This window comes from Ursus americanus, chromosome 2 (assembly GCF_024610735.1).
Source record: "Ursus americanus isolate L20-20 chromosome 2, mUrsAme1.1.p, whole genome shotgun sequence".
NCBI lineage: Eukaryota > Metazoa > Chordata > Mammalia > Carnivora > Ursidae > Ursus > Ursus americanus.
This window is the reverse complement of record NC_142128.1, coordinates 65,234,874-65,286,805: the sequence shown is the minus strand read 5'-3', so window position 1 is coordinate 65,286,805 and position 51,932 is coordinate 65,234,874. Positions and strand designations below refer to the sequence as shown.

The 51,932-nt window shown below is 51.1% G+C and overlaps 2 protein-coding genes across 3 annotated transcripts; both read right to left on the bottom strand.

The window, feature by feature from the left end:
- Positions 1–8,614: 8,614 nt before the first annotated feature.
- Positions 8,615–32,482, bottom strand: RAB7B (RAB7B, member RAS oncogene family). Its single transcript, XM_045787508.2, has 6 exons — positions 32,201–32,482; positions 24,790–24,858; positions 24,267–24,393; positions 23,403–23,618; positions 16,013–16,138; positions 8,615–10,749 (listed from the first exon to the last, which is right to left on the bottom strand). The coding sequence occupies exons 2-6, from the start codon at positions 24,840–24,842 to the stop codon at positions 10,669–10,671; spliced, it is 603 nt and encodes a 200-aa protein (XP_045643464.1). The 5' UTR covers positions 24,843–24,858; positions 32,201–32,482; the 3' UTR covers positions 8,615–10,668.
- A 9,007-nt stretch (positions 32,483–41,489) lies between these two features.
- Positions 41,490–51,658, bottom strand: CTSE (cathepsin E). Of its 2 annotated transcripts, XM_045787505.2 has the most exons (9): positions 51,488–51,658; positions 50,694–50,850; positions 50,006–50,123; positions 48,910–49,028; positions 48,058–48,257; positions 45,779–45,901; positions 44,404–44,545; positions 44,223–44,321; positions 41,490–42,293 (listed from the first exon to the last, which is right to left on the bottom strand). In XM_045787505.2, the coding sequence occupies exons 1-9, from the start codon at positions 51,553–51,555 to the stop codon at positions 42,129–42,131; spliced, it is 1,191 nt and encodes a 396-aa protein (XP_045643461.2). In that variant the 5' UTR covers positions 51,556–51,658; the 3' UTR covers positions 41,490–42,128. The 2 variants fall into 2 exon arrangements, with proteins under 2 accessions (XP_045643461.2, XP_045643462.2); XM_045787506.2 differs by lacking the exon at positions 50,694–50,850 and having other exon boundaries at positions 51,488–51,638.
- Between the last annotated feature and the right edge of the window lie 274 nt (positions 51,659–51,932).

Here is a 51,932-nt window from a genome sequence, read left to right as displayed (position 1 = left end):
TTGAAATACAATCTTTTGCTTCTTAAACATTTCTTTCTCGAAGTTTTCTTTCCTTTGTTTCTTGTCAGCCTCCTAAGGTGTGGATCTGCTTCCTCTCTAGGAGGGAGAAGAGGACTGGATAGGAGCCTGGTGAAAGGGACAGGGAGGAGAAGCCAAGCAGTTAAACACCTGATTTAAAGAAGAGAGGCAGCACTCGGCCAAGACCCAGGACCCCCAAGGATCCTGAGGTGTGTGGGATGCCCTCTTAAAGCCCTCCCTTGGCCATAGCTCTGTGGGATTTTGTTTCTGCTCATAAATTCGTGTAAGTGGAGCTGAGATGAAGCTGAGTTTGTCTGTCCACGTCCCATCACTTCCCATAGGGCAGCCAAGGCTACAGTAAGAACCCACAGAAAGCCTAACTCCCAGACCATGGTCTGACGGAGACTGAACTGATCGAGAAATCAAGAGCCTTGCTCCAGGGGAGAAGGGTCTGGTCTTAAGAAGCATCCTTCAAAGGGCTCAATTGATAGCCCCTCCAGACAGCAGGAGATGGGTCCCCTCTCCCCCACGGTTAAGAGCCACCTCTTTCCTTGGGGTGGAAAGAGAAGGAAGAAGAAATCTGATCCCTCTGGTAATGGAACCCTGGACATTGATTTAGTTATTTCCATCTGCAGCTCATTATTATTATATATAAGATGAATGAGGCTTAATTCAGCTGAAGCGGAGCCTAAGGAAAACACCTGCAAAGTCCTTTGTTAGCGGAATGACTTTCTCCACTCCCACCCTACTCCACCTTTTCTGTCCTCTTTTGTTCGCTCTCTCCCTTCTAAACACATTAAAAACATATTATTATATTTACTATTAGCAAAGCTCAATGCTATTTATTTATTTATATTTTTAAAAAATTTGTTTATTTACACCTAACGTGGGGCTCGAACTCACGACCCCGAGATCAAGAGCTGCAGGCTCTTCTGACTGAGCCAGCCCGGCACCCCTCCAATGCTATTCAAACAATAATAATATCTCTTCTAAAACACAAATCAGATCACATCCCTCTTCTGCCTGGACACCTCGGACGCTTCCCCGGTGCTCCTTTTTGCAGGCTCTGAGGACCTGCATGGTGTGGGTCCAGCTTTTCTTACCTCACCCGTTACTGCTGTCTGTCTTTCTCAAAATGTTTTATTTTTTATTTTTAAAAAGATTTTACTTATTTGAGAGAGAGAGACAGAGGTGTGGGGGGAGAAGAGGGGGAAGAGCAGAGGGGGCTCGATCTCACGACCCTGAGAGCGTGATCTGAGTTGAAATCAAGAGTTGGATGCTTAACCAACTGAGCCACCCAGGCGCCCCTCTCATGACTCTTTAGGCTCACAGGCCGCCCTATAGCTTGGAGAACATTCTCACCTCATTCCCACCTCAGCCTCTTTGCCTTTGTTGGTTCTTCCTCCAAGGTCTGCTGGAGACCAGCTTCTCCTCATCGCTCAGAGCTCAGCTCCGCAGGCCCCTTCTCAGATCCTTCTTCGCCTCCCCACGTGGACGGGACTCCCAGCGCACCACAGCAGCGCCAGTCGTAGTCACTTGTTCACTTATCCGTTCTGTCTTCTGTATGGACAGAGGCCTCATCAGCCTCCTCCTTCTCCCTGTAAAGCACCTGGAACGTGCTCAGGAAATATCTGTTGCACGAGCGAGTGCGTGTGGATCACAATACCCAGCCACAGCTTGGGGCTGGTGATGGGAGCGTGGATTTTGGAGTCAGAGAGATGCAAGTTCCTATCACGGTTCTGTCACTCCCTGGTGAATGACCATGGGCAAGTTACTCGCCCCTCTGAGCCTCTGTTCCTCCTCTGCGAACAGGTATAATAGTAACTTCTACACTGAAGATTAAACGCGGCATTATGTGCGAGTGTCGGCTACTAGTAGGGGCTCAGTAGAGAGTGGTGATTAGCATGCATAATTATACCTCTGTTTCCTACTTATTCCGTACCAGGATCTGGTCCTGCCCTCAAAACTTCACAGTTTCGGGGCGCCTGGGAGTCTACCTTTGGTTTGGGTCATAATCCCCTCGTCCTGGGATCAATCCCCGTGTTGGGCTCCTTGCTCAGTGGGGAGTCTGCTTCTCCTTCTCCCTCTGCCCCTCCCCTCCACTTGTGTTCTCTCCCTCTCTCTCAAATAAATCAATAAAAAATCTTTAAAAAAAATTCACAGTTTACTGAGAGACACGGAAACCTACATGGCCAACTATGAAATGATAGGAACACACTAAGTGGAGATAAGGACCAAGTAGTACAGGAACAAAGAGGCAAAGAACAGCAAACACTATAATGCCCAGGCTGGGATAGCACTTCACAGTTTGTACGCCACGTAGACTCCTGCGACACAGCGGGTCTCCGTATGCCCCCTTGACAACAAGGGAACACAGGCCAAAACAATGACAACGTTGGCCCCTGCTCACCCTCTACTGTCTTGCCTAACTAGTGTGCAACTCTGGCAAGTTACTTAACATCTCTGTGCCCCGTTCCCCCAGCGGTCTGATGGGGGGGATAATACACCTCCTAGTTTGTACGATTGTGGGTGAGGACCACAGGCGTTAATATTCATAAGGTGCTCGGAACAGTGGATGGTATATAATAAGCCTCAGTACATAATTGACAGCTAAAAACCAACCAACCAACCAACGAACCAACCAACCAACCAACCAAGGAATCTTGACCCCAAATGCAGTACTCTTTCTCTACATCATACTATATAGAGCTGTATAGTTTCCAAATCACCAACATAGTCATGATTTTCTTTTATTTTCGTATCATCCTTGTGAAGTAGGCAAGAAATAATCATCGCCCCATTTTACGGAGGAGAAAACTAAGATGATTCTAGAAAGGATATTGACTCAAGATCACACAAAGGCTTAAGATGATCTGACTTCAAATATACAAGTCCGGCCATGACCTCACACGGAATTCCCTCCCCTAGATGTGTCGTCTGAAACAGGGGGAAAAAATCAAATCAGAGACTGGTAGGGATTCCACAAGACCTACAAATATCAGTCTCTCCTATTTTCAGGGCTTGGAAATCCACCGACATTTCCTCTCATCATGGGCTGTCATTGTATGTGAGACAAATGTTGCTGAGACTTGAAGGTCAAGGGAAACTCCTACGGATTCAGGAGTGATGGCCCAAGGTTGCACGAAGGTCTGGGGCGCTCCCTGCAGACCAAAGGCCTCCTTTCTCCCAAAGCAGCTGTCTTGGCGAGCAGCTGTGGGGGCCTAGAAGTGTGCCAGCTGCTGCGGGGGCAGGGGGGATACAGCGAGTTCCTCACGCAGGGAACTTGGGTTCAGTTCGGAGAGCGGAGGCAGGATCTTCCTGGAGCTAAGCTTGCCGGCTGCCTGCTTCTAGAGACTGGGTGGGTGTGAGAGTGGTACTTTACCTTTTGTCTGAAGTAGCCACGATGCTAACCAGACCACTTGGGTCCCAGAGCTCACTCAGGGGAGGACACAGAGAGATACGGATCGAATGAAGGAGTTCCTTTGTCTGTTTGCTCATTCACCTAACTCCCATTTACTCCACCCCTAGCCTGCAGTGGGGACGCCAGAGTCTTACGCCTTTATTCACAAATCGATTTGAAACGAACACCCCTGCAACTGCTCCTGACCCAATGCAAACCACCAGCTATTGAGTTCTGACCACGAATTAGGCACCGCACAGACAGCGGTCTCCCCTTATCCGCGGTCACGGTTACCCGCGGTCAACTGCAGTCCTGAAGCAGATGACCTTCCTGACGGATCTGACAGTCAGTAGCAGCCTCAGGCTTCGTCACAGTGCCTACATCACTCCCCTCACTTCGTCTCATCACGTAGACATTTTATCATCTCACGTTGTCACAAGAAGTGTGAGTACGGTACCATAGGAGATTCGGAGAAAGAGACCGCACTCACATCACATTTATTATAGTATGTTATTATAATTGTTCTATTTCCGTTATTGCTATTAGCCTCTTGCTGTGCCTTATTTACAAATATATATATTGAGCTTTATCATAGGTAGATACGTATAGGAGCAGAGTGTAATACGTAGGGTTCAGTGCTATCTGCAGTTTCAGGTACCCCCTGGGGCAGGGGAGATCTGGGAATGTATCCCTTGTGGGTAAGGGGTGGGGACGACTGTACCTAACTAGAGCCCTTCGAGGTTAGCACCATGATTCCCGCTGGACAGGTGAGATAATGGAAACTCTGAGAGGTCAGGTCATACACCCAAGGTCACACAGCGATGGGAAAGACAGTCAGGGTTCAAACTCAAGTGCGCTCGACTCCAAAGCCCAGGCTGTAGTTGAAGGTTTAAAATTTGGGTATTTGTGTCATAAAAAGAATATGTGTAACACACATCTAAGACGCAAAGTGTAATTAGATGACTGCCTGCGGCCTCACAGCCCACCAGGAGGCCTGGGTGTTCCCCACATTGTCCAGTTGCCTGGTGTGTCTGGTGCCTATAGGGTCCCCCCACTTCTCCCCAACCCCGGCCCCCATCCAAGGTAACTGCTTTCTAAGTTTTGGGCTCATCATCCCCTTGTTTGTACGTTTTTTTATTGCTCTATGTTGTTTTCCCAGATGTGTTTGTGGTAAGTATGTGTGAAGATAAACCATCTAGTTTTGCTTGCTTTCAAACTTTACTTAAATGGTAACAGTCTGTCTCCTTCTGTGGCTTATTATCTTCCATATGCTTTTGAGATTCACCCAGCTGATGTATGTGGCTTTAGTTTATTCGTTTCCACTGCTGTAAACTTCCATTGTTTGAATATATCACGTTTTATTTATCCAATTTTCTGCAGAAGAACGTCTTGGTCATTTCCAGTTTTGTTTTCTTTCTTTCCTTTTCTTTTTTCTGTTACAAACAATGCTACCAAGAAAATTCTCGATCATGTCATCTGGTGCCCACCAGCCGGGGTTATGTATGTCAGGGGTGGGGTTGCAGGGTCACAGAGCCTGTATGTGGTGCTTTTATTCAATACAGCCCCAAAGTAGCTGTACCGGTCTATCTGGGGCCCATCCTTGGAGAAGGATCTTTTCTGGGGTCAGTATCGGGCTTAGGAAAGTGGGCTCCAGAGTGTCGACTACCTGGTAAGTCTTGATATTAACCTTGGGGAATCCTACCCCTACGGGTAGTCAGTCACTCACATGGTAATTCACAGCAGTGTGCAAACTTGGTAGTTTCTCTCCAGTGCTGAGCCTCTGGGGTTGGAAACACCTGTTCAGTTATTGACTAACATCCCAGGAGAACCAGAAAACCCCAGCTGATCTTGTCCCGCCCGGGAGACTTGGCATCTTGGCCAGAGCATGTGGGCTTGGGGGATTTCTTAGACGTGTGTCCTGCTATGACAGAGTCCAATTCTGTCAACCTTGGAGTCAAGGCTGTGTGTTGCAACTGACCCAAGGCAGCTAGGTCCTGCTTGGAGCTCGCCCTCTCTCCCTGCTTGTTCTGCCCCTTCTTTTTTCCACCAATATTCCCCCCCCCCTTTTTTTTTTTTAAAGATTTTATCTATTTATTTGAGACAGAGAATGAAAGAGGACACAAACTGGGGAGAGGGGCAAAGGGAGAGGGAGAAGCAGGCTCCCCGCTGAGCAGGGACCCTGGGATCATGACCTGAGCCGAAGGCAGATGCCCAACCGACTGAGCCGCCCAGGCGCCCCTATTCATTTTCCTTTTTAAAAATGTTTGATTATGTAATACATTCAAAGAGTTAAAAATTCAAAGTTATAAGATTATATAAGCAGAGTCTTACTCCTATATCTGACTCCCACTTGCCCAGTCCCCTCTCTGAAAGGTAGTCACTTTTATTAATTTCTTTTCTTTTTTTTTTTTTAAAGATTTTATTTATTTATGTGACAGAGAGACAGCCAGCGAGAGAGGGAACACAGCAGGGGGAGTGGGAGAGGAAGAAGCAGGCTCACGGCGGAAGAGCCTGATGTGGGACTCGATCCTGGATCGCCAGGATCACGCCCTGAGCCGAAGGCAGACGCTTTAACGACTGCGCCACCCAGGCGCCCCCACTTTTATTAATTTCTTATGCATCTTTCCAGAGTTTTCTTTATGTACAAACAAAAATGAAGGTAAAGTCTTATTTAGGCCTCTTTTTACTGACAGGATAGCATCTTACACATATGCTTCCACCATTGCCTTTTCAGCTAACAATGCTCCTCAGATGTTGTACTCCGTGTCACTACACAGAACGTTCTATCATTCGTTTTATTAGCTGTGTGGTATTCTGTCAGTTCCACAGTATTTATGTGTCACCTGCTACGTGCCAATGTCTCTGCTGAGTGCTGGGGTTAACGATGAGTCAAAGCAGCCTTTGGGGAGCCCCAGTCTAAGGACATGTAGATGAATAATTAGGATGAACTATTCTAGGAGCTGACTTTCCAGAAATATTTACTGAATACCAAGGACTTGTCAGGCATCGCTCTGGGCACCGGGTGGACGATGGGGAATAAAGCTGGTGAAACTCCCCCCTGGTGGAGCTGGGGCTCTGGCACGGAGAACAGGGGTTCGTGGGGGCTGATGGAAGGCCCCAGGTTTCCGAGAAGGCCGACTAGCAGTAGCGATGTGTTAGCTGACAACTAGCAGCTAAGGGGGGACTAGCGCAGGAGACAGGCATCTTTGGGGAACCGAGAGGAGTTGTTGCGTGTGGGGCTGAGGGAGGCGGTGGCCAGGGCTAAGGCCCGAGCAGGCAGCAGGGGGACCACAGAGGGATTCTGTCTGCGCGGACCCCACGGGGAGGGCTGTATGTGGAGTGGCTGGGAAAGGAGCAAGAGGGCTGGCAGGAGCCCCGTGGGGAGGGCACAGAGCGGTCTAGGCAGGACACGCCAGCTGCCTGGACCAGGTGGAGCAGAGGGGAGGGGGGAGAGGGCGGGGGCAACCTCAGCCATCTCTTCTGGGCCTGAGGCTAACCCCTCCACCTTGGGCTGTCCTGGGGCCTCACTGACACAAGGAAGGCTCTCCACAGCTCCTGTGCCACCCCTCCTCCCTCCTCCTCCACCTGTTTTACTGCTTTCGTCCAATCTTATGAGCTTGTTTAGATTATTTTCTGTACTTCAACAAGGGAAACCCACTGTCTGGCCCTCTAAGTCCCTACTCCGCTCCCCGCCCTCCCCATATACACACTGTTCCATGAACACACACACACACACACACACATACTGCTCCATGCACACACCACACACACACACACACACACACACACGCACACACACACACCGTGCAGATCCACAGGCACACATCCCCCCCCCACCCCCACATTCCCCCCAGCAGCACACATCCTAGGGGGAGCCTCCAGGTGGGCACGCAGCAGGCAGGTCCTCGTGTCCTCAGCCCATTGTCACAGCGGGGCCAGCCACACGCAGCTAGGAGTTTTGGGTGTCCCCGCCGACACGCCACCGGCCTGTGTGTGCCTGGGAGCAAGGCTGCCTGGTGGGTGCCGGCCACACACCGCACTCTGCGGAGCCGCCTGCGGCTGGGAGCAGGGCAGTGAGGGGGCCTCTGCTGAGTGGGAGCAAACGGCAGAAATTCCACCAAATCCCCTGGGGCAGTGTGGCACCCAGCCAGGCCCAGCCCAGGTTTATTTGGTGATAAGATTTGGTTTTGTTTTTTTCCCAAGCCCCAGCCGTGTGTGCCACCGAACTCTGGCTGGGATCCTCTCTCTTATTCATTTGCAGCCTGGAGCTGCCCCTTGGGGCAGGGCTGTGGTGGGACAGGGGTGGCCTGGGTTGGAGCCGTCTTATTAATTGGGGTCCTGGTGTCTGAAGGGATGGTGGTGAAGGGGCCCCAGGAGGTGCTGCCCATGCCCCGCTCTGAGCTCCGGTGGTGTCACTTAGCCCAGAGTCGCAGCCCCCACATGTTGCCTCCCTCTGCGGCACCCACCCCTACTGGGTTACCAAGGGCCAGTCTCAGACTCAGCAGTGGGGGTGCTCTGCCCTCCCACATGGAAAGTTCTGTCCTGCTCCTGACTCTGGAGAAAAGTCAAAATGCCCACGTTAGCCTGGGGTCGATTCTCCACGTGGCTCTGGCAAAGATGGAACCCTCATCTTCAAGTGGCAGTGTGTCTGCGGCCCAGGTGGGCCTGGTCAGGGGCTCTATCATTCTGAAAGGCACTGAAAACAGAGCCGCTTCCTCAGGGACAGCTCTGGGTATGTGTAACCTGTTCTCCAAGGGCTGGGTGCTTGGTTTAAAGATCCACTGTCACCATCTTGAAACTCTTAATCATTTTTGAACAAGGGGCGGGGCATTTTCATTTCACACTGGGCCCCGCCAGTTATGTAAGCCAGTCCTAACTTTTTGTTGTCTTCTCTTTAGTATCTTTTGAATTTTGAATTATGGAAACATGTTTGTTTTTATTATTAAAATTATTTTTATTTTTTAAAAGATTTTATTTATTTATTTGACAGAGAGTGAGAGCACAAGCAGGGGGGGCGGCAGGCAGGGGGAGAGGGAGAAGCAGGCTTCCCACTGAGCAGGGAGCCCGAAGCTGGACTCGATCCCAGGACCCTGGGATCATGACCCGAGCGGAAGGCAGACCCTTAACCGAGTGACCCACCCAGGCGCCCCTGTTTGTTTTCTACGCTTAATAACAAAACACCAAAAAGGAGAACAATAAAGAAGGACACGTTTATTATTTGTGGCACTCATTTAGAAACAGTTCGTGTGTCCATTGCAGTGCATGAGCTGCTGTATGCATGACCTGAACACCGTATGTCCGACCCACAGTCCGGCGGACTCCCAGGAGAGCCTGTGTGACATGCAGAATGCCACTCCCATGAAGGACATAGAGACAGTGGCTTGCTCCCGGACCCTTGCCGCTGCCCAGGACGAGCCAGTCCTTACTCCACAGCTGGCTGGGGAGACGAGGCTCCCCAAACTCTCCTCTGGCCCCTCCCCCCCAAGGATTCCCTACCTCCGGGAGTATCTTCAGAGTCAGATGACATCAGAAGTCCTAGGTTAACATCCCAGCTCTGCTCGGAGCTCAGGGCAGGACACTTCTGTGGAGACAGGAGACTTGCATGGTGGGCATTGATAGGGCCTGGGAGGCTCTGAAAGGTCATCTGGTCCACCCCCTTGAGGCCGGGCCCTGTCTATGCTGTCTGTTGCCAGAAGAGTCTGCAGGGACATGGAGTCCATGAGTTTTCCAGACCCCTCACTGATGTGGATTTCTTGCCTGAATTATTCATGTTTCAGTTTTTGACCATTTCTTGCTAGGTGTAAGAAATTGGGATTCTCCTGCCCCGCAGATCTCACAGGGTTAAACATGCCCACAGCTTGAGGACCAGCTTTGAGGATCAGCACGGAGAGAGAAAAGCACCCCCCTTCAAGTGTCATGCCTCGGCCGCTGGCCATCCAGCCTACAGGGGAAGGGGCACTGCTGCCCTCTGGTGGCCAATCAGCAGAGGCTCAGGGAGCAGCTCGCGGGGTGGGGTCGCCTTCACTTGTCTCTGGGACAGCAGCTTGGAGTCTTCAGGTAAATGAATGTCCTTTCACTGTTCCTGGAACACAGCAAGCTTGTCCTCCCCTAAGGGCCTTGGCTCTTGCTGCCTCCTCTCCCTGGAATGATCTTTGTCTAGATCTCTAGTGGCAGTCACCTATTCTTCTCTAGTTCTTGGGCCAAATGACACCTACTCGGGGAAGCCCTCTTGGACCATTTTGTCTGAAACAGCACCAACCTCAGCTCCTGTCTCTTTCTATCCCATTTCCTTGTTTGCTTTGTTCGAGCACTTATCTACTATTTGAGAATGTCTGTTTCAATTCTGTGCCTAGGGCTTCTCTCCCTTATCAGAATATGGGGTCCTGAAGAGCAGAGTCTTTGCTGGTTTCATTTGTCACTGGACCTCCGTGCGTTGTACATAGTAGATTCTCAACAATACTCGTTGAAGGAATAAATAAATGCATGTCAACAAGAGCAACTGAGATTGAAGCGGAGCTTCTGGTCCTCAAAATCATATTCTCTGCGGTGGGCAGGGCACATACCCCCATTTGGCAGACGAGCAAGCCGAGGCTCAGAGAGATTTATAGGAGTCTCTGAGCAGCCAGCAGAGAAGAATGAGCCAGTCCTTGGTGCCTTTCCTGGTCTCTCAGTCCCCTACCCTGGAGGGAACAGAGCAATGTTCCAGGCCTGAACAGTGGCCGCCACAGGTTGAAGCAGGCCCTCATGTGAGGTCCAGGCCCTCACCTTCTGGCCCTGGTGACCAAGGCAGCCTGAGCTGTGCCCTGTTCCAAAGCTGTGCTGGGGCTTTGGGGCTGTGTGGTGGCTTGGGCGAGGAAGGCCAGTTCACAGGAGAGAAGAAGAGGAGAGACAGTGGCCTGTCCATCCGCAGAGATGTGCGTTCTGGAGCAGGGCTGTGTTCGGGGAGGGTGGGTAGCAGGTAGGCTGGAGCCAGTGAGGGACCTGTGACTCCTCCAGGGCCAAGATTTGGCTGTGACGTTCTGGGTTCCATCGGGGCCCCTGAGGGCCCAGCCGGGTCCTCCCTACACTCAGCCCGAGGCAGGGGCTGTACTCTGATCTGGACCCAGCACAGAGGCGAGGGGGTGGAGGGCTCTGGCCGCAGAGCCTAGGCTGCTTGGGCTGAGCTTGGGCAGGTGGGGGCGCTGGTGGGGGCCGGGATGCCCAGGCCCCAGGCAGGCTTTGTCGGAGCACCAGAGTGGGAGTCTGGGAGATCAGCAGCACCTACTCCTGGGCTGGTCTTCTGGTGAGAGCTTGATGGAGTCTGTGAGGTAATTCTCTAAGACGCTTCGATACTGGGGAAGGAAAAGAGAAGCCAGAGCTCACGTCCTGAGAGGTCTTCTTCTCTTACTGGCTGTGGGCGGTTGGGCTTTTTGTTCCCTCCCTATTGCATTGTTAGGAAGCTGAGGCCCCCGGGGCGGGGGGCACCACTGGTCTTCCCCACCCTCTTCTTTCCTCACCTCCCCCTCCAGCTTCTTCCCAGGAGCCCAGAGCAGGTGGATGGCACGAGTCTCCGGACCTCCAGCGAGGTCCCCAAACTCTCCATTCTCCAGAGGGATCGACTGGGGTGACATTTGACCTCAAGCAGAGATGACGACAACCCACTCCTTCTTTCTGCTGGAGACCTATCCCCACCTGCTCTCACCATGTCCACCTCATCAGAGCCGGTGGGTATGCCCTCGCTCTGTGTGTGAATGCTTCCCGGTGCCTTGGTGTGGACCCGAGCAGCACCCATCACCACTGGTGAATGTCACAGCCCTTAGTGCCATGGCCCTGGGTCCCAGGGGGTGGTGTCAGGGCTCCCCTGATGTGCCCTGATGATGGTGGCTCCTGAGACACAGAAGGCGGTCCCCTGATGCCCCATGACTCACTGCCACCCCCAGGCTGAGTGGGCATTTAGCCTGATGTGCCGCGCTTGTGGTGCTGGGCTGGGATCCAGCCCTTTTCCAAATAATTTGTTTCTTGGAGCCCTTGTTTCTCAACCCTTCCCTGTAGAGTCTCAAGTGGCCTTAGCCTGGGTGATGGGCCTCGAATATCCCTAGACAGATTATTTAGAGTTTTTAGAATTTATATAATAATAATAATAATTTTAACAGGAAGGATTAGTGCTGGGGGGTGAGGGGCAGCGTATGCTCTGCAAAGCGTCCATCTCTCTGTAGATGCCCACACCCCAGATTGATCTCCCTCACTGCTGGGGAGGATCCTAGCCCACTGCTTACGCACTTGACCCAGGGCACCCCAGGGCTTCCCAAGCTCTCACCCTGAGAGAGCAGAGTCCCAGCCGAGGTGTCTGAGAAGAGACGATGGGGCCAAGTGGCTCCTCATCGCCCGCACTGTACCGGCCTGGCGAGCGGGCCCCAGCCTCTGCAACCCCGGGCGCGTCCAGTGCCCCTGCTGGCCCCTTCTGTAGGGCGTGGGCCCTCTCACGCCGCGGAGCGAACGTAGTTACAATCCTGCCAGTTCCGAACCTCCCAGCTAGGGCCGAGGAGGAGCAGAGCGTCCCCGGCTAAGCCCCCCTTTACACCGAGTGATCCAGCTTCCCCGAGAGGAAGGATTTGGAAGGATTCTCTTGTTGTTTGGTATTTTCCGGGTCCTTCCCTCATCATGAAAGCCAGAGACCGTGACTGGGATCCAGAACTTTCCTAATCGGCTCCTTGGACCCAGGAGGCAGGGCCTGTTGGTTCATCATCCTCAAGTGTGCCCCACCCTCACATCCACCCGAGACCCCGCTGGGACCCCAGAGCCCCTCATGACCAGAAGCCTGTGCCATTGATCACACAGCCAGCCTCTGGGGAAGGAGACTGGGAATGCCCCGAGGAGCGGCGGGGCTCTCTGAGCTCCTTTGCATTTTATTCTAGATTCAAATGGAACGCTGCCTCTGGAAGGTGTGAGAAACTTCCTCGTTCATTACACTGGCAAAGCCTGAGGCCATGGGTCCGTGCCACTGGAGCGCTTCCCGTCTGTGACAGCATTTCGGTCCTCTCGGCAATGCGTGCACCTAGCTGTAAAGTCACACGGTAGTACCCTCACGCACCTGATGCGCCTAAGGGATGTGACTGACTGTGGCCATCTGTCCCCTCGAGCCCCGTCACCTCTCTGGCCCTGCCTTTAGATCCTCAAAAAGGTCCTATCATTTCACCACGCTTACCTGCTAGCCAGCCAGCCTGCTTCCCTCCTGGACGTGGCGCTGTGTCTTTCTCTAGTTAGCTTCAAAGGAACTGCCCCAAGCTGCAGGGCACGCCACGGGGGCCAGGCCTGACCGGTCCCAGCAGGGATGGAGTGCCAACTTGGGAAGAGCAGAATCCCAACCTCCCGGATCCCCTGAAGCGGATGGCATCCCTTCTTGGACCATGAGGGCATCCTTACTCATGTTTTGGAATAACTACGTACCCTCATCCTCGAAAGTGGCCGGATTGGCATAGTGAAGTAACTGCCTACCATCTTTCCTTTCAAAATGGTAGCTGAGTACCTGTTCTGGTGCTGACCTCACAAATTACTCTTTCCAATCAGAGTTCACCGCAGAACTCAAAGTTTCGAGGGACCGTGAGTGTCCTGTGCCCCAGTGGACCGCATGACCCCTCCTCTTGTGATGCTCCTGCCCTCCCCTCTCTTCTCTAGCCTGGTCCCTAGCATTCCATTCAATCCCGCCTCCGTTCGCCAAGCTGGGCACCTGGTCATCAACCTAAATAGCCCCTGGTTCCTTCTCTCCTACCTTCGGCCGTCATCAACCGCTGAGGCGCTCCCTCCAAAGTCTGTTGGACCACCCGGTCCGGCCATCCACATTCGGCCATGCCTGTACTCCCGGTACCTTCTCCTCCAGCCCTGGGGCCCCTCCTCCACGAAGCAGGAAACTCCCCTGCCACAAACCCATCCCCACAGCTCCCGCCTTAAAGCAGCTACCGCTTGCTTAATGCCTTCTCTGTACAAGGAATTGCTTTATTTGGCCCTTGCAACAACCCCAATAGGAAGATACTATTATTTGAACTTTAAAGAGAGGGAATGGTGGCTGAGGGAGGCTGCGTGACTCGCTTTAGGACGCACAGTGTGAGGTAAGGCCAGGACTTAACGTCGGATGTACCGGGCTTCGGAGCCCGAGCCCGGGGGGTCCCTCCCGTGCCCAGCTCTCACACCTCCCTCCCAAACCCTCCACGACCTCCCTGGGAAGGAGGGGAAAGGCCTTTGCAGAAAATGTCTTTCAAAACTTGTTTGACCTTAAACTAGAGATGGGCAACCTCCAGGTTTGCTTTAACATCTGCGTGAATTTTACATTTTATGCTCTAGTAATTATGTTTGTTTTGTTTTAACGTGGAAATATTTCTCCTTCAAGTTCCTGAGTAAAGGACATGCCCGGTGGGGTTTCAAGGTGCCGGGTGAGCCCCCATGTGCCTCGGGGCCAGCGGCGAGGTCTCGACAGCATGCACCTGCAGCCCGAAGTCCGAGTCCCCGCTGGGGCTCTCCAGGCCTTCATGACCTGTGCTGTTGACCTTGTGGGCTTCCTCGCTCGCCCCACCCACACCCCGCTTCCCTTCATGCCATGTTTCCGTCTACTCACGGACCCACAGTGGGTTCCTCACGTGAGCCCTGCAGATTGGGTATGCCCTTCTCTCTGTCCTTCTGCTGCCCCCGCCCTCCCCCCTCCTGTGTCCACCTGCAAACTGCGTATTGTCTTTCAATACCCAAGTCACATGCCGCTTCTCTGGGTAGCATTCTCACCACTCCCGCCGCCAGCCGCCACTGAGTCATCTCTGTGCCTTGACCTTGCTCTCTCTGGGGCACGTTCCTCTCTGACAGCCTGTTTGTGAATGTCTTACTCCTCTACCCGACCTTAGAGCCGCTGAGGTCCGTAGCTCCAGCCCTAGCCTGAGAACTCAGTAAACGTTTCTGGGATTGCATTATTTCCATTTTACAGATGAGGAAACCGAGGCTCAGAGGAGTCACATGTCTTGCCCAGGGGTCCCCTTGAAAGCCCCAGGGCAGGATTCGAATGTAGGTCAGCCTGACTGTGGACACCATACTTGTGACTTCCAGACTTCTCATCGGTAAATTTCCGCCATTGACATTAGGGACTGATGTGGGCTTGCTAAGCCATTCTTCTGCCAAGTAGGATATTAAAACAACAACAACAACAGCACCAGTAGAAAAGCTTCAAGTTGACACAGCAAGAAAGATGTAACTTTAAGAATAAAGGACACTCCTTCTTCAGAAAGGGCAGATGCTGGCCGCACACAGACACGGGCTGTGGGCTGATGGCGCTTCCCTGTGACTCAGCATTTGGCTACCAGTGCTCTGTGTTTGTGGAGATCATCTATCACAGATCACCATACAAGGTCAAACAACATTCCTCCGCTTTCCAGGGCAATGCATGAGCAGGCACATCTGTGGTCTGAGAGCCACGTTGCAGACTGTGTCATACAACCACAACTCTGGGTCATGTGCTAGAGATGGGCACCCACCCCCAGCTTCCCTTTAACCCGAGCCGGTGAGGGCTGGGGGCTGGGACGGAAGCAGGAAAATAGCCTGTGGGGGAGGACCCTGAGCCGAAGGCTCTGGGACGTCTGGATGGCACGCTGGGGGCTCCTCCCCGGGCGGCCGGCCGTGTGGATGTAGTTGCTGCCTCTCTCCCTGGTGGGCGCCCACAGGCAGGGCCCCGAGCCTCCTCTCCAGAGCGGCTGGCAGCACGGGCCCAGGCAGCCGGTCACCCCCAACGACGGCAGGCACCTCCACAGAGGGGAAACCCCCAAGCTCTCATGCTCCTTTCCTCAGTTCAAAATCATTGCTGCCATGAGTTTCTCCCTGCTTCTGAGAAGCTCACCCTGATTAAATGTGGCAGAACGATGAGACAAGCCAATCCCTTCCCTGTGCGGATCACTCATGAACCCTCTTCTAAGTCTCCAGACTCCATATCGGAAGGGCATGAAAACCCTGCTACTGCCTCCAGGCAGCCTTTCCTGATCTTCCCGTCCCTCCCCCTTCCCTCCCCCACTGTTGGGCTGCATGCCCCTCCTCTGGGGCGCCCCGCCAAATCCTTCCCCGGCATACACCTGTTCTGTGACCCCATGTGGGCCTGTCAGACTGCCTCCAGAGAACAAGGGGCCCCGAGCCTTGCACACGGCCCCACACAGATGACACACTCAACACAGGGGTCCACAGCTATCCTGCTGTTTGATGGGAGGATGTCAGCAACTCCAGCAGGCCTGTACTTCCACCTGGACAGAGGTCCGGCACTGTGGGTCTTCTCTCCCAGCAGCCAGGACTGAACTAGGTCATCACGTCTCAAACCCTCACTACGTTAGATTGTCCAGGGGTGAGGTGCAGAACCCTACGTTTTAGAAAATCCAGACTGAGGGGCCACCAACTCTACACTCTAAGGTAGCTTTATACTTCTGGCATTCTGGGGCTCAGAATCAGAGCACTGCTGAGCCCATTCCAGAACTCATTAAGACAATGAGCAATCCTGTCCTACCCACAGCCCTACCAGTGCCCAGTGTGTTCTCTGGAAGCTCCTGAGTTTCCCATCCATGGGGCAGCCCTGGAGGTGCTGCCACCAAAGCCACTCACCCTGGACAGAGCCCGACTGGCCAGCATCTCGAAGGCTTGTACCACATTGATGTCATTCTTGGCACTGACTTCAAAGTAGGGAATATCCTTCTCTTTACACCAGCCTTGGGCTACCTCCTGGGGCACCTGAAGGAGGGGAAGACATGATCACTGTCCCTGTATCATCACCGCCACCATCCCCACCATCATCATATTGCACACCATCACATTCCCACCATCCCCGCCACCACTCCCATTTATCAAGAATCTTCCATGTTTCCAAAACTTTACATGCATTCTTTTTTTTTTATAAAGATTTTATTTATTTATGTGACAGAGATAGAGAGAGCACAAGCAGGGGAGCTGCAGAGGGAGAAGGAGAAGCAGGCTCCTCAGTGAGCAGGGAGCCTGACGTGAGGCTCGATCTCAGGGATCATGACCTGAGCTGAAGGCAGACGCTTAACTAACTGAGCCACCCAGGCGCCCCTACATGTATTCTTTCTTAGGTGCCCCTACATGCATTCTTTCTTTCTTTCTTTTTTTTTTTAAGATTTTATTTATTTATTTGACAGGAAGAGAGACAGCCAGCAAGAGAGGGAACACAAGCAGGGGGAGTGGGAGAGGAAGAAACAGGCTCCCAGTGTAGGAGCCTGATGTGGGGCTCCATCCCAGAACACCAGGATCACTCCCTGAGCCGAAGGCAGAAGCTTAATGACTGAGCCACCCAGGCACCCCACATGGATTCTTTCTTAACAAAAAGCTATGAGGTTGTTATTGTTAGCTCCATTTTCCAGATGGGGAAACTGAGGGCTATGCTCAGCGTGTGTGGGGGTGAGCGGGATTTGAATACAGGCTTGGAAGAGAATTAGAGCCCATTGTACTATGCTGCCTTCTTAGGTGCTTCTTCCTGCCATTGGCTCCTTCTGTCCCTTCCAAAGGAGATGAACGCGACAGACACTAGCCGGGGTGGAGGACTTCTGTCCCCTGAGCTGGCTGACTAGGGCCTGTGCCCAGGAGCTCTGTTGCTGAGCAGAGACTCAGGTCCTTGCTAACCTTCTTCCCCAGCACAGAGTCCTAGCAACAGTCAATAAGCCGCTTCTATGGGCTGGATACTGTGTTAGATATCTTATCATATTCATTCATTTAATCCTTGCAGTGACCCTGTGAGATGGGTGTTATTAGCTCCACTTTATAGTTAAGAACACTGAGGCTCAGAGGGGTTTAGCAACTTGCCTCAGATCACACAGCTGAGAAGGCAGAGCAGGAACGCAGCCCAGCTCAGTGTTCCAGGGGCATCGGGGCTGCCCTTTGCAGGGCACCGCGTGAGGACTGTGCTGCTTCTGTTCCCCCCCCACTAGACGGGGTCCTTTCAGCTCTTGACCTGGCACCATGGGCCACTCAGGACAGGTGGAATGAGCACATCCCCACCCGACTGCAAACGGCCGATCAGAGTTTGAGGGTGTGGGTTGGAAAGCGCCTGGCAGTCCTGTTAGTTACTTCCAAAGACAACTGAGCCATTCAGTTGAATGCCTAATTAATTATTTCTGGGAGGAGGAAATGGCCATATCTCGAACATTGGCTGTGCTTGGTACTTATAACCATGATTTCATTTTATTTAAAATGGGGGAAAGGACATTCTGCCTCTCTCCCAGAAGATAGTGCAGCCAGGGGGAAATCAGAGACTGTCTCCCTCACTCCTGCAGGTTCTAGGATTGACTATCTCATTGGGATTAAAGGAAGCATCCCTGTCCCCTGTTTCTTTGGTCCTTGCTTCCCTGGTCTCAGGCATGGTGGCAGCACCAGGGGCTCACAGCTATCTCCCCCAGTGCTTCTGCTGACACCAGCATTGTTCCGGCATTGGGAGGCTTGCCACCTGAGACTGGAGGGTGCAGCCTGGAGTCAGCTAAGCAGCCTGTCCTTTGGGGGGCTAGCTGACACCTCCACACCCCATGCCCAGGTCCTGGGGGTAAACCCTAGGCCTTGGTCTTGGCCTCTGATCTCCAAGACTCTCCTGCCTTTATGGGAGGGCCCCAGAATTGCCAGGACAGCTTCCTTCCATGGAGCAGTGATGCCTAAGGCCTGGTGAGCAACCAAGAAGGCTCACAGTTCAGGAACATTCTGAACTCTTTGGGGGAAGGGTCAAGGGTGGCTGGTGATTCGTACTGTCCTCACCAAAGCACAAGTAAATAAGCATTAGGAACTCACACATTGTACCTAGATGGCACCTTAGAAATGCAAATGGCTGTCCTGCCTTTTACAGTCCTCCAGTGTAAGTGTGGGAGTTACACTTCTTACAGTGCCTTCCTGCCTTTCTTTTTTCTACACCCTCCCCCCCCCCCCCCCCCCCCCCCGCCCAACCCCCTGCCTCCACCAGGTGATGAGCATTTGACTGGGCACATCACTGATGTCCCAGGAGAGGCAGTAAAAACTGAAGTCAAGGGAAAAGAAGTCAAGGCCTCTGCCTCTCCAGGATGTAGGGAGATCTGTTATATTTTGTGGCGTGAGACGCAGAAGCCCTGATTCGTGCCCATGGGACCCAGCAACAGGGCTGGGATGACAAGGCTGCAGCAGCAACCCGCTCAGCTCGGTTCCCTTCTCTCCCACTAGCCCACTGACCGGGCCTGTCTGGTGCCCAGTTGGGACAGGTGTTTTATCTCACTTGGCCCTGATCTCTCTGTTGGGTTTATATGGAATGGTTAAATACCCACTCCAAAAGGTCAGTTGAGATGATGTTGTAAATTAACCTTCTTGGGGGGCCTGGGTAGCTCAGTTGGTTAAGCGCCTGCCTTCGGCTCAGGACACGATCCCCAGGGTCGTGGGATCGAGCCCCACGTCGGACTCCCTGCTCAGCGGCAAGTCCGCTTCTCTCCTCTGTCTCTCACTCACTCGTGCTCTCTCTCTCTTTCTCAAAAAAAAAAAAATCTCAAAAAAAAATTAACCTTCTTTTTGTTTGCCCCTTTCTCCTCCCCCACTCAAGCTCTGCAAGCCAGCCTGGGAAGAAAGCTGCCCAGACTGGGCCTTCCACTATTCGCTTCCAGTTCTTGTTACGGTTTCAAGATTGTTTAAATTATCTTGTCTTTTCTTTATTTATAAAATAACAGTTCTTTATACTTTAGGCTCTGACTGTGGAAATAAATTCAAGGTGTGGTACTTGGGGACTTGGGAAATCCGAAATTTTGAAAGCGTTACCTCGGTTAGTTTTGTTTTTGGCTGACAATATACGCTATGAACATTGTTTTTCTGTTACAATTTTGCTTGTTCATCAGAGGCCAAATGTTTGACAAACCTAGCTCGGTTTGCATAATTTTATGCATGATGTCTTTCCATCTCATATGCATTTTAAATTATCAGTTGTATTAACGTTAACATTAGTGTGTCAGATACATCTTAAACCACTACCAAAAGTAACAGAAAATATTTTTGGAAAATATAATTCCCATGTTAAGAATCGGTGATGAGTCAGAAATTGCCTACCTGAGCAGAGAGCAAAAAATTCACATTCTAATGAATAAATTCCTCATAGGATGGGTGCTAGCAGAGCTGTTCTTTCTATCAAACTTATATTTTTCTACTATGACCTTCTATGGAAGGAATAGGGATTTTTTAAAAAGTCAGCAATTTCTTTAAAATCATTCTGGTGATAAAGATATGTATATATAATACATGTATATGTATTTTATTGTGGCGACATAATACAACATACACATAAACATACGCTTTACCATTTTAACTATATTTAAGCCCACGGTTCTGTGGCTTTAAGCACATTTCCGTTGTTGGGTATGGATGGATGGGTATCACCCCACCCACCTCCAGAACTTTTTCCTCATTCTAAATCTAGTGATATAGTTTTAAACATTTATTTCTTTTTTATTAAGTGGGGAAAACTCGCGTGTTTTCTCAGCCCATCCCTTGGAGGACATAAGAGGGAGGCTAACAACTGCTTCGGTGTATTAAGCTCGCCATGTGCTTTAGGGCGCCATTTCCTTCAGGCCCCTGGCCAGCTCATGAAGTCTGCGTCTGGGCTCCATGTCGCCGATGAGGAAGCTGGAGCTGGCCAGGGGCACACAGCAGGCGTGGGTTTGAGCCCAGAGAAGGTGCTCTTTCAGGTGGCGCTCGGCTCTTATCCACTCACCCCTGTGCAAGTGAGAGCCCAGAGCACATCTCTCAGCTGGCCTTCTCTGTTCCCCAAACCCTCCGCTAAGCTGGGACCAAAACAAGGGACACTGGAGGGCAGTGGCTTCCCAGCCTCCCCTCCCCTCACTCACGGTTCCTCCTCTCCACTTCCCTGCCCTCATTTCATTATTGCTGAGCTCTTCCCCACCTCTGCTGACGCCTGTGCTACCTCCCCCCCAGTCCCCTTCCTGGGGCTTGCCTGTGGAAAGACAAACTACGCTCGCCCTCCCTCCTCCAGGGGCCTCTCTCACTTCCCCGGCTTGGCTGAGCCCTGGCTTGTCCTGGAGTCTCTGTTCCCCCTGTCGCCCTCACCAGTGGGGGCTGTCTCCATATGCTGCTCACCACAGACTCCAGACACGGGGATGGGCTTGTCCGGGCCTCACTGTTCCTTTCAAGTCTCTATTCTTCCTCTCTCTGCAGAGCAAAACCCCTCCCCTGAGGCTTGGATGGACACCCCTCCACCCCTCGGAGCCATCACCTGTTCTTTCCATCCTGCTTGTTCCCCTCCTCACCCTGTGGCCCCCACCCCTCAGGGAAGCCTCACAGTTCCTGCCCCTCCAACAGAATGTGTCTTCTCTCCTCTTCATCCTCTTCTTCCCAGGGCTTGACTCTGGATCTCCATCAAGCCGTTGAATCTGGCCTCCCATTCTGTGACACGGTCTCTTTCCCTTCGACCTCCTTCCGCCCTCATTCCTTCGGCCCTGCCCTTCCACCTTGGACGCTGCAGCTGCCTGTTCCTTCAACCCTCCCCTTGGCTCTCTTCTTTCTGTGGTGGCTTGTCTGTGCCTCCATATCCCTACTCTTCAGCTACTCTTGTCTGGAAACACCTTAGTCCCAGGTCCCTCATTCTTGGCTCTCAACCCATATGCGGCTACTGGAGAAAAACCCAACCCAGACGCCAACTCTAACTCCTGGTCTCCTTCTTTAGCTGGGACCCTAGTGTCACCCACCAGTTCTTATCTTTGTCCTTGACTTCTCTCCAGAGTAACTGGCAAAGCTTCACCATGATTCCTGAGACTTCTACTTGGTTCCCTTCCTCCTCCTGCTCCATAGAAGCTGGTGCCTCTGATCTCACTGAGAAAAAATCCAGCTCTCAGGCTTGGACCCGATGACCTACAGACTCACGGAGCAGGATGTTAAAATGGAAGTTTCGGCAGAGGCGCTACAATTTAACGGATGTCAGATATAAAGTGGGTTGGGAGACAGAATGCCCCAGGACATTGCCCATTTCCAAAGGTTCATGACCAAGAAATTGTTAGATGACTGTAAAACCCACAGCACGGATATAAAAGGATTGAAAGAATTAGAGAGGATTTCTTTGGAAATAGTTGTGTTGTGGGTATATGCCTTCCCCTCCCTTCCCGCAAGAGGGAGAATAGGTCAATCCTCACTTCTAGCCAAAAGAAGGCTTCAAGGAGGACACTTGAAAAGCTTCACATATGACCCCCGGAGTTTGGTGGATACAGTGGACAGGTGCCTGACAAGCCCCTGAGGGGTCTAAGACAAAGGCAACAGGGCAGAGAACAGACTGCTGTGAGAACGAGTCACCCTTGCCCTACAAGGGAGCCAGAATCCAAGGGCGAGGCTTGTGGAGGAGATGTGGGGTCCAAGGAGAGCTAGCCAGCCTGGAGCTATTGTAAATCCCATCAGGAGGACTGCCTGCAGGACATGGTGCCCCCAGTTGGGTGGAGGATGAAAAATCAGGAGAGGAGGAGAGAGAGGAGGAAAATGCAGGACTCTTGTCATGGGAAGGACAGTAAATGCTTCCAGTGGAGGCTTCTTAAGGACTCAAAGGTAACCCATGGAAGAGACAACTTGAAGCACCTGCTGGGACCAGAGAGTACAAACTGTCTTGTGACAGTACCCATCAAACAAAGCTTTTGCTGCTATCCTGACTTCTTCTCCCCCTTGCTTTATTTCTGACAGGGTCCGAAACCAGAATTATCCAGAGAAGGGGAGGGAAGCGTGGACACATAAAGTTGGCAATGAGATGCAAAGGACCATTCCCCTGTCTAGACCACAGTGTTCTCCTCTATAACTGCCCCAAGTGGAAAAAAGAAAGGGAGACACCTTGCTTTTCAATGAACTTAGGACTTTGATTATTACCTGAGACTGGATATTTGCAATTAGAGAATGGACACTAAATTTGCAACCTGAAGTGACCATAGAATTGATGATGCCTAGATTTCTATTTCCAGCAGAGACATCTCCTTTGAAGTTTTATTCTAGCATATTCTACAGTCCACTGTTGTCTCCAATTAGTTCTTCTACAAGTGCCTTAAACTCAGCACATCTAAACTCATCTCTTTCTGAACAGGAGGCTCTTCTTGATGATGGTGGTAGCTTCTCTGGAAGCACCATCCATCCATCCATCCATCCATCCATCCATCCATCATTCCAAATGATGCCTCAGTTCTATCCTTTTCTCTATTTGAACCATTGTGAAAACATAGCTCAAACATGATGGCTCAGTTCCTCATTTCTTTTCTCTATGTGAAACACTAAGACAACCTTGTTCAAATGGCTCTTTCTGGTGTCATTGAAGTTTCATCTGGCACAAGGTCATCTTTTACAAATTAAGTCTACCTCTATTGTTTTCTCATTAGTGCGCAATATGGAGAGAGCACTAATCAATTCCACTATGGCAGTAAACACCTACCCAAGTGGGGTCACAGCAGCTGGGAAGCAGCCAGCTGCATGTGGTTAGCCAGATAATCCGAAAAACGCTCATGTTGATAAAAATATATATTAGTAGTTTCCCAGAAAATTTATAGAGTTAAGAATTTATAACTGCCATCCCTGCATGACGCTGGGTAGAAATACTGTTCTACAAGTTAATTCAAATTCCACCTGCTTTCCTCTGATGCCTTAATTCTTCCATTCTGTGTCTCTAGACAAAATTGCTTTCACTTCTCAGCTCACATCACACTATTTCTTGCCTTTGCTCATGTTGTTTCTTCAGCCTGGAACCCATCTCTCCTAGGAAGCCCTTTCTATATTCTGGGCTTGAGTAGATGCCCTTTCACTGTGGTCCCCAAATAATCAAGGTATATCTCTGTCATTGCATTTATCATAATCACGTTTTAGAGTGTCTGTATCCACTACTAGACTGCGAGATTCTTGAGATAGAGATTGGGCCCGGTTCTACTCTGTATGTGTGGGACCCACCCCAGGGCCTGGCATGTAGTAGGTGCTCACACAATGTTTGGAGACCGAATGAAAGTATGGACGGTACCTGCCGGTCTGCGAGATCGATCTTGTTGCCCAGCACCACCATGGGGTAGGATGGCTCCATTGGAATCATTTTGGCCAGAACATCACCCCGCCAGGTATCCAACGCTTCAAAGGACTCCAGGTCAGTGACATCAAAAGCCAGGATGCAGCCATCAGAGCCTTTGTAGAATGTGGACACCATGGAGCGAAAACGCTCCTGTCCGCCCGTGTCCCAGATCTGGAGGGGAAGAGCAGCCGCCCCATCAGGCTGTGATGAGGGCCTGGAGGTAGGCCCAGCTGGGCCACGTGATGTCAAAGTTTCCTTTCCTGAGCATCTTAACCCTGCCACCCATGTACCCTCCAGCATCTTGGCACTATCATCTGAGCTCTCATTGTCCCCCTGGGTCATCAAGAAAGGCATAGTTATTCTCATCTGATAGATTTGGACTTTGAGAGTGACTTGCTCAAGGCCACTTACCAAGATCCAGTGAACCTGAGACTAGGAGTGGGGCCTCCCAACTCCTGGATTTGTCCTTTCCCCCGACCCCCCAGATCAGGGATCAGCAATTTTTTTTTCTTAAAGGGCCACGTAGTAAATATTTTAGTCTTTACAGACCATACTGTGGGTTGCATCTACTCAATTCTGCTGTTGTAGTGCAAAAGCATTCATAGACTTTAAGTAAACAGTGGACATGGCTGTGTTCCAATAAAACTTTATTTACAAAAATGGGTGGTGGACCACATTCGACCCATGAGTTGAAGTTTGCTGATCTCTACTCTAGACCATTGTAGCTCCTGGTGCACATTGCTGTGTGAGTGGCTAGCTAGGGAATGTGGGATGATTTTCGGGCATGCATGCTGAAGAGGGAAAGGCAGAGCTGCTCACCTGTAGTTTCAAAGTTGTGTCGTCCAGGATGATAATCTTGGAGAGGATGCTGGCCCCCAGTGTGGTCTGGTAGTCCTCGTAAAACGTCTTGTGCACATATTGGTGGAGGAGGGAAGTCTTTCCTACACTGAGAACAAACCCCCAGACACATGTGAACAATAAACACACACACCCACACACACCCACACACACTATTCTCAGATCTTGCCATGCCCCTCTTGCTGCCATCTCTCCAAGCTTCTGAATTTCTAACACTTGCAGTCCAAGGACCACAGTGAGCAGCAAGGGATTAGGGAATGGACTCTAGAAGCTGGGACCCACCCAAATAAACAAGAAACCAGGCAGCCCGACTCCCAGGCTCTTTTGCTCATCTGAGCTCTCTTGCTGGGGGTGGGATGTCCTCCCTGGTGCCACTCTGAATCCGAGAGAGACCCATGGTAGGTAGGAAATATTCAGGAGGTCTCACTGTCCTTGGGTCGGGGCTGCTTCCCAACCCCCACACCCTGAGCTGATCCTGGCTTACCCCAGGGCTCCGATGATGATGAGCTTCAGGTCCACCTTCTTCCGGGGATTCATGGAGGGCCTTCAGAGCCTGTAGGGAAACAGAGGTCAGCTGCATGCTGGTCAGAGTCCCCTGTGGCCATTGTCGCTGAGGCTGGCCTCTGCTTTCCCTGCCTTGATGTGCAGATCATTGTTCTGGGCCCAGACCCAGGTGGGGTTGTTCTCCAAAAGAGATGGATCATCAGCAACCCTTACCCCCCCACTTCCTCTTGGGGCCTCCACAAGGCTGGAAGTGTGATGGCCCCGCAGGACAGGCACATCGCTCACCCTTCAGCTTTACAAACCCTGCTCTTGGAGGCAGCCTGGAGCGCCAAGAAGACTGGACGGGGTTGAACAGAGGCCTCGAGGACAGTCAAGCCTAGAGCCAGAGATGGAGGGCAGTGTGGGAAGAGGAGATGGAGGCAGGACAAGGGGTCCATTGTCAGGACTGCCTGAGAGGCTTTGGATGGGAGAGTGCCCCTCCCCCAGCCCGAGGTGTTGCTGCAATCACAGAATCAAAAGGCTCTTCTCCAATGCAGCTGGTGGGGGTATAATGGGTACATGTTTCTGGAAAGCTACTTGGCAGCCAGTATTGACAGCCTTAAAAATGGTCCTGCCCTCCATTTCTAGGAATTTGTCCTAAGGAAATAATCTGAAATGCGGGCAAAGATTCTTGTTCAAGAGTGTTCTTCACAGAATTATTTATAAACATCCGACAACAAGGTATTGGGTAAATAAATCATGGCACAAAATGAACTGTTAATATGGAGTTTTTGAGAATATTATACTAATGTGGGAAAATGCTTATGCCATAGGGTCTAAAGATTTTCAAAAAGATTTTATTTATTTTGAGAAAGAGAGAGAGAGACAGAGAGAATGAGCAGGGGGAGGGGCAGAGGAAGAGGGAGAGGCAGACTTTCTGCTGAGCAGGGAGCCCGACACGGGGCTCAATCCCAGGACCCCGAGATCATGACCTGAACTGAAGGCAGACAGACACCCAACCAACTGAGCCACTAGGCACCCCTCATAGGGTCTAAATGAAAGACAGAAGACACTAAACTGTATATACGCCGCCCCGAATAGAACATGAGTTCCTACTTGCATAGAAAAAGGTCTAGAAAGAAATATACAACAAATTTAAGTGGTTAATTCTGGGTGGTAGGAAATTGCACAATTTAACATGCATTCTCTGTGCTTTTTAGTATGTTTCATTTTTTTATAATGAACATGGCAAACAGGTCTTGTTCTTATAAGAGAAGTACACATATGTATGTGGGTGCATTTTCTATAGACACGCACATATTGATTATTATTGTATTTTTAACAAGCTAATGCAAAACTGTCACAGGGTTTTGCTTAACTGGGTCTTTGGGTTCTATGTTTACACGCACACTTATGTATACACAATTCCCGACTCCTGAGTCTCCTACCCTTGGATGTACTCAGTAGGCATACTGAGCAAACCTTGATCCGATTCTGCCTGGCTGAGGTGTCAAAAAAGCCAGCTTGAGTTTCCCCTGGGACTTGGAAAAAGCTCTACATTGAATGTCCTGAGCCCTTGGTTCTCGTTCCCTCACTTTGTCACTGTGGGGTATTGGGCCAGTTACTTCCCCTTTCTGAGTCTTGGCTCTCCAACTAGAGAATGAACAAGTTGGGGCCCAAAGACTCAAAGCCCCTTCTGGTTGAAACATGCTTTATCTACTGCATCTGTAACTCACCGGCCCCGAGAGCCTTGGCTGGGGGTGCCTAGTTAGTGCAAAGCTAAAACAAAAGCCCCCAGAGGCAGAGGGCTCTTAGGGCCCCTCCATGAGCCATGACATGGCCCAAGGGTGATTTGAGGCTCTGCTCAGAGCTGCTTGTCCCAAGAGCCAGAATTGGTGTCACTGGACCCTCTGCCATATAGCCTAGGATGGCTGGGTTGGCATGGCGGGCAACAGGTGTTGGTGATCCATGACAGTCATTCCAAAAAGACCTACACGTCAACTGCATTGCAAAGCCTTGCACTAGACACAGGGAGGAGCACAAAGATGGAACAAATAGGAACTGCCACTAGGGAGTCATCATGGGAGAAAGCACAGGGCTGAGTGATTACACCAGAGAGAAGGTATAAAGCATCGAACAGAAGCACACAGAAAGTGCGGTGGGAATTTGCGGGTGGGGAGAGAAGCCGGCAATCCAACTGGGCCCTGAAGAAACAAGACTTGTGGCTAGGGGGTGATAGTTCAGAGAGAGGGGATGAAGTAATCAAAACTCTGGGAACAGGTGAATGGAGAAGGCGGATGGTTTGCTTCAGGGAAGGGTGAGGTGAAGGGTATGGAGGTAGGAAAGCAGGAAGAAGCAGTAAGTTTTAAGGTGGGTCGTGGGGTTCAGATGAAGGATTCTGTCCATTCATTCATTCATTCATTCAGCAGACATTCCCTATGCTCCAGACAGGCAGAGGAAGATAATTCCAGGCATTAGTCAGGGCTAGCATTTTGTGATGGGTGTCACTACCCACAGGGACACCACCCAGGGGAGAAATGGCTCAGAAGCCTCTGAAAGGCAGCAAGTCTCCAAGTATCAGTTACGACCCCAGAAGGGGAGTGAGAGCCATGGCGAGCTCTTTCCTAAAGGCTTTGGTACAGCATGCTAACTTAGCTTCAAAAGCTAATACGGTGCCTTAGAAGGGGAGTCAGAACCCCAGGGAGGCAGGGCCAAGTGGGAAAGGAACTGGCAGCGGCAGAGAACCTGTAGGGGCTGCTCTGCGTTCTCTGAGAGCCCAGGGAATCCTCTCCATGGTCCCAGGACATGAGGACCTGAGACTCAGAGAAGCCAAGTCACTCGTCAGTCATCCAAGGCCCACCGGGTAGTACGTGGATGAGCGAGGGTTTGAATGGAAGGCCAGACAAGGCTCCTCTGCCCGGCTGCCTCCTGACCTCCTGAGTTGGAACCCAGAGAATCCGTGCGCAGAGGATCCGGGGCACTGGGCTCAGGTGTGGTGTGCCCCATCCAAACCCCAGCAGAGTTGGAGGAGAGGGAGAGAAGAGCAGCCAAAGTGACAAGAGGTAGAAACGGGAGTGCAGGGAACAGGTCTGCGGTACAAGAAGTTGGGTGAGGATGGACCACTGGGGTTGAGACTTGGCGTGCTCACTGGGAGGGCGGTGTGTTCACACGCTGTGATAGGGCCCTGCCTCCACGCTGGTCTCGTCTGCGCTCACACAACAAGCTGCTCGCCTGGCGCTGTGTCCAGGGATTTGCGAATATGCAAATGCAAACATGCATCTCATTGTGAGGTTAAGTGAGTGAATACCTTATTATAATACACATACTACATTATTTTAATACATTTACTGGCCCAAATGAAAGCTTCAAGAAATGTTAGCTCTTTTATGACTATTATTAGCACACAAAAAGGAGATTTTATTTATTTATTTGAGAGAGAGAGAGCAGCAGAGGGAAAGGGAGAAACAGACTCCTGCTGAGTAGGGACCCTGATGCGGGACTTGATCCCAGGACTCCAGGATCATGACACTTAACCAGCTGAGCCACCTAGTTGCCCCTGTTCTACTGTCTTCCATAAGACTAGAGCAAGGATCACACACCCGCCACTTGGTGCCTCAGTCAGAGGCTCAAGGCTGCTGGTGTGGGTTTGATGTGGGGCAGCGGAGCTGGTGTGCTTATGAAGGGGAAGTTGGGGGTGAGGGCAGGGGACGTAGACAGTGCGTGTGTATAACAGAGGACCAATATCCTCTACCTGGGAAGCACCCTCCCGATAATCAAAGATCATATACAACGTGAAAGTGGGCAAGGAGTATGAACAAGTAACCAACAGAAGTCTTACGAATGATAAGCAGCAAGCTTTGAAAGGATACTCAACCTTACTAATTTTTAGAGACATACAGAATATAAAAATACCATTTTTTTTACCTGCCAGAGAGTAGCAAAAATTAAAGAAGACTGATGGTAACATTTAGTGTCGGCAAATGTATAGGGAAAGCGCTATTGTATATTGCTGATAGACTATGAATAGCATGGCCTTTTTTGGAGGGAAATTTGACAATATCAAAATGTAATACCCCAGATTCTAATTTTACTGATCTAACCTGCAGAAACGCACCTCTACTCAAACATATCTTTGTACAAAGATGGTTTCTGGGGAACATTGTTGTGACCCAGTGTCCATCGATCAGAGATTCTCTACATAAATTATGACCCATTCAGACTTTGGAATACTAGGCGGTTTTAAAAAGAGTGAAGGAATGAAGTAGAAAAATATGATAACAATTAAGTAAAAAAGAACATCCCTGAACATTCTGTATGGTACGATCTCAAGTTTGCTCCTTGCACCCAGGATAACTAGCAGCAAGAAGAGGGTGACCAGGACTGTGTCACTGGCGAGGGAAGGCAGCTTGGCAGAAGACACTGGCTGGGCTCACCAAGGAGCTATGTGCAACCTCACATGTGTTGACCATATATTTAGTATTCTATCTGTGCTTGTCCTGTACACACAGGAAGCTGTGGGGATACAGACACTGAAAGGTTAATAGGAGCTGGGGAAAGGTAGATGAGAAGCTAGGAGCTATTGTTTTATTTTATATACGTCTTTTTAAAAAATTTGTAACACCAGGCTCAGTTGTTCTTGTAATTAAACAATATCAAATATAAAACCTTAAAATTTCTTTAAAAAGAGCACATGGGTGAATGGCAGCCCAAAGTCATCAGAGTGTGACTTCCTGACAAGACAAATCACTTTTGTGTCAGGGGCAGGAGAGGGAGGTCACCCCATAGCAGGGATTGATCATGAGTTTTGGAGTCAGAGTTCTCATTCGGCCTCCCTACGTTCGTGACCTTGGGTGAATTGCTTGACCTTGGTGAGTCTGTCCCCTCGTGGGTAAAACCGACACGGCCCATGGCTGTGGCTTGTTCTGGAGGGTGGCGTGCATCATTTCTTAGAGCACCACAGGCTCCCCCAACTGAGGAAGACCCAGAAAAATAATTGCATGGGATGGGGTGGGGCGGCAGAGACCTCATCTGCAGCACCTGCCACTTTCTGTGGTGTAGGTACTTTCGCCAGCAGCGGGGAGGCTGCTCCAGCACACTGTAGGAGGGACCTCAGAGATGATTAGTCCAATCCCCCACCCAGTGCTTGAGCCATCTCGACCACATCATGGGAAGACGGAGCTAGACCTGCCCCCAGAGAGCTCCTTCCCTCCATTAGCCGTGGAGTTCTCCTGGGGCCACATGAAACACGCCCAATCCCTCTGTCACATGCCTGGCCTTCTGAGGTTTCCAGGCTTCTCCTTGAGTTTTTCTTGAGTCTTTTCTTCTTCAGACCCTCGTGACTCACCTTGGGCTTGACTCTGAGCTCCCCTTCCCCTCCCCCCCCCCCACCCTAGTCCCCTTCCCCTGGATGTGCCCTGAAAGTATTCTGCCACTGCTGATCCCAACCCCACTCTCAGAGGGGCAGAATTTGCGGAGCTTGCTATTTAAACAGCTTGCTCCTTGCACCAAGGATAACTAGCAGCAAGAAGAGGGTGACCAGGACTGTGTCACTGGCGAGGGAAGGCGGCTTGGTGGAAGACACTGGCTGGGCTCACCAAGGAGCTATGTGCAGACTTCAGACAGTGGCTGAAGTCCCTTCCCATGTCCTCTGGGCTCTGGCCTTGGCCGGACTTTGGCAATAGCTGTCCTTTCGAGCCTCCTCCCACTCACTCAGCTGCCTTGAATGCTCCAAACCTGGGCATCCTCCTAGAGGCCAGGCTGAGTCATTGCCTTCCACTGTTAAGTAACAGGGAAAAGCGGGCTTGGAAGGCAGGGCCCTGCCTTCAGCCAGCTCCGGTCCACCCAGAGCAGAATGCGCAGGTGGCTCACTCTCCATTGCACGTGACTAACTCTTCTCCCCTTCTTGTCCAGCAGTCCTTCTAGGCCTGCAGCCCTGGCCTCGCCCACTCGCCAAAGCTATGGTGTAGCTTAGTCCCTGGGGAGCAAGAAAGACTGGGTTGGTGCCCAACCCCCATGACAGCCCTAGGGCTCGGGGTCAGTCTTACAAGAACTCTTGGTTCTGTTCTGTTCTCACCTTTCTACTTCCCTTCTCTCCCTACCCCACTGGCCCCAACCAGGACCCAGGTACCATCTCCTGCCTCGCTGGTGTTGGGTGGGGTGTCATTTCTGCTGACTAGGAGAACAATGAGCAGGGGCAGATGGGAATTCTGAAGCAGGCAGTCTCCCCACCTTGCTCCTACTACCTTACCCCACTTTCAGTGCCTCCCCTCCCTGCTCCCCACATCTGGGAAAATGATAAATACATCCGCGCTAAAAAAAATGGGATTTACAATCATGGGAATAAAGTTTGTCTCTGAAAAGACGCTGTGTATGGAGTGAACAGCTTTATTGCCTTGAGGGAAGGCTCATGACTCTGCCTTACCCTCCTAAATCCCAGCAGGTCTAGACCTGCTCCCTCCAGGAAGTGTACCTGCAGCCCTGGTTTCAGAAGGCTCAGCGCCTGCTCTTGTTCTTTAAGTTCTTTGGAAGTATTAGTCCTGTCTCCCTAAGTAGACTGTCAGTGCCCCGAGGAGAGGACACTGCCTCCCACTTCTCTATCCCCCCATAGAGCCTGACCCATGCTGGGAATAATAATCTTCAATAAATAGTCATTCATCTCCATCTAGCCATCCATCCATCCATCCATCCATCCACCCATCCATCTGTCCATCTGTCCATCCATCCAGCCCACGTACCGTGTACTTACTATGCAACAGCGCTATGTAGATCTGAGGCTACAGACAAGCTACTACCTCTATGGGACTTGTGTGATGGGGCATCGACCGACAAGCTCCAAGAAATTATTTTTATTAATGCATAATGCCTAGCCATTATAGGGCACATGGCAGTTTACCAACCAGCATAGTCCAGTGGGTTCCTGAGTCAAGAACAACTAGTTAGTGGCAAGTTGAGACTAGAACCCATATCTGTCCAAGTCCGTTCATTGCTTGCTTAGCTTTGCAGAGCCGTGCCCGGAGACATATTTATGATTTAGAATAAGAAGGACGGTTTCCTACTCTAGGAGTTCCTCCTTCCCCCATGAGACACTTCGGCCAGCAGATTCCACCCAAGAAGATGCCCTGTCGATGTGGCAAGGCTACCCAGGGCGTTAGCTGGCTCTCCTCTGCTGAGCCAGCAGCTGTGTCCTCCGGCTGAGACCGATGGCCCGTGCAGAGCCCCGAGCCGGGCCCCAGCTCCCAGGGCTGGGCGGGGAAGTCCTTTCTGCCTGGCTCGCTGCCATGCCCTAGACGTTTCTCTGGCGTGGAGGGTCTTTGGGTTGGATCTAAGCCCTGCAGCTGCCAGATTCTGAGCCTCATCTTTGCATGCCTTGCCTCTACTCCCTCCCACCCCACCCCACCCCAAAACCCCAGTACCTCTGGGGGTTGCTGGGACAGACAGAAGAACCGAAGAAACTTCCAGGGCACTTAGAGCTGCGTCTGCTTAGCATCCGGACTCCGAGGGCAGGCGGCGTTCTCTCTGAGTCTGGGAGTCTCCTCTTAGAGCAAAGGTCTCAGCCGGTTCAGAGGAAAAAAGCTCTGGATCAGAGCAGCTTGTTGAGGCCAAGCGACTTGCTTCTGTTTTTCTCCTCTCCCTCTTATGCACAGACTTGGGAAAGTTGCAAAAGAGGCCAAGCCGGGTGAGCTCAGCTGTGTGGGTGGAGGGGGTGGGGTGGAATGGGAAGCTCGGCTTCAGAGCTCCCTTGATGGGGTGGACTCCGTGAGAATTGCGTTTACCGGGATGCTGGCCCCAGGGGTGGGGACAAGGCATAGAAGGTTCGAGGGTGGGGGTGTGTGGGTCAGAGCCTGCAGGGCAACACGCAGGTTTGTGGGCACCAGGCAGGTTTGTGGGCACCAGGCAAAACCCCTGGCTGGTTTAGGAACTTCTGCAGGAGCTGCTGGAAGACCCCCAGGGAAGGGGACCTTTTGTTTGTGGAAGTATTAGAGTCACATGTGCGGTAGAGTCGGTCCCATCCCCAGCCTGGCAGGAAGACATTCCGGTCCTTACGCCTTGTTCTCACCCTAGCACTGTACGCCCACCACCTCATATCACCTTGCCACCGCACGCACGCACACACGCACGCGCACGCACACACAGATGCACACACGCACACCCGTCTTGGGACAGGGAAGCAAGTCCTGGCATCTCCCTGGGCTCTCGGATGGAGACGTGTGGCTCCACGTGGAGTACTTAAGAGACTCCGCAACTTTCGGTACTGCGAGCATGTGGCTAAGTTTGGTATTCCTTTGAGCTGCTGGAACCATGCCCCGAGTAACGATGGTTGGCAGATAAAAGGGGAATAAGGTGGGTCTAGACAAGCCCGAATTAATTGGGTTCCCGGCTCCCCAGGGCTCTCCTTAAGGCTTGTAACACATTCGATGCAGCCCTCCTTCCTTCCCCCCACACATTCCTTCCAAGATGGGCTGTTTCCTCCCTGGGGGGCCGTCCCCTTGCTCCATATCCTCACTCAGCTCATTCTTCCTGGTGTCCTTTGAGCCTCTGGCCCCGCCTCATTGCTACTGTCTATGTCTGGCTGGTCAGCTGGACTCTGTGTTCCCCAAAGGCAGAGCTAGTAACCTCGAACCCCACACCCGGCCACACACAGTGCCAGGGACAGGCCTGGGTAAGGAGTTTTCAGTGGGACAAAAGCTCCAGCTGACGCTCATGTCCTTGTTCCAGTTAGCACGTGCCTGGAGGGAGGGCGCGCTGACCTACCGAAGTGTGTTGTTGGGCAGGAGGCATCAAGCTGGAAAAATCCCAGAGCACGTTTATCCATAATATTCTGTTTGCTTGGGAAAGGGTACATCCCTCCACCCCCAGGGTAACCACTGCTTTATGATATCTCCTTTGTTCTTAAATGGTCGCTCTTTAGAATCCACCCGCCCCTCCCCGCCCTATATTCTTCTACTTTTCTGAGACCAGGTTTTATTTATTTTTTCTTTTCTTTTTTTTAATTTAAATTTTAATTAGTTAACATGCAGTGCCATATTGATTTTTGGAGTAGGATTCCTGAGACCAGGTTTTCAATGAATGTGTGTGTGTGAGAGAGAGAGAGAGAATGAGGATGAACCCCTGTAGACCGTGGAGGCATATGTGAGCCTCTTGCAGAGAATATGTAAAAGTCTCCAGCCACAGGGTCTGCCACTGTGGGTGCTTTTGGGGAGGGGAAGTGAACTATCCTCACCTAGTCCTTACAGTCTCTGAACACAGGACTGAAACTTAGACTTTCTGGGGATGTTTGCAGAACTGTCCTTAACACCTTTGAAAGCCACCCTCAGGCTTTAGTTCCTACTTCTTCCGTCCACATGGATCGAGGGTCAGCAACTTCCCTTCTCTTCCTCTGACACATGCCCTGGTGGTAAATGGGGACCAGCCTCTCCCCTGCAGGGGCGGCCCTGACCCTGACTTCATTGAACTTCCTTCCTTCTTTCCCTCTTGCATGTGTTCGTCCAGTCATCTGAGTATGTCCAGCCCTTTGGGGGACACAAGATAAATACTTGCATTTAATTAGTGCAAATAAGACACGGTACAAATAATGATATAAGAAATGAAGCTACAGGGTTGTGGGGATTTAGAGGGTTTGGAGGAGGAAAAGGCTTTGTGGAAAGAAGGATCTGAATTGGAGCTCGAAGGATGGACAGGATATGAACACGTGCAGATTGTGATAAGCCAAGGAGGGAGTCAAGTTCAACATAAGAAGCGATCTGTGGATGGAGGGAAGGAGATGCAGACTGTCTGCTTGGCAGGAGAGAGAGTGCACAAAAGAGGCTCCAAGTCAGGGCTGACCACCGCAGGACAGCAATTTCAATCTGTTTTTTCCTGGCACCATGTCTGACCTCTCTTCACCAGAGTTTGAACAATTGTTGTAAAAGGGATGATTTGGGGGAACGTGTGCCTCTGGTGAACAGGATGGAAGGATTCCTTGGAGCAAAAGCATGTGAGTGAGAAAATGGGGATGGTTTGGTTTGATCCGGAGTGGAATAGTTGTGAGAGGAGGACAGGAGGTCAAACTGAGGCACGGCCCTAGAGAGCCTTCATGTCAGCTTGGATTCCAATCATGTGCTGTGGGACCACTGGGAAGTTGGGAGCATGGGGAAGGTGCGAGTCCAGCTGGGTTTTGGAAATGCGTCTGGAAGGAGGCAAGACCAGAATCAGAGCATCAGGATGATCTGGAAATACACCTGGTGAAAGGTAATGACCGGGGACATGGGGGCAAGGAAACAAGTCAGAGGGGCAGGTTTCTGACAGAACCAGCATGGCAGTTGTGAAGATCCGATGCCTGACTGTTGGGTCATTCAGCAGCTGTTACGAGGCCCTCCTGTGCTCCATGCACTGAGCTGGGCGCTGTGTGTCCAGTGGGCAGCAAGACACCCTTCCTTTGCTCACTCCCGGCAGTTAGCTCTCAGTAAATCTTTTTTTTTTAATATATATATTTTTTTTTGAGAGAGAGAGAGCACGCGCACATGAGTGGGGGAGGGACAGAGGGAGAGGAAGAGAGAGAATCCCAAGCACCTTCCACATCCAGCACGGAGCCTCATGTGGGGCTCGATCCCACCACCCTGAGATCATGACCTGCGCTGAAATTCAGAGTCAGACACTTAACTGACTGAGCCCCCCAGGCACCCTAAGATCTCAGTAAATCTTCATTACAACTGAAGATGTGCTGGGGGAGTAGGAGGGAGTGCGGGGCAGATGGGCTTGGGCTCTGCTCTCTGAGCCTGTGTAACGGACGACGCTGACACCTTAGCTGAGAGGGGAAACGGTGAGATTGGAAGCGGATATGGGAGCTTCTGTTTTGTCTAAACTGAGGTGGAGGGCCAGCAGGACATCTCCCCGGCACCGGTGACGGTCTCCCGGGGAGAACTGTCCCTGTCTTGTTCATGCTTTTGTCCCCAGACCACAACACAGTGCCCGGCGCATGCTCAGTGCTTGGCCCTGACCCCGCGTCACCCTACCCAGCCCCAGCCCCTCATCTCACTTCCAGCCAGAGCAGTTCTGGTGATGGCTCCTGCCGTTTCCGTGGTCTCAAACCCACGAGCGCTCCCCCCACGGGTCAAGGAACCTGTCAGCAGGGCGCCAACGCAGGAGAAGCAGACACCGGGCGCATCCGGGCAGGTAGATTGGCAGAGGCCCTGGCCCCCAGCAGCCTCCGGGAGAGGCCAGGAATACACGATGGAAGTGCAGGGACACATGCCCGCGGGCGAGACTCTGACCCCCGCCGACAGGAGGAAGCAGAAACCCATGGAGAGTTCACACTCACCTGCCACCCCCACCACCTGTCACGGGACCCTTCTCAGCTGCGCCCCGTCCACACGGCCTTGCTGGCGATGTCCTGGGGAACCGAGCCGCAGCTGTGCGCGCTGCAAGTGTGCAGTCGGATTGGAAAGTCACCTTCTTATATTTATTTCCCTTCTCTCTCTTCCTCACTTCCCTTTTCCCACTCTTGCTTCCTTCGCATTGAACTTCCCAGCAAAATGTTAAATATAAGCTTCTGACTCCAGAATTAAAAAAAAAAAAATTCCCTGTCAGGGAACTTGGAGCAGCCTCGGGCTCCGTAAACGTGCCGCGTGCGCGAAGGCGTCACAGAGTAGAGCTCAGGTCGCACCGAGGGAAAGGAGGGCCGAAGAGTGCCCTGGAAAGGTCGGAGGTTTGCAGACCGACTGCTTGGAAAGGTCGGCAAGGGGGTTGTCTCCATAGCCCAGAGCCACGCGGAGGCGCCTCACCTCCTGGGTGCAGGGGAGAGAGGGAGGAGAGACGGGAGGGCTGCGGAGGAGCTGGAAACCCGCCCACATTTAGGACGCAGGAGAAAGAGAAAGATCCCGGCGCAGGCGTGTGGCGGCAGAGGCGACTGGCGCCCGGGAAACGCCCTCACGCCTCCGGCCGCGCTGCGCGGCTTGTGCGGCCCCGCAGCCGATCCCGCCGAGCCAGCGGGGAGAACGGGGAGCCGGACAGAGTTCCCGCCCTCACGGCGCTCAGCTGATAGCCGTCGAGGGAACGCCCCGCGGGGACCTGCGCCTCTTCAGATCTGGTGCGTGGAGACGCCCGGTGGGATCGGCCACTCGCCCCGTCCGTGGCACGCGAAGAGTGACTCTGAGGTCCTAGGGCCTGTGGGAACCACGAGACGGAAGGGATCCCCGTTCCTGAGTTGTGTGACTCTTTACCTGGACGGTTCGTGGGAGAAAGAGACTTTTCTTGCGTCAAGACACTGCGATTTGGGGGTGTCTCTGTCCCAGAAGTTGGTGTCACGTCACAACCTGGCGAGTGTTGAGAAAGCAAGAGGCAGCCGTTGGAGCCGGGGAACAGAAGGGCCTTCCGGCCCTGACGCCTGGCCTCGCGTGTCTCTCAAGCACCCCAGGTTTGTGGTCTGGCGGTGAGCTCGCACCTGTCTGCTCTCCCCTTGCCGTCCTCAGGCCCAAGTTCTCCTGGACGGGCTCCCCAGCCAAGGTGGCTGGGCCGCGTGCTCCCGCTTGGCTTGGAGGAGGGCTCAGGCTTCACAGTCCCGAGCTCTCGGACCCTCGCGGCGGGACAGTGGTCTGGTCGCCCTCTACGGCGGGATGCCCGTGCCAGAGCTGCCGCTGAGAACAACAGAAGCAGCAGGAAGAGGGACGCCGGACCTTGGGAAGGACAGAGCAGGGTAGCAGGCCGTCTGGCTCGGGGGACTCGGAAGCGCTCTCTCTGTGCGCCTGCCAGGCCCCCAGCACCAGTCCTCCCTGTGGGGCCCACTCAACATTCAGATTCCCAGGGACAGAGAGAGAGTTTGGTGGGTGTGACTGAGGCCTGTGTGCTTCCCTGTAATGTCGGTGCTGATGACGGCACTGCCAGCCCGCCAGGCTCCTGTGGAGCAGGAGAGGGACCACTCCTCAAAGGGGGCGATGCCCAGCCCAGACACAGCAGGTTCCCAGGAGTCCCCTTAGCAGGGTCTCACTTCCAGAGAGGAGCGGACAGGAGGAAGCTGTCTGGAGCCTCTTGAGATCAGCAACCGTTGACTTGTCAGCAACAAATCCATTTTTATTTTAAAAGGTAAATGTGATTGGGGGGACTGACCAAAATCTACCTGCCATCCTTGCCCTGGCGACATGCTGAACTGACAGATACCTGGGCTTGGGGGAAGGAGTATAAATTAGAAGAAGGGGGGACGCCTGGGTGAAGCATCTGCCTTCGGCTCAGGTCATGATTCCAGGGTCCTGGGATCGAGTTCTGCATCGGGGTCCTTGCTCCACGGGGAGCTTGCTTCTCCCTCTGCCTGCCGCTCCCCTATTTGTGCGTGCTCTCTCTTTCTGGCAAATAAATAAATAAAATCTTTTTTAAAAAAATTAGGAATAGGGATGAGGGGCCAGGAGACGTGGATTCCACTTTGACTACTACTTTTGACAAATCATTTCACGTTTCATCACTCCAATATCCTCATTTAGAAAACAGGGTAATAAAACCTGCTCTGTCTAATTTACAGATTTTTTTTTTTTTTTTTTGGTGAGGGGAAAATAAAGAGAAGAAAGGAAAGAAAGACAAAATACCAAAATCTCCCGAAAGGACTTTACTAAGCTGAAAATCAAGTATAAGAGCAGTTAGTGACATCTCTGTTACAGGTTGAATTGTGTTTCCCCCAAATGTATGCGGAAGTCCTAACCCCCAGTCCCTCAGAATGACCTTATTTGGAAAGAGGGTCTTGGAAGATGTAATTTGTTAAGGTGAGATGAGCTCATACTGGAGTAGGGAGGCCCTTATCCAATACAACTCATGTCAGAAGAGAAGAGGCACGGAGACAGACGCACAGGGGACGACAGGCAGAGACTGAGGTGTCGCTGCTCTAAGACAAGGAACGCGAAGGACTGCCAGGCATCACCCGAAGCCAGGGAGAACAAGGAAGTTTCTCCCCCTCGGGTTTCAGAGAGGTAATGACCTTGTTGATACCTCGATCTTGGAGTTCTAGCTTCCAGAACTGTGAGACAATCCATTTCTGTAGCTTTAAGCCACCCCGTGTGGGGTACTTGCTCATGGCAGCCCCAGGGAATTGAATACACAACCTTTAACAAATTCCCAGGGTTCAGCAAAGCGTGGCCAAAGCTCTTGTCCAATTGCCGGGAGGTTTATGACCTAGGATCAGACATGGCACAGGGGACAAGGACCCGAGTTTCTGGGGTAATACCACTGATGTGAAGGTCACAAAGAGCAAAGGTCAGTTTTGGAAAACCCAGAGCAGCTAATAGGGCTAAGAAGGTGCAGAGCCAGCAGGGTTTGGTCCACATGGACTGAAAGCATCACTTCTGCCTCCAGAGAGCAGCGTGCTCAGAGCAGAACTGGCTCTGGGAAGCCTCCGGCCTGCTCTCACTTCCTGCCGGCACAGATGAAGCATCACCTTCATGCCCCAGGCCTCCAGCACTCAGGCTCCTGGACCCACAGGGACCTGGCTGCACATGCAATCCACCAGGGTAGCCCACTGTGCAGAGAGCACCTTTAAGGAGAAAGCCTGCAGGGATGCTATCGGTTCCCACATGGCTCTTGGCTGCTTTGTTTTAGAGAAGTCATAGAGCCTTTTTACTCTAGGCCCCTATGCCCGGTGTGAGATTTGCCCATGCGGAGTGGGGGTCTGGTCCCTGTGTGATGAGTGTTTATGCACATGCCATGTAGGTATTGGATCCTCACAATAAATCCATGAGATAGTTACTGTTATCGTGTCCATTTTACAGATGAAGAAACTGAGGTGCAGAGTTCCCACAACGGGTGTCAAGAGTCAAGTCCAGACCTGTGTGAGTCCAGAGCCTGTGATGTTAACTGCTCTGTTATATTGCTTTGATAGTTTATTTGGATCAGGCTGTTCTGAATTAACTCTGGAAGTAATAATTTAGTAAAAAAAAGAAAAAAGAAAAGAAAGAAAGAACAAAACCAGAAAAGCGTGTGTGTATCTGTGAACCGAGGATCTGCCTTGACCTCATACTTAGAGGGGGAGGGGAGCTAACATTATGAGCTAAGTGCTTCCATCCATGTAAACCCATCGCTCTGTGAGATGGGCATCTCGGAGACACGAAGTAACCAGCCAAGGTCACCAAATTGATTGGGACAGGGCACAAGTGCAAATCCAGGTCATCTGACTGTCAGCTTGGTGTGTTTTCCATGACCTCTATGCCAGTGTGACAGCTGGGATCTGTCCTACTGATCTTGAGGGTCTTAGAGTGACTCAGCGCCTGGCACAAAATAAATATTTATGGGATTGGGTTGAATTAAACCCAAATGAATCTAAGCTTCATTAAGAGAGGATTTGATCAATAAATGGACCCCATGCTGATGTTACAGAAACGAGCTGACCGTGCTGATGTGGAATCTGTTACATGAGCGGTTTAGAGACGAGTATGTGTAGTATGACTCCTTTTTTTTTTTTTAGAGATTTTTAAATTTATTCATTTGAGAGAGAGAGAGCAAGCAAGAGCACAAGCAGGGGGAGGGGCAGAAGCAGAGGGAGAAGCAGGCTCCCCGCAGAGCAGGGAGCCTGATGTGGGACTCGATTCCAGGACCATGGGATCACGACCTGAGCCGAAGGCAGATGCCCCACCAACTGAGCCAACCAGGCGCCCCTATGATTCCTTTTTTTTATAGGAAAAAAAAATTCCTTACCTCTGGCTATCTTTGTATATACAAAGGAAAAATCTGCATAAAACAACTTTAAGTTAATAATAATGCTTATCTTCGAGGGTAAGGATCAGGAAGGATTTTAACATATTTTATAATAAGTAAAACCCTGAAGATGCTTGCATTTTGCAAAAAGCAAGAACAAAAGGAAGGAAAAGAAAGATCTTTTGTTTCTGGTGGCAGTAGATCCCACCAGCCTGGGTCAGCAACTCAGACCCGATTGAGCATGTCAGCTCCCATAGGTTGGGCCCTGGAGCCCCATAGGAGACAAGGGTGGGTTCAGAGCCCCTCACCCCCCATATCCTCTCCTCGCACATTCTGTAATACGTTTATTTATAACAAACTTATGAGCACACAACCAGGAGACAGGACTCCTTGGGAATGGGCCTGGAACATCTTTTCATGTTGAGGCCAAGTCAAAAGTTCACAGAAACTAACTTGAATGGGCACCTGCTGGCTGAACGTGGGGTGATTTGAATATTGAAAAAAACTGCAATAAGTTGAAACACTTTCATTTTTCTGAAAGCTGTTGAAGAAAGGGAAAAAGCCAAGTAAGCTTACCTTTCCTGCATGAGCTCTACCTAATGGTAAGCAAATAGTTGATGAACTTGTTTGTTTGTTTTTAATAGAACTCTGGCTAACACAGAAGGAAAAAATAGAATTAGAAAAACTCTCTAAAAATTCTCTAAAAAATAGAATTAGACAATTAGAAAAATTTTTAGTGGTTATGAAACCTTTCGGTAAAATGCTGAAGGAAACTGGTCTTGGATGGATGGATGGATGGATGCCTGACAGCTCCCGAACCCACTCGTCCATCCTAACCTTGTGAATGAAGAGGCTCCAGGCATTACCTGCCCCCGATGGGCTACTATGGATGTACCCAGCACTGTGGATGAAATATTCTTGCCACAAAACCAGGCTCTAGAGCCAACTGCCTTTTGTCGGAAAGATGGACTCAGAACCACATTGCATGACACCCTCTGGATTTCAACCCACAGAATTCAGAATGCGGTCAACTCTGCACATGGAAGGAGACATAGAGACAGTTCAGATTTGAACTTTATTTGCATCCTGATACGCACAAGTCACCAGTAAAAATGACCCAACATTTCCCAGAAAATAGGGAACATTTGAACGCTGATTGCCTATTTAAGAAAATTACAAGGATTTATGGATAAATCTTGGCTGTGATGATTTATGATGTGATGCTAAGAATTTGCTTCTGGATAATGCAGGCAGGTGGGCTGGAGAGAGGAGAGGTGCTGGGTGCAGATAAAATAGGCCTGGCCACGTGTGGGTGAGTTATGAAAGGTGAGGGGGTGTGCACGGGGATTTCTTGCTCTATCATCTGCTTGTGTACATGTCAGGAGATTTCCAAAAGAAAATGTTAGCAACAAGCAATAAAAAGTATGGGTGTACAACTTAATTCTTGCATCATGATCGCAGTGGAGGTGATGTGTATACGAGTGTGTGCGAGGTGTGTGAGGTGTGTGTGAAGTGTGTCAGTGTGTGTGTGCTCTCGTGCTCTATTTGGACCTAGTTCAAGTTGCAGGCTAGAACAACTGTATACTCCCCAAAATGACTTTTTGACCGCTGTGAAGAATGCCCCAATCTAATAGGCATGGCTGTCTTTCCATGGGGCAGCAGGCAGGCAGGCCGGCACAGGCACAAGGCCGCGACTTACGGGACTGCCGGGGCTAGCCCAACACGGTTATTCCCACGATCAAACACTGAGTAGAACCGCCTAATGAAGACATCGCCCAGGATCCAGAGGGGCCCAGCGGGAGGCTGGATGTCAAGACCTTGAAAGCCACTGCTGCAGAACTCCATTCCATCCACAAAGTCCTGGGGTGGGAAAGAAGGTGTAAGCGACGTAGAGGGAGAAAGGGAAGTAGTGCTGCCCGGAGGCTGTACTGTGTGGTAGTGGTGGTGACTCTACCGAATGGCCTTGGACAGTCACAACGTTGGCTGGTTGGTTCTTCCTCCCACTTCACACACCTCCACTTGTGTTTGCACGGTTTTGCATATGTGGACCTGGGCTTTGAAGTTCTACAATTCTGAGAATTGTTCACCTGTCATACATGCCCCCTGCCTCCCATTTAACAATTGGAAAAAGTGATGTCTTCTTTGGAAAAATGTCTGTTTGTGCCTTCTGCCCATTTTTAATTGGATTGTTTGTTTTTTGGGTGTTGAGTTTGGTAAGTTCTTTATATATTTTGGATACTAACCCTTTATTGGATATGCCATTTGCAAATATTTTCTCCCATTCTGTAGACTGCCTTTTAGTTTTGTTGATTTTTTCCTTCACCGTGCAGAAGCTTTTTATTTTGATGTTGTCCCAATAGTTTATTTTTACTTTTGTTTCCTTTGCCTCAAGAGACATATCTAGAAAGAAGTCGCTAGGCCAGTGTTAAAGAGGTTACTGTCTGTGCTCTCTTCTAGGATTTTTATGCAATTGCACTACTAAGTATGTATTCAAAGAATACAAAATTACTAATTCAAAGGGATACATGCACCAGATGTTTATAGCAGCATTATCCACAATAGCTGATAGCCAAATTATGGAAGCAGCCCAAGTGTCCTTTGACTGATGAATGGATAAAGAAAATGTGGGATATATACATATAAATATATGAATAGTACTCAGTTGTAAAAGAATGAAGTCTTGCCATTTGCAATGCTGTGGATGGAGCTAGAGAGTATAATGCTAAGAGAAATAAGTCAGTCAGAGAAAAACAAATACCATATGATCTCATTCATATGTGGAACTTAAGAAAGAAAACAAATGAGCAAAGGGGAAAAGAGAGAGAGAGAGGCAGACTCTTAACTACAGAGAACAAACTGATGGTTCCCAGAGGGGAGGTGGGTGGGGGAACGGGTGAAGTAGGTGAAGAGGGTGAAGGAGGGCCCTTGGGATGAGCACCGGGTGTTGTATGGAGGTGTGGAGTCACTATATTGTATGCCTGAAACTAATATTGCACTGTATGTTCACTAACTGGAATTTAAATAAAAACTTCAAAAGGACATTTGTTTTCCCTCGCATTGTCTGTTTATGCTTGGCAGCTTGGGGCGGGGGTTAATGGAGGTCAAGGTGTGGGGGGTAGGTAAGTCCCTAAAGTCCTCTACGCCTTAGCACCTCCATTCTGACACAATTGCTGTGGGTGACTCTCCAGTCAAGTCAGTGTGTTGAATGTCACCAAAGAACTGCATGTGATATTGAAAATCTGGGCCAACTGTGGTGTGAAGCGATCAAAGATTTCCCCCAGGAATTCCCTTTCTACCTCACCCTACAGCTTAGGAATCTATGGCAATAAAAGACACTTTCTTGAGAAGAATGCTAATCTGAACATGAGAAGATACAACCTCATTCCGCACCTCCTCCCCCAGTAGCTCATACCTTGAGCCTCTTAACTTTCAGAGTCTCAACACCCTCACCCACAGAATGGGACAATAATATCCAATCTTAGTGGGTCTTTGAGGGATTAAACTTTGTCAGTTGAAAAGTCCTAGCCGACAATGTCAGAAAACGTCACTAAGTGGCTTGTCCAAGGTTTGCTGCTGCTTCATGGAAGGACAGGAATTGAAAGAGAACCAGGCCGGTGGTCTTCCCACCACAGACAGCGTCATCCTTTCTAGAAGGAATGCCACTTCAGTGCAGGAGAAATGGGAGGGGGGCTCGGGGCCAACGCAGCCTGAGTGCAGGCGACGGAAAGAGGAAGTGGTGGGCTCGTGGGCAAGGCCCTGTGACGTGCAGAACAAGGAAGCAGTTCTTACCAGCAGGGTATAGGCAGTGGGTTGGAGGGTGTAGGAGATGCCATTGATGGTGAAGGTGACATCCGGCATGACATTGAGGTTGGCACACTCCACCCCATACTAAAACACAACACAGAGAACCCATTGAGAGGCCTCCCCGCTCCCTTGCTCCCACCTCCTCCCAACCCCAGCAGGCACTGACTTCTCCATCCATGGGTTCTGCCCCAATGGCCTTCTGCAGCTGCTTGACTTTGTCTGAGGGGCCTGTGATGAGGGAAGTCCCCGTGTCCACAATGGCCTGGCAGCCCTCAGAGCAGAACATCACCGCGCCTCCCACCTGGATCCTGAGGACAAAGGAAATGTCATCAGCCAACCCCTTGCCCCCGCCCCATCTGTCCCCCTTCCCCTCAGCCCTGAAGTTTCCTGGGCTCCCCAGCTGCTCTCACCCTCTGCTGGGCTCTCAAACATACAGTAATGATTTCCAAGTTTGACTGTCTCACACATGGGTATTTCTCAATTTTTCTGCGACTGAGATCCATAGCAGGAAATACATTACTTTTGGACCCAATACACACACACACACACACACACACACACGCACGCATGCACGGATGTAATAAAAATTTCATGAAACAGGGCTCAACCTTAGTATGTGAAGTGCACCCTGATATTTTCTATTTTATTCCATTTCATTAAAAATGTACGTCATGACCCCCTAAAATGAGATCATGACCCATAAATGGTAAGTCCCTCCGGCTTGAAAAACCCTCAGTAGACAGTGAGCACTGAGGCTTTTCGCTGTTACATCCCTCATGGCTAGCACGTGCCCTCACCTTGCAGAAGCTTATTCTTGGCGGAACTGAAACGTGAATTGCATTTCTTTAAATTCCTGCATTATCTGACACAGTGCTCGGTATGTGACGGGCATCTGGTCCCACGTCCCTGATTGCTCCATGCCCAGACACACACGCATGCGCGCGTGCGCACACACACACACGTATGTCTGCATGTATGCATGTCAGGACCCAGCCCATGTCACCTCCTTCATGAAACCCTTGCTTGAGGAGTTCTTCATATAGAAGCTGTCCTGCCCTGTCTGCCAGGCCACTTTGGTGGCACATCTCGTGGAGCACTGACCACCCTCCACCTTACAATGATAGTGGGGTGTGTGTGTGTGTGTGTGATCTTCTGGACATGCTTCTGGAGGCGAAATCTGAGTCCAGTCCACTCCTGTACCCCCATGTCACTGACCCCTGGCCCTATGTGTGTATTAAAGTGAAACGAGCCCCAAGTCATTGGCGGAGGGTTTGTATTTATTGTCTGTTGACTTGAGGGCGCAGCACGTGTACCGGGAGGGAAGCTGAGACTTGGTACCTCGTGCCTGTTGCCCTGGCAACCGTGGCCCCTTCCTGCACCTTTGCTCAGCACCTCCACACTTCCAGCCTTGCACGGTAGCCCCTGGGCTCCTCTCCCAGGGACCAGCACATTGATTCAGGTCAATTCAACGAACCCAATTTGCCTTGTGCCCGTCTTGCGTTCTTGCCTCGTAGCATAACTACTTTGTGGAGAATACTCACGCATCCAGGGCAATCTGCCAGTAGCCTTGCTTGGTGACAGGGACCCAGTGCAGATTCCCGGAGAAATGGGAGTGGTCATAGCCTCCAAAAATCAGTTCGCTTCCTGCACCACCTTCTGGGTCACTACATGGAAAGAAAGGCAGATTGTCCGGGAAGGGCCACTGGGTTACTCTAGAAACAAGCTGGTCACGTACACCAAGTATGCAGATAGGCAGAAATATCAGCCTGGGCTTTGAGACCAGGGCTCCCGACAACTGCAGGTTAGTTATCTGGGCCTTTTTGGGCAAAAGGATAGAAGTACAGAAATAGCTTTGCTTGGTGATTTCTCAATGTCTTCTTGCTTCTTGGATAAAAAGGCTAGGGAGGAGGTTGATGGGGGCAACTGCTCTGGTCATGTAGAACCAAGGCTAGGACCATCGGGTGTGCACACACCATGTGACTTAATACACCCCCAAAAAGGCTTTCCCCCCAAATATCTTTCCCACTATTGTTTTGATGGTGCCTGGAGTTTCCATACAATTCACTCCATCGTGTTAAAGTAAGGAAGCTAATGGGAATGCAGCATGACTTAGTAGAGCTTGAAAATTTATTAATTTTCATTGGTGTTGATTTTTCAGAGTATGTTCAGGCACCCGACAGGATTCTGGGGAAATAGGACATGAAACATGCATTTTTAGGAGGAAAAGGATCAGAAAACTACAAAACTCAGGGTTCTGTGAGGCACAGTGGTAAAGGGGAAAGGAACCGGGTATTGTGGGCATCTTGGGAAAGTGGTTTTAGGGAGGTGGGGGGAAGAATAACTGTTTGTTGATGGCCTTTGTGGAGGGCTCCTGAGTGAAGAATTTCACCTGCTTAATCCTATTTATTTCGTACATCAACCTTGTGCCCATTTGAGGAAACTGAGACTTGGGGCTTCAGTCCACGTCGGCCAGACGGCAAAGCCTTTGCTCTTTCCCGTCCTCCCCTGTGTCTTTCCGGGCTGGTTGGGCGCAGGGGGGCAGCAGAGGGTCTGGGCCACCTGCCCTCTTGCTCATGGTTCTGCCTGGGCTGATCCCAACTGCAGTTTAATAAAGGAAACTCAAGACGCTCCACGTGGAAGTGGAGAACGGGGGAAAATGGCTTACGTGAAAACAGGGTAAGCTGAGGCCAGATCACACTGGAGAGGAGTCAGGAAGGTCAGAAATCTCCTTTCTATGCAGGGATGAAGGTGAGATGACCCTTCCAGGATTCCAGGCGAGAGTGGCCAGAGGCAGGTGAGCCTCATGACCTTTTCCAACTACAACAGGCACTTTTTAAAAAATTGCATCAATTAGGAGCACCTGGGTGGCTGGGCGTCTGCCTTCAGCTCAGGGCGTGATCCCGACGTTCTGGGATCGAGCCCCATGTCAGGCTCCTCTGCTGGGAGCCTGCTTCTTCCTCTCCCACTCTCCCTGCTTGTGTTCCTTGTCTCACTGGCTATCTCTCTCTCTGTCAAATAATAAATAAAATCTTTAAAAAGATTGCATTAATTAACCATTTTTAAATGTATGGTTCTAGTAGTGTTAAGGCGATTCATACTGTGATGGAGCCAGTCTCCAGAACCTTTTCACCTGTGAAACCAAAACTCTGTACTCATTCAACAATCACTTCCTATTCCCCTCCCCCCACACCTGGCAACCATCATTCTACTTTCTGTCCCGGGGAATCCGACTACTCTGGGCATCTTCCTGTAAGGGAAATCATGCAGCATTTGTCCTTTTGTGACTGGCTCGTTTCACTTAATAAGGTCTTCCAGGCTCATTCGCTTGTAGCGTGTGTTAGAATTTCCTTCCTTTTTTCAGGCTGAGTAATATTCTGTTTTACGTAAATACTGCATCTTATTATGCCCTAAACTTTCCATTATTTATTGTCAGCTTCCTTTCAAATTTTTTCCTGCCTCCTCCCACGGGAATCAAGCTTCCTGAGGGCAGGGACCGTCCTCCTTGTCTCACTGCTCCCCGCGCCTGGCACGGAGGTCGGCACATAATAGGAGATGATAAATATTTATTCACTGTATAAGTGAGTACCCAATCCCAGAGATTCCTCCTATTGGTTCAAGGCGGGACAGTTTACAAAGGGAGGCAAGCCCCCTTTCCTCAATATCCAGAGAGGGTAAGCCGAAGGTCACACAGCTGGTAATAGGTTAAGCAAGAGATCCACCCCAGGTGTTTGACTGCTAAGCCCAGTGCTCCTCCAGCAGCACCATGTTATCTCCCTGTGGTTGGAATTGACCTTCACCTTGGTGGGCTTGCCGGGCCTACCTGCTCATGTACACAGAAAACATGGGTATATCCACCAGGTTCTGTGCCATCATGTTGTCGAACACTGGGGTCACCCCACCCACAGCCAACGAGGGGTATCCCAGGCCCAGAATTCCATCAAACTCTGCGTTCACAAAGGTCTGGCCAGGCTCCGTGACGCTCTCTCCAAATTGCTGGCCGACCACAACCAGTCCTTCCACCTGAAGGGAGAAAACGCGAAAGAAAGCCGCATGGGAGATCTTTGGCACAGAGTCTCAGATTCCTGGATTCTCCCTCTGGTCTGAAGCGAATTCCTCCCCCACCCAACTTTCCTTGATTAAATGAGCACAGTGATTTCCCCACGTGCCCACACCCTTAATTTTCTTTTTTTATGTAAGCTTTAAAAAAAAAATTGGTCTGTAGATGGTTTTGGACTTTTTACATATAGAATCTTGTCACATGTGAATAATGACAATATAGCTTCTTCCTTCACAATCTTAATGCCCTTAGTTTCTTTTTTCTTGCCTTATTGCACTGAAAGCATCTTTGGCTCATTCTTTTTTTTTTTTTTTGCCTTTACTGATTCTTAAAAGGCTGCCACCAGGCTTTCTGCCCTGTGCACTGTTTCTCTGTGGAATTCCGCCGTGCTGTCACTCCAGAACTCAGCACCCTGAGCAGACTGGCCCATTGCCACTGTCTCAAGCAGGGAGTGCTACTCCTGCCTGGTGAGGCTTCTCCCTTTCCCTGGAAGCCAGCTCCTTGTTTCCACCTCTTCCTGAGGCTGATTTGAAAGGTTTCCCCTAAAGGCTCTGAAAAATCTTCTGTATCCCAAGTTTCTGGCCAAAAGAGAAGAGATGAAAGAATTGTACTCACATCGACTTGGTCAGCTCCGATGATTCCAGACAAGCTCCCAGTCCCATACTGAATGGAGAAATGACTCCCCAGCGCACTGTATGTGTTGGACTGGGAAGGGTAGAACCTGGCGTGTGTCTCTGGAAAAGCAAGGATGCTGTGGTTGCCTGGGCCATCATCCTGCCGCCTTCGTTCCTGCCCTCCTACCCCACAGATGCAGGATCTCTTCCCTCAACTCCCAAGATTGAGTGGGGGCCTCTAAAAGGTTGGCCATGGCCCTCCTTAGTGAGTTAGTACTTCTTCTCTAGCCACATGGTGGCCTACTTGGGGACCAACTAGTCGTCCCTGGGCAAACATGGCCACCCACAGTGACGTCATGAGGCACACCAAGATAAGCGTCATGTACTAGGCGCCAGCAAAAGTCTCTGCCAACTCGTGTGGGTCAGAGCCTGGCATTCAGAAGAAACCCAGGGATAAACAAATGCCATTCCAGGCAACGACTCCCAATTCCTTGCCTAATCTGCAGACACCAATCTAGGAGTTTTCTGAGACACTGTGTCTCTAGAACTTATCCAGCATGGACTAAGACATCTTTCTTTAGCCCTTCCCTTTCCAACGCTAAGAAAGACGCCCGAGTTACCTCTGGCCAAACAGACCCAGCCCTGGGTAGTGCCCCACCAGCCCCACCTCTGATATCCTGGAATAGGCCACCAAGCCCTCTTGAAGCAGGCGAATAGTCAACACTAGAACCCAACCCACCTACCGGCCCAGAAACAGCCATCTGAATGGAACTTGCCCCCCACATTCTTTTGGGTGTTCCAAAGGGAGTGAGTCATTGTGTACTCAAAGATTCGTATTGAGTTTGTATTTTCAGTGGCTGAGTTTTCTCCTATTAATTCTGGTCAGTATGAAAGTCGCTAGCTTGGATGGCAGTCCGATTTTAGCTCTCTCCCTGGCCCAGCCCTGTTTCTGCCATAGGCAGTCCCAGGGCAGACTCCGAGGTGGAGAGGGGAAGCTGCTGTGGCACGCATGGCCAGTTTCTGGAAATCAAGCCCCCCTCCCTCAGAGCGCCAGGCCCCAGCTGCCATTCCCTGCTGGGGATCCTGGCCCTACTTACTGCAGGCTGCGCTGGTGCAGTACACGGAGGGGACCCAGAGGTTGGAGGAGCCAGTGTCGAAGATGACGGTGAAGTTCTGAGGTGGAGAGCCAATGGAGATGGTGCCGAAGTATTCCATCTATAGGGGAGAGAGCGACGGGAGCAGAGTGTAGGTGGTGGGAAAGGGGAAGGGGCTCACCAGGGGGCCTCGGGAGAGCTCTCTGGACCAGAGCCTGGGCTAACACAGACTGGAGCTTACAGAGCCTGGGGAGCGGCAACAGAGGGTAGAAAGAGCAGACAAAGGGCTACAAGGGGGGAAATCAAGTCTCCCACCCCCTACTACTTCCTTAGCTCTCATTTGCAGGATTCCTCTTAATTGCTTTGTGAGCAAGGCAGGGGAGGCAGTAATGCTTTTGTTTTACAATCAGGGAAGGGAAGCTGGTGACGGTTAAATCATTTGTCCAAGGACACATAGCAGGGCCCTTTTGTTTGTGATGCCTTTTCTTTTGCAGAGAGCTCCACACATTTGGGCACATTGGGGCTTGCTCATTCAGATCCACAGGAGCCCAAGGGATCAGTCCCTATGGGTTATCCTAGAGGAGAAATCCACATTGGCCTTCAGTGTTGCTGACCTGACACTTGGCCACGCCCAGAGGCCAAGCCATCCTCCCCTCTCCCCCTTCCCCAGCCCCTGCCCCGAATGCCTCACATCCAAGTAGTTGATGAGGGGCTCGTTGGCATCCTGGTTCATCGTGCAGGACTCGGTGAACTGGATCATATCCAAATTCTGGGATTTCCAGAACTCAGAGAGCTGGCCCCGTGCCCGCAGCTTCTTCCGGAGGGACTGATGCCTCCTGAGGGGCACCCTGACGAAAGCCCCATGTGAGTCGGGATGCAGCTCCCCTCTCTCAGACCCATCCCTCGCCCCGCCCCATTTCCCCAGAGGTAAACTGGGAAAGCACACAGGAGAAGATCTGCAAGGCAGCAGCGTTGCCAGAACTTGCCAGAGTTTGGCCAGAATTAGTGCCCTCTCTGCCCACCGCCTGTCAGTCTTGCCTCTGCTCCTGAAGAGTCTTAGAACCTTAGACTTGAATCGGCCTCCCTCTCAGAGATGAGCTCTTTGAGGTCTTGCAGGAAAATGGTCTGCAGTTGTGCACGAACCTCATAAGGGGCTGATTTAAAGGGTTAGAAAGACTCTTACGGGCAGCCATGGTCAGTCCCTTGGGCAAGTACTCGGTCCTTTGAGCTCCCAACCACAGCTGCAGGTTGACTAATGTGAGACACTCCCTGGGACTTAGGCAGGCCCTGGGACTTGGGCAGGTGGGGGCAGAGGGATGGCATGTCATGGGCTGGGGGTCAAGGCCAACACAAGATGGCCGCTTTCCCCAGCCCTCAGTGTCTTCTCCTCTTCATTTCCCCATCAGCTTTCTTCTCCCAGGGCCGCCCTATGCTTGAGGGCAGGCCGCTGCCCTTGCTGGACATAGAGCGGGGGCTTGGTCTCACCTGTGGAGCCGTTGTTGAGCCAGCCCCAAGTCCAGGAGCACCAGCAGTAGAAGAATGAGTGTCTTCATAGTGGGCCTAACCAGCAGCTTCTTCCTTGCTTTCTCTACCTTCCCTCTCCTTTCTTCTCTCCCACAGGCCAGTGGAGGCAACTCTCCCTAACTCTCAGATCTGCCCTGCCCAGCCCAGTCTGAGGACCCAAAGATAAGGCCTCTTGCGTCAGTAGCCAGGCCCAGAACAAACACAGCGTGTATGACAAGGCGTTTCCTTTCCTCCCCTCAGCCCCGGTTTCCCCCCTGCAGGGGCAGGGGTGGGGGCTTCCTGGATCTGGGGTGGGACTTGGGGGTCTGTGCAAGACAGTGGTGCAGGTTCAACTTCTCCCAGAATTTTTGGTGTTCTCCCCTGACCCCTAGAAACCCTGTAATCATTGCTTGAGAGACCACTGTGC

Bases quoted from the DNA above. Each gene is read 5' to 3' on its own strand.
- CTSE (XM_045787505.2), bottom strand. From the start codon at position 51,555: ATGAAGACACTCATTCTTCTACTGCTGGTGCTCCTGGACTTGGGGCTG. The intron at 48,258-48,909 runs GTGAGTACAATT...TTCTCCCTTCAG, and splicing joins TCGGAGCTGACCAAGTCGAT to GTGGAAGGACTGGTTGTGGT. The intron at 45,902-48,057 runs GTAGGCCCGGCA...CTTTCCATGTAG, and splicing joins TTTTCTGTGTACATGAGCAG to TGACCCAGAAGGTGGTGCAG.
- RAB7B (XM_045787508.2), bottom strand. From the start codon at position 24,842: ATGAATCCCCGGAAGAAGGTGGACCTGAAGCTCATCATCATCGGAGCC. The intron at 24,394-24,789 runs GTAAGCCAGGAT...GTTTGTTCTCAG, and splicing joins ATCATCATCGGAGCCCTGGG to TGTAGGAAAGACTTCCCTCC. The intron at 23,619-24,266 runs GTGAGCAGCTCT...CTTCCCCTCCAG, and splicing joins ACACAACTTTGAAACTACAG to ATCTGGGACACGGGCGGACA.